The sequence below is a fragment of the Pyrus communis genome, chromosome 16 (genome assembly GCF_041283825.1).
Source record: "Pyrus communis isolate YQ-2024b chromosome 16, ASM4128382v1, whole genome shotgun sequence".
Taxonomy (NCBI): Eukaryota; Viridiplantae; Streptophyta; class Magnoliopsida; order Rosales; family Rosaceae; genus Pyrus; species Pyrus communis.
In genome coordinates, this window is record NC_142580.1 from 23,725,738 (window position 1) to 23,797,826 (window position 72,089).

The following is a 72,089-nucleotide window of genomic DNA, read 5'->3' on the forward strand; positions in this document are numbered from 1 at the left end:
AAGCTCGGGAGTTCCTTGCTGCCTTCAATCTCTCGACTTCAGAAGCTGTTAAGCTTCCAACATGTGGTTGGTTAATCGAGATATTTTTTTGTGGGATTTTCTTTTTTATATATGTTGGTTTAGTTTCCTGCATTTGATTATGCATGTTACCATCAAGTTTTGGTTAACTCGAGATTTATTTTGCTTCATAGGCAACTATTTGGTTTTCAAATAGTTTTGGGAGCCAAAAATTGCTTTCTTCTGAATTTCAAAGTGGAAAATCTATCATTAAGGCTATGCAGCCGCTTATTGGCACCATTCATTGCGCTTCTTTCCTAATTATTGTCTGCCCTTTAGCAATTTGTTTACTTTTCTTCGACGGTTGGATTCCTCCGAGCATAGTCTATTTATTGAGAAACTGGTTCTCATTTCTTCCCATCTCCTCACAACCTTTCTTTTCTGAGCTTCTTTTGCCTCTTAATTCAACCAGGTCAAACCCCCAAGTCACTGCTTCCACCTCTCTTACCACAAGAAGACCTAGAACCTGTGCTAACCAATATGTCCCAAGTTGGACAAACCCTTTTCCAGTCCCTCAACCTACACAACGGCTTGTAGTTCTTGAGAAAGCCAAGAATACATTCACGATGGAGAAAGAAGTTACAAGAGTCAATACTAATTTGTGCTCTTTAATCAATGTTGAGTACATGCAGAGTTGAGTCCTCATACGTAAAATGTTTGGGCAACACCTAGATGCTCGTTTTACCAATTGGAAGCAAAGCCTATTTTGGAAGAATGAGGTGAAAAATACCTTCTATCTTGACCACTTGGTCGTAGATGTTTTGCATTAGAATTCATTGATGAGGATAACTTGTTGTATGTACTTGAGAATAGACCATGCTACGTACAAGGTCAAATCTTCCACTTAGAGTGTTGAACTACACAATTCAAAGATGTGGATGTTATTTCCATGTTGGTGTTGTGGCTAGGCTACCAAGGGTACCAGTGCAGTACAAAGGAAGATAATATCAAAGATATCACACAACCAATTGCCAAGGTTATTAGAGTGAATGAGATCACTCTTGGTCTCAATGATCTTTTCATGAAAATTTTAATTTAGGTGGATCTAAGATATCCATTAAAGAGAGTCATGATTGTTAATAAGGATGAGGAAATCCTATTCTTATTAGCTATGAGAAGTTGTTTGAGATTTGTTTCTACTGTGGTAGAAGAATGATGGAGTGTCATTTATGCCCTAAAGTTGAAGTTGAAGATGGATGTTTTATAATAGATAGGGTGTTCGATGATGAATTGTTGATTTACCCAGACGATACACAAGTTGATGAGGATATTAAGTCTAGTCTACACAAGGATGTAATGATGTGCTTTCCTTATGTTGTCAACATGGAGGAGGAGAATTTATAAAATTAGGAGGTTGGACAAAGAGTGGAGGAGAAAGCACAGGATGATGAAGGTTGGATGGCTGTGATTCCTAGATGGAGAATGAAGGTGGAAAAGCGCAGAAGTGGACAAAACAATGAAGGATGAAAGATCGTATAAAAAGTTTGTCAAAGGTTCAAAGAACAAGTGGGTACCTAAAGCTGATATGGTGCATGATTGGAGGAGAATTAAGAATAGTATGGGGCAAGTTCAAGAGGTAAGTTCTTTGAGTGACGAATCATCTGGAGTTAGCATTCTAGTTGATAATTTGTTTAGGATTAAGAATGCTAATGATAGATGGATTAATTCTAGTCCAAGCTTTTCCTTAGCCTCTTTAGAGTTGGATGATTTGAACTATATGGCAAAGAGGAAGTGCCTCTGGTATTTCAGTTTCGACATAACCTTGATCTTCTGATGAAGTGGCAGTAATGTAAGCCTTATCCAATGCCTTTTCTAACCAAGGTTACTATTAAGTCTGATAGAGGAAATTGACGTCTGTCTTGGGTGTCTTGCTATGATTAAACAACCTAGCCATCTCTTTAGCATCCTAGCCCAAAGCATTACGGGTGAAAACATAATCATAATTGTCTAATCTCGTGGTTCCCAATACTTGCTTTATGCCTTTCATTCTTCTTGAAGGAAAAATTTGTATAAACTAAGTTTATTTTGAGCAATATACATATAGGATTTAATAATTAAATGATGGAGGCTAAAGCACATGCATTCAAAAACAAAAACTTTACCCATTAATTCAAAGCCTAGTAGTTGTGAACCAAGACTCAACTTAAATCAAAATAAGAGGTTAAGTTTGTTATACATTTGAAGAACATCTTGGCTTAGCAAAGGTTAATCACCCATGAGAGAGCCTTCAAGGCCAAACATCCTTGATCCTTGGCTCCATGGATAGTGTGAAATCTCGTTCCTGGATTTCACTATTATAATCTACGTATTTGTATTATTGAGATTTTATATTATTTTTCGAGAATTTATTTTAATTTGTTTGAATTTAGATTTTTTTTTTATTAAACTAGTTACGAAAAGTGAAGTTTGGAAATTATTATTTAAAACTCGTAGGCATTTCGAGGTCACAATTTATATATTTGGATAGAGCTCGATCTCACGAACACGTAGGTGCAAACCGTTCGTGAAACGGAGCTATAACAAAGAAATTAAAGACGTTTTGGTATTTAAAAAAAAAGAAAAAAAGAAGAAGGAGGGACTGGATGCTGCTAGGTGACAACGGGAGAGAGAAGAAGATGAGGTTGTGGGACAGAAAAAGGAGGGGAGGAGTGACCAATGGAAGGGGGAGAAAGGAGGGGAGAGGAGAGACCTGAAATGGGTCATTTTTGATCCGCGAACCCTTATTTTTGACCCGGCCATATCTTCTTCATAACTTCCATTTTGGGTGATCTTGGTGTCCATGGAAAGCACTTAACGAGTCCTACATCTATGTAGTGTTAGATTTCCATTTTTCAAGGTCGAAGCCACAAAATGCCGAGGGTTTTTCGGCAAGTTTTCTCATTTTACGGTGATTCTGACAATGATTGCCATCTATCACCACCACCAATAGACTCCCCTTAACCCCCGGAGCAAGGCCCAAGCATTGGATGTGGCGTCGAAGTTCGTTTTTGGTGATGAACCGAGGAACACCCATTTATAAGGTTTCCGACGGGTTTGGATGAAATGGGGAGATTTCTCAGCCGAATTGAACTTGGCCATAGGTATAAAAATTGCTTCCTTCATTGAGATATTTTTTCCTGTAAAATTTGGAAATTGTTGAATTTTCCAGCGAGTCGGGGTGGCGGCGCTTTGGCCAGTGGGTCGACGATCCGACGGGTTTGGATGAAATGGGGACATTTCTCAGCCGAATTGAACTTGGCCATAGGTATAAAAATTGCTTCCCTCACTGAGATATTTTTTCCTGTAAAATTTGGAAATTGTTGAATTTTCCAGCGAGTCGGCGTGGCGGCGCTTTGGCCAGTGGGTCGACGATGCCTTTCTAAGTTTAATTAGATGTCCCGAATTTGTATTTGATATTTGTATGACGTGGTTTGATCATTTGAACATAATTTCATTGTGATACATTACTTGATCAAAATATGAATTGACAATCCGACCGTCGGATCGCAATGAAATTTTAGCATGTTGTTCTAAAGGCATAATGTGGATTTTAGAAGATTACAGATCCAAAATCCGATGTGCGGATCTTCCAGATCAAATTATGTAGGGATGTGGACCCCACCGTTGATCGAAAGTTGACTTTTGGGCAATAAGTATTGAACCATTTAAATTACTAAAATTAGTATTACTTGAGATTTAGTGAGGCTTTGCGGACTTGTCTTGGTGAGTGACTGTAATATATGTGATATGGTTATTACCCTGTTTTCTTATATTAGTATCCTTTCTGGATATGACCTGGTTTTATAAATGTGATTTTATAATTGGCCATCGATCTAATTTTATTAAATGTGATTTGATTCATGGATTGGAAATATTTGTGAAAAAGTGATTTAAAGTGCATATTGAAATGTTTATGAATTGTGTTATAAATTTACATTTGAAATGTTAAGAAATGTGAGGGCTAGTAGGGGACTGTTACCCTAGTGTCAATGGGTTAGGTGAGACCTAGTCTGCACCATGTACCAGTGGTACATGGATGGTCCTGCCTGGTTAATCCACGATGGGGGACCACATTATTTATGAATCACGCTTGGTTAATCCGCGATGGGCGATCCTTATAGCCATGTATACTTAGGAGTGATCTTGCTTGGTTAATTTGCAATGGGTGGTCACTGCCTAACAGTTCTGTAGGTGTGACTCTGCTTGGTTAATCCGTGATGGGGGGGTTGATAGGAGCATATTCATGCGACTTAAATGGCTTGTTCTCGTACATTTACGTTATGTTTCTTTAGTTAGTTTAGTCCTTTATGCTTCTTTTGTGTGTTTTCAGGATAATAAGACGTGTTTGACGAAAGGATGCATTGTGGAGTGTTTTGGAGCACTATTGGGCTAAGGATGGATAGCTTATGCTTGGAGCCCAAGTGTTGGATGGAATTGAAGGCCTTGTAAGCACTTGAGGACATAAAACAATGGCCCTAACCCAATTACATTCACCTTGCCTTGGGCTTAACACAAACACCATTCCTTGCCATGCAAGGGGGAGCAATTTGGGTCCATTTCATGTACTTAAACCCTAGCCCAATCCACAATCACTTCAAAGCCATGCAAAACCTTTCAACACCCTTTAATCATTCCCCTTTAAGTTATGATTTTATTTCCTAACCCTACATGCATTATTTATTAGCATCTTCACATGCATTCACACCTCTTTAATCCACATGCATTCATCATTATGCACTCTAGTTTTAATTCACATGCAAACACATGCATTTCCAACACCAAACACACCTTGCCATGTATCCCATTCCATTTTCCAGCTTTTCTCCTTCTCTTTGCAACCTAATTCGCATGCATTCCATCCTTTAATTCACCCACATGCCCCTTTAAATCATTCAATCACACCATCACACATTCATCCTCCAACATTGCACATGCACTTTGCCTTTCATCATTGCACAACAATCATAAGAGCCACATGCACTCTTAAACAATCAACAACATATTCTCCCATTCCCCCTATAAAAACCCATGCATTCATTGAGAAATTCATTCACTCCCCACTCCATCTCTCCATTTCTCACACCACAACTAACACAAACACTTCCCCTTAGAATCCAAAACCGTGAGTCCCCCTTCCACCATTCCTCATCCATTTCCATAATTCCCCAAACCTCACCTTAGACCTTGTGCTACAACAACGAGGAAGATAAGAGGGCCTAAACGTTCATACAATTCAAGTTTGAGTTGTTGGAATGTTTAGGTGTTTCTTTGATTTCAAAGTTTAAATTCAATTCTCTTTGTTTTGTACGTATGAGGAATGGAAGAGAAGAGTGCCTAAACGTTCATACAATTCAAGTTTGAGTTGTTGGAATGTTTAGGTGTTTCTTTAATTTCAAAGTTATGAGGAAATAAACCCCCCTTTAGCTAGGGGGTGATTCGAAACTATGTTTATATTTGCAATATGAATTGATTACTTTTGGTTGGAATTTCATAAGTTGTGGATTCAATTCGTTTAACTGTTTGATTGATAACTTATTTATGTATGTTCATTGAGATTGCAAGCTTAATTTTCATGCATGAATATGACGCTAGAATATAAGTGAGTTTCACCTAATCGTTATGAACTTATATTCACAAGTAGTGGAGGTTGCTTATAAACAATCGCGTTAAACGAATTCTTGGCATAAGTTTCATGCGTATTCCATAGTAACGAATGCCTCGTCAACACTTCTAATTTTCATTGAACTTAATGATCTTTGTTGAATGTCTCTATCATGCGTATTCCATAGTTAGGGACTTTGATTAAGAAGAATTTGGTTGTAATGCGTATTCCATTCAATCCAATGAATTTAGGGAAATCTGAAAGTTAATTTAAGCGGACCTAATTAACTTGGAGCATTGAGTTTCATAATTTATCGAAAGACCAACTGAGAATCAATCTTGTATGCAAGTGTAACATGTGTGGAGAAGAACCCCTTGGCTATTCCATCATCCATATTTTCATCACATTTATATTTACGTTTTGCCTTTAATTACAATTTGTGCAATTTAGCTAATTTCGTCAAATCAAACCCCCCCTTTACTTTCTTGTTCTTTAGTGCTTAGAATCTGTTTAGTTTATGTTTTAAAGTATTTTTTTTTGTTTTTGGTTTGTCTTAGTGTTTTAAACTTTAATTTTGCATTCTTTGAGTCTAGTTTAGTGTTTTAAACTTTATTTTACGTTTTTGAGTCAGTTTCCAAGAGATTTGCAATCCCTCCTAATCCCCGGTCCAGAACGATCCCTACTTATACTTATACTACAATTGTCAAAAAGAGGGTTTAATTTGTGTGCGCATAAATCTCGCATCAAATTTTGGCGCCGTTGCCGGGGATTAGAAAATTTGCTAATCCCTTGGATTGTTTGTTTCTGTATTGTCTTTTAGATTTTTTTTTTTATTTGTGTTTTGTTTGTTAAGAACAAGATGGCACTTGATAATGCTTCTCTTTTGTCACAACTCATGGAAAGGTCCCAAATGCAAAGAGTTGATATATTTAATCTTCAATCAAGGAATAACGTGTTTTCCAATACTTACAATTCGGATTGGAGTGATCATTCAAACTCTATGTGGTGGGAACCTCAAAATGCTCAACAAGGAGGATATTGGCAGCCACCACAACCTCATATTCAATATGCCCAACCAAATTTAAGTTCGTCAATAAATTATAACCAAAAGCTTGATGAATTAATTTGTTTGGTGCAGGGCTTACAAAATCAAGACAATGAGGCTCAACAAGAAGGATATTGGCAGCCGTATGAGGAGTTCTATTCAACGCCTATGCAGCCACCACAACCTGCCCAAAGTAATGTAGGTAATTCAAATGATAATGATACGATTTTTCAATTACTTACTACTCTGGAAAAGCAAATTGGGCAGATAGCGGAGTTCGAAGGACAATTTTGCGACCAAGGCAAACTCCCTAGTTCAACCATTGCAAATCAGAAGGGAGAATTTGAAACTGCCACGGAAATCATGTTGAGAAGTGACAAGGAGGTTGGAATGGACCCTCAACCATCAAAATCAAATCACAAGGAAGAGGAATACACCCAACCCACGGAAAGGGTGGAAACACCTTTACCGGAGGCTCCTATTGCTCCTATGCCATCTAATACAGGTATGGTTGTTCCAAATTTCATTATTTTTAACCCTATTCCTTGCAGATTCATGACTTCCAAGGAAGAAGAAGGTGAAAAAGACATCTTGGAAGCCCTTCCAAAGGTGACAAGTAGGGAATGTCATGAATCCATCAAAGAAGACGTTCTTGAAACCACAAAATCCAAAGAAGTTAAATTTGATGACATTGGACAAGTCATAACCATCACTTGCAATCTGGCCAAGTCCAATATCCCTGAAACTTTCAAAGGAGTGGTGTTTGTCATTGAATTCTTGTCGGACAAAACAAGTAAGTATTTTTTTCCAAATTCCATTAGATTTTATACTAACTTGCTGTTTTTTATGAATCAGGCACCTACACTAGAATTCAAACCAATGCCGGTTCACTTCAAGTATCACCTTCCATTCAAGGACCAATTCCATGCCGTTTGATTTTATTTATGTTATAAAAAAAAAAAAAAAAAAAAAAAAGAAAAGAAAAAGAAAAAAGAAATAAAGATACTAAACATGGAGAAAGGTGGAGCTTCACAAAGGTTGTTTGCGTGAAGCCCCACTACGAGGCGCAGAAGCGGAAGGCGCAGAAGCGGGAGGCATAGAAGCGGGAGGCATCGGAGCGGAAGCCATCGGAGCGGGAGGCATCGGAGCTAGAGCATTCCAGGCCTCAATACTTGGCCAAGCGCTGGATGACCCAGGAAAAAGGTGCCTCTGGAGATAAGACGCAAGCCTTTGACGGTCACTGTGAATTCGACCCTCAGATTCTTGCAGCTCATCAAGCTTCCTCTTCATCCCCGACGAATAGTTATTTGCAAGCACATGCAAACTTCTATTCTCGTACTTAAGCTGCTGGATCTCTTGCTTAAGTCTTTCCACCTCTGCCATCAACGATTCCACCTGACGGGAGCGGGCAAGCAGGCGTAGGCCCATGTTGGACACAGAGCTCGCACACTGAACACTAAGTGCGAGGGACTCTTGAACGGCCAACTCATCGGACCGTCCTGACAGCAGCCTACTATCTTTTGGAGTGAGGAGGTTTTTAGCTACTATTGTAGCTGTTGTGGCGTCCTGCATCACAGAGTCTTCACCTGAAAGAGGACCGTTAGAAGATAAAAAAGAAGGGCGCCATACGTTACCTTGACGCGGCGCGCCCGTATCACTGCTAAGGCTCAATTCCAAGCTAAGGTTCGATGAGTTTGCCATTTTTTCAAAAGTGTTCAAAGATAGGGGTTGATGGAGTAAATTTTCAAAGGGTCGGAGTCGATTTTCAAGAATGGGAGTTCTTCAGAGTGTGTTTGTTATGGTGATCGATAGCTCTATAAGAAGCCAAGGCGACGCGTCCACCATTTCAAAAAGCCGGAATTTCCGGCGTAATTTAGGCGACGCGTTCTCGGCTTTTCAGAAGACGCGTTCAACTTTGTCAAAAGATTTCTGACAAAGCTGAAAACACGTGGAGGCCATCATCGCAACTACACATCTTTAGCCGACAAGCGCAAAGTTCGGCGACGCTTTCTCTGCTTTTCAGAAAACGCGTGCAGCTTTGTAAAAAGGAGCCGCATCTGCACTACCACGTGTCGTTCAGAAAGCGAAGGGGCGTCGTTCAGAAATCGAAGGGGCGCCTGCTCAGAAATCGAAGAGGCGTATTCAAAGATCGAAGAGGCGCCACTATTTCAAAAAGCCGGAATTGCGGGATCAAAACGTTTGTTGACAAGGGTAAAAAGTACCACCACTTGATATTATCTCTATATATGTCGACCTTCGTCTTTTATGGCAGGGCAAACCTGAAGAAAATGCCCAACTCTCCCTCACCTCTGAGGGCGCACTCCCAGCAAAGCCTTTCGAAATACTCAATTCTTTCTTCTTCCCCAAAGATGATACCGGATGCCTGGAGTACAGATGACCCAGGAGGAAACGGCAGATTGAAGTGTGCTGATTCATTCACCGCTTCTTCAAAAGCAAAGGTATCTCATATCATCAAGGTCAAAAGCAAAAGTATCTCATATCATGCTCTTTCCCTGTCTTTTTCTTTGTCCTTGTTCTTACTCGCATGGCAAAGTAAAAGAAGCAATCAGCCGGCACTTGGAGTCAGTCTTCCGATCTGGAGCCAACTGCCTGGAATCTATTCCTGATTGCTTACCTAGCGTTGCTCTCGAGTAGTCATCTTCAACGGTTGATACACTTCCGGAGAAGGGACCACTTCTGCAAAGGGGAACGAGTAAGGCAAGTGAAAATGATACATTGAAGCATGTGGAGACAAACATAGGCTGAGTTATCCTCCAACCCTTTTCAATACGAATTGGAAAGATTGAACAAAGAAACAGACCAAAGGGGTAAGCTCAGACCTTCGGGGAAGACCAAAAGAATCCTCCAGCCCAGTAGCACAAAGGAAAATCAACAAGTGGAGGAGACCAAAAGATTCCTGCTGCCCAGTTCAAGAGTAGCACAAAGGAAAATCAACGATGGGCGGAAACCAGTTCAAGAGTAAGCCTGTGGAATCACAAAAGATCAAAGCCTCAATGCAATTACCAAGGAGAAGATGGAATTTACACTCTATAACCAGATTTGCGTCTCTAAACTCTTCTCTTTGTTAATTACATTATGCCATGTTTAGTATGTTTAAAGTGCTTTTTGTGTGTTTACTTATGTTTTGTGTGAATCTATGCTTAAAACATTGAGGACAATGTTTGATTTAAGTGTGGGGGGGGGTAACTAATGTTGTTAATGCAAATTCGTGGGATTTTATCACCCATAACTTCAAATGTTGTTCCTTGCTATTTTAAGGTGTTTTTAAATTATTTTAGAGTGTTTTAGTGTGTTTTGTTTTATAACTCCGAAAATCACATAAAAATTTGAAAAAAAAATGTTTTGAAAAGCCTAAAAAGAGTGTTTTGAGTCGTTTTTGTGTGTTTGTGTCTTAGGGTACCTTCCAACACAATGATAAGGATTTGGTTTGTAATTGCATGACGGTTAAAAAGAGTTATAAACATAGAGAAAAGTTTGATTTACTCTTGGTATATGCTTGGTTATGGTTATAATGTATAACTTCACATGCAATCATAAAAGAAAAATTCGTTTTTGTAACATGCTTGAAGGAAGGAACTCGAACAAATGCTACAACCCTGTGAGACTCGAGCCATTACGTTCTTTGGAGAGTTATTTTCTGTGATTCTTTGTTTTCTAAAGTTGTTGCATGATCTCATTATCCTTGCTTGGTTGCTACTTAGAATGCAATTGTATCATGATAGAACTAAATGCTAGAACTTATATCCGTTTCATTCAAAGCATGACATTGAATTGCATAACATATATCAAGATGAAGTTGTGTAGTTGCCACCATAGCCAAATAGCCTTAATTCCCATTTTTCGTACTTGTTGTAAGTGTTAACCCCGTTGAGCCTCGTTTAGCCTATTTTCTTTGCTAACCACATCACCCCTTACCTAGCCTAGAGTAGGACTTTCCTATACCCTTGTTCTTAAAGTATAGTGAGCATGACTTAAATGAATTCCTTTTGAGTTACATTATGCAAGGAAATAAGTGTGGGGGAGTAAAAGTTTGTTCTTACGTTTATATGTATGTTTTGAGATTCAAAAGAAGAAGAAAAGAAAAAAAAAAAAAAAAAAAAAAAAAAAAAAAAAAAGTGAAAATAAGTAAGAATGAACTCACGAGCGTTGATGGTTGAAGAAAGGGTCCAAAAAAGTTGAATATGGCCCTAAGTTTTGTGTAATTCCCCCTTGGGTGATCAAAGTTGACTTCTGCATTCTAAAGGGAATTCTAAGTGCCTAATTCAATACTTTGCTCACTATTGCTTAAAGAACGTTTGTTATCCTTACCTTTCATTTTTAGCCAATTACCCCAAGCCCCATTACAACCCGTGACTTCAATCTTGAGTGTTATGTGTTTCAATTTGTGGAGTTTGAACTTGGTATGAGCATATGGTGTCACTGGTTCTCGCATCTAAGTAGGAGCATTCCATTCATGAGATCATATCTAAACTTGCTTATTAACTCCAGAAATTGCTCTCTTTATGATACATATATGTGAGTGTTCGTTTTCATATTTACATCAATCTTCTCACATGTAACTAGATTAGGGTGTGTAGTCAGAAAATCTGAGTGAAAATTGAGTACATATCTTGTAAGGAATTGAGCAAATTCTCTAAAGGCATGTTACTACATTCAAAATATAGTTTTAAATGCTTAATTGTGAATTAGTATGTGGTCACTATGATTAAGTATGTACTTAAGTGTAAAGATAACCAAAATCTGTGGGAATAATGATTTTTAACATGTCATGTGCATTGGAAATCCCTGAGGCAACGTTGGAAGGTTTAAGATTGTGTTTGGTTTGTTTCGTTTCGTTTTATTTTGTTTTTCTGTTTTGCTCGAGGACTAGCAAAAGCTAAGTGTGGGGGTATTTGATAGGAGCATATTCATGCGACTTAAATGGCTTGTTCTCGTACATTTACGTTATGTTTCTTTAGTTAGTTTAGTCCTTTATGCTTCTTTTGTGTGTTTTCAGGATAATAAGACGTGTTTGACGAAAGGATGCATTGTGGAGTGTTTTGGAGCACTATTGGGCTAAGGATGGATAGCTTATGCTTGGAGCCCAAGTGTTGGATGAAATTGAAGGCCTTGTAAGCACTTGAGGACATAAAACAATGGCCCTAACCCAATTACATTCACCTTGCCTTGGGCTTAACACAAACACCATTCCTTGCCATGCAAGGGGGAGCAATTTGGGTCCATTTCATGTACTTAAACCCTAGCCCAATCCACAATCACTTCAAAGCCATGCAAAACCTTTCAACACCCTTTAATCATTCCCCTTTAAGTTATGATTTTATTTCCTAACCCTACATGCATTATTTATTAGCATCTTCACATGCATTCACACCTCTTTAATCCACATGCATTCATCATTATGCACTCTAGTTTTAATTCACATGCAAACACATGCATTTCCAACACCAAACACACCTTGCCATGTATCCCATTCCATTTTCCAGCTTTTCTCCTTCTCTTTGCAACCTAATTCGCATGCATTCCATCCTTTAATTCACCCACATGCCCCTTTAAATCATTCAATCACACCATCACACATTCATCCTCCAACATTGCACATGCACTTTGCCTTTCATCATTGCACAACAATCATAAGAGCCACATGCACTCTTAAACAATCAACAACATATTCTCCCATTCCCCCTATAAAAACCCATGCATTCATTGAGAAATTCATTCACTCCCCACTCCATCTCTCCATTTCTCACACCACAACTAACACAAACACTTCCCCTTAGAATCCAAAACCGTGAGTCCCCCTTCCACCATTCCTCATCCATTTCCATAATTCCCCAAACCTCACCTTAGACCTTGTGCTACAACAACGAGGAAGATAAGAGGGCCTAAACGTTCATACAATTCAAGTTTGAGTTGTTGGAATGTTTAGGTGTTTCTTTGATTTCAAAGTTTAAATTCAATTCTCTTTGTTTTGTACGTATGAGGAATGGAAGAGAAGAGTGCCTAAACGTTCATACAATTCAAGTTTGAGTTGTTGGAATGTTTAGGTGTTTCTTTAATTTCAAAGTTATGAGGAAATAAACCCCCCTTTAGCTAGGGGGTGATTCGAAACTATGTTTATATTTGCAATATGAATTGATTACTTTTGGTTGGAATTTCATAAGTTGTGGATTCAATTCGTTTAACTGTTTGATTGATAACTTATTTATGTATGTTCATTGAGATTGCAAGCTTAATTTTCATGCATGAATATGACGCTAGAATATAAGTGAGTTTCACCTAATCGTTATGAACTTATATTCACAAGTAGTGGAGGTTGCTTATAAACAATCGCGTTAAACTAATTCTTGGCATAAGTTTCATGCGTATTCCATAGTAACGAATGCCTCGTCAACACTTCTAATTTTCATTGAACTTAATGATCTTTGTTGAATGTCTCTATCATGCGTATTCCATAGTTAGGGACTTTGATTAAGAAGAATTTGGTTGTAATGCGTATTCCATTCAATCCAATGAATTTAGGGAAATCTGAAAGTTAATTTAAGCGGACCTAATTAACTTGGAGCATTGAGTTTCATAATTTATCGAAAGACCAACTGAGAATCAATCTTGTATGCAAGTGTAACATGTGTGGAGAAGAACCCCTTGGCTATTCCATCATCCATATTTTCATCACATTTATATTTACGTTTTGCCTTTAATTACAATTTGTGCAATTTAGCTAATTTCGTCAAATCAAACCCCCCCTTTACTTTCTTGTTCTTTAGTGCTTAGAATCTGTTTAGTTTATGTTTTAAAGTATTTTTTTTGTTTTTGGTTTGTCTTAGTGTTTTAAACTTTAATTTTGCATTCTTTGAGTCTAGTTTAGTGTTTTAAACTTTATTTTACGTTTTTGAGTCAGTTTCCAAGAGATTTGCAATCCCTCCTAATCCCCGGTCCAGAACGATCCCTACTTATACTTATACTACAATTGTCAAAAAGAGGGTTTAATTTGTGTGCGCATAAATCTCGCATCAGGGGTCACTTCCTACTTGATTATCTTGACCCTGCTTGGTTAATCCGCGATTGGGGGGGGGGGGGGTGTTGGGGGTCACTAGCAGTCCTGCTTGGTTAATCCACGATGTAGGACCATATTATTTATGGATCGTGCTTGGTTAATCCACGATGGGTGATCCTTATGGCCATACATACTTAGGGGTGATCATGCTTGGTTAATCAATCCGCGATGGGGGGTCATTATCTACATGGTTACTCAAGGGTGGATCTGCTTATTTAATCTGCTATGGGGGGCCACTTCCTATTTGGTTACTTATGTAGGCTTCGGCCGAACTGCGTCCCTTTAGCCCTAGATTTTAATGTACATATGAACGATGGTTTTTGGGAATCTTGTGGTTTGAATTAGAAAAGCCGTTGGACGCTTGGGTGACTATTTCAGATTTTTCAGTACATGATTATGATTTCATAAAGCATGATTCTATATTTGATGTTTATAGATTGTGATCGATGACCTGTTTTTATTGGATATCACATACTTGTATTATTCTCACTCATCTGAGCTTTGGAGCTTATCCGAGTGTCTGATTTGCCCAGTGTGCCATCTCCTTGATGTAGGCACGATTGTACATATGATAGGTCTGGGGTGATCACGAGAAGCAGCTTGGTATTTTAGTTATGTCGAGTGGTTCGGAACCCAAGATTGTTGGATTTCGTTGAGTGGTCTAGAATCCTTGCTCTTGCTCATTTCCATAAGGTTAGTCTAGAACCCTAGATTCGAGTGAATGGGAATTCTCCCTAATAGACGTTGCGAATATAAATTAGAATTACCATGTTTATTACTCATAATCCAAGTTGGGAATTATATACAGTTCCTTAGTTAAATTTCGTGAAATGATAAGTTATCACATTGATTGATTAATGCAAATAAATGCTACGATCATGCATTTTTGATTCATGAATCGATTAATTGACGGGATTGCGGAATGACTTTGGATATGGATGTTATTATTATGATTATTTAGTTGATCAATGTGGCTTGAGAAGAATATTGTGCTTTGTCATTGGTTCCTTGACATATCGCATGGTATGCATTGTGATATATTGTTGAGATATAGCGATTTATGTGATGGGTGTTTGAGTGTAGTAAAATGACAAACTACGAATGGCTTGATCTCTATTGAGGATACGTAGGTGATCTAACGGGAGGTTAGATTCGGCCATGAAGTGTACAAAAAATTACTAAGCAATTCGAGGCATGGGATGTGCTTGGTACATATCCCAGAGACGGGTATGTTAGATATATGGTTATCTGATGACATCACGTGTCGATCCTGGACGTATGTCGGCATCGAGGCATGACAGATACAAATGGAAGAGATTCGCTTCTTAACTCCTTGTCTTCTTGGATTTGGATGGAATAATAGAATCCCCAAAAGCCACCAAAGTTGAAGGCCTCTAATTTTCAACACCATTGATAATGGAAGGAAGAAGACGAGTGATATGGAAGGAAGGAAGAAAATGCTAACTTCTTCTCCCATATGGCTAACCTCTATAGAGAGAAAGAGAGAGCTTAGTGTTCTCTCATGTTATATGAAAGAATCCCTAAAAAGGTTAAAACTATAAAGTTGCACTTATACCTCTTTCCAAGTGAGTGGAAACTTGTTACAAGTCCACCATCACACTTCCTATAGCATGGACGGTTTTGAGATTGTTTTTGGGTTATTTCCCATTTCATTTTAGTGGTTGGTCATACCTACCAAACTCCCGACCTTTGCCTGGGAATATGCACTATTTCACACATATATGTTTGTCTGCTTAGATTCAGCCATTCCACCCTATATATATGAAATTCCTGCAGTGATTTAGAGGGTGCCATGCCTACCATTCATCCATTGAAGTTGCTCGAATTTTTAGAGTTCTTTCTATCTTTGTTTTAAGTTTCAATGTTTATTTTAGATTGCTTTTCAGTTATGATGAACATGTGTAACTAAGTTTCTTTCTAGCTAAAGGTGAATTTGAAGCCATGATCATATGTTTTATATAAATTGATTACATCCAATTATTATTTCATAAAACATGAATGTGATTTACTTATCTGCTTTATAAAGAACTTATTCTTGTATGCTTATTAAGGGTGCACACTTAGCTTGCATGCAAGGATTTGATGCTAGAATATAAGGGAATTTCACCTAATTGTTATCAACTTACATTTGCAAGTAGTAAAAGTCACTAGTCATGATTGAGTTAAGTAAATTCTTAGAAGGAGTATCATGCTTTTCATAGTTACGAATGCTTTGTCAATGCTTATGATTCTCACAGAACTTAATGATCTTTGAGATGTATCTCTATCATGTTTTCATAGTTAGGGAACTTGGGAAAAATAATTTGGTTACGTCGCTGAGTCCAATTAAATTAACTTGGGAAAATCTGAAGGTTAATTAGTGATGCTCACAATTAATTTGGGGCATTGTCATTCATTGTTTATAGGCAGAATAACTGGAAATCCATTTGTATGCATATGATTCATGTGTGGAGAATAATCCTTTAGTTATCCTCTCATCCATATTTCGTTCACAACTTAATTTACTTGCTGCCATTTACTTTTGTTTTAATTAAATTCATCCAAAATCCCCCAGTCATTGTTTTGTTTTTAGTTTAACTTAGTTTTCAGTTTCATAAGTTTAATTTGTGTTGATTAGCTTCCCTTCTAATCCCCGGAATAGAACGATCCCTACTTACTCATACTACAATTGCATAATTTATAGGGTTTCATTTGTGTGTTAGTTTCTACCACATCACACCAAGGTAAGAAAAAATTTAATTTTTCTTCTTCTAATTTTCTGGAGCCTTGGGGCTTGAAAACTTGGCTTAGTAGGGCCGAGGATGGTGAGGAAATATGGCAAGGGTGCCACGACACTGCTATGCTACAAGGAGCAGTTTGGGCTGCTGGCGCGGTACAGCTGGCTAACATGGACCAGGAACTAGACTGTTATGAGCCATGACTTAGGGCATTGATTAGGGTGAGCCATTAGCTCAAACCCTTTTTTGACTTTAGGCTTGGTATGTGCAAGAAGCATGGAGGGCTGCAGAGCACAGGCTCGTAAGAGAAGGGAGAAAAAGAAAGGCGCGGGGTGCCATGTCTTCTGCTAGTGAGCTGGGCGGAGAGGTTCTTAGGTCTCATTGGTGCACCTGTACACTGGAGGAGAGAAGAGGGGGTGTTTACCCTCTTGAGCTACTGGAAGGCTTGATTGTAGGGCTTGGGGCAGGCGCGATATGTATGTATATATATTTGTTTTTTTTTTTTGCAAGCTACCTTCTAAATATTTTTCTTCGTATTTTCCATGCCGGATTTTTTAGATTTCTTCCTTTGATTGTAAGAACGATGAATATCCTTTGCCCTTGTATCATCAAGTGGGTTCCTTCGACAAAGTGGGTTACTTCAAGGCTACTTATGTCAAGGTCAATTCCAATGAGTAGTTTTGGAATTTCTTCGAGACGTACAAGAGTACAATTTTGTCGGGGGTTCGAGTCAGGCGAGTGAAGGATGATGCAGCCATAAACCATGCAATGCAGCTGCCAAAGCTAGGAAAAGAGCTATCAAGTTTCTCCCATATTACTTTGTGTTGGGATTCACTTTACCCATGAAGCGGCTTTTCCAAAAAGTGATCTGTTCCATGAAGTACGCTTCTGCTTAATGTTCCCTGAATGCAATTCGCACAATGGTGGGGTTCTTGAACTTCAGTAGGTTCTTTGATCTAGGCTTGACCATTAATGAGTTCTAGTACTTCTTTGAGACCGGTTACAAGGAAAACATATGATAGGAGCATATTTATGCGACTTTGTTAGCTTATTTCTTTGCATTTACTTAGTTTCTATTTATTATAGTGATTTAACCTATTTTCGTGTGTTTGTAGGTCCAATTGGCAAATGTGACAAAAAGGGCAAAATAAAGCAATTTGGAGCAATTTTGGACTTGGATTGGATAGCATGTGTGGGGAGCACTTGGGATGGACGTTTTTGGTGATCAAATGAGGCTAGGAATGTGCTACAATCTAGAAGAATTAGGATTGAGGCTTGGAAGACAAGGAATTAGAAATTAAAGGGAAACCTTATCCAATCTTATTTTATCCAACCTTATCCTTAACAAACCTTATCTTATCCTGTCCTAATCCTACTTTACCTTTTCTCCAGTTGCAAGGGGGATTCTTTGTCACTTTAAACCACTTCCTATCTGATTTACGGAGTCCTAAAACAATGCAAACAACGTAATCCTTTTCTTCCACAAATTGGGTTGTGCCCTCTACCTATAAATACTACCTATTACTACAACTTTCAAGGGGGAGAAGAGAAAAAAACAGAGAGTGCCGTAAGTTTTTGAGAGAAAAAGAGTGATTTATGCTTGCAAGGAAGGAGATGAGGAGGAGTGTCGTGCACCTGCACCTAAGGATTGTGCCGAATCTGCCATTGGATTTCTAAGGAACTCCAGAGATCTTTCTATCCTTATTTTATTTTCGATGTTTATTTTAGATTGCTTTGCAACTATGACGAACATGTGTAACTAAAATTCTTTTTAGCTAGAGGTGAATTCCAAGCCATGATCATATGTTTTATATAAATTGATTACATCCAGTTATTGTTTCATAAAACATGAATGCAATTTACTTATCTATTTTATAGAAAACTTATTCTTGTATGTTTATTAAGGGTGCACACTTAGTTTGCATGCAGGGATTTGATGCTAGAATATAAGGGAATTTCACCTAATCGTTATGAACTTATATTTACAAGTAGTAAAGGTCACTAGTCATGATTATGTTAGGTAAATTCCTGGCAGGAGTATCATGCAGTTCATAGTTACGAATGTCTTGTCAATGCCTTCTTAATGCTTAATGATTTTCACGAATGCCTTGATAAGAATAATTTGATTGCATCGCTGAGTCCAATTCAATGAAATTAGGAAAATCTGAGAGTTAATTAGTGTTGTTCACAATTAATTTGGGGCATTGTCATTCATGGTTTATAGGAATAATAACTGGCAATCGATTTGTATACAAATGGTTCATGTGTGGAGAAGAATCCTCTAGCTAGTCTTTCACCCAATTTTCGTCCAAATTCACTTTGTTTCTGCAATTTAGTTGTTTAAGTGCAAAATTCATCCAAAATCGCCCCTTAATTCTTATTTGTTTTAGTTTCGCCCAGTTTACAAATTTTATGTCCAGTTTGTGTTGATTAGCATCCCTTCTAATCCTCAGTTTAGAACGAGCCCTACTTACTCATACTACAATTGTCTAAAAAAGGTTTAATTTGTGCGTTAGTTTCTACCACATCAATGTATGGTAGCAGAGGTGTCACCACGGGTTGTTTCATGCTTCCTGCAAAGGTGAGCATGAGTAGGCGAAAAATACCTTGGAGGTCAACAGATAGTGGGAGTCCGATTCTTCGCTTGAGTTGAGCGTTTTGACTGAGTTCGTTAGTGGTAAGTGAAATACTGCATTCTTTATCTGTTTAGAATTTTTGTTCAGCTGTCCTTGACTTCAATTTATTGATCATCCCCCTTACTTTGCGTAGATTCAAAATTTGGCTCAACTTCAAGAACTTCACTTAATATGAAGAAAGTGCACATTGCCTTGGGCATTGACCTTGAGTACCGTGAGTGGTGCTGGCTATTTAATCACCTTCATTAGGAGAAAGGTGGACTACCTCTAAGGGAAGAGTTAAATGGATCAAGGAGGAGGTGCTTACTCGTCCAATTACCACCGTGGATCTTACTGCTAATGAAGATGGAAATAAGAGATCTTTGTCACCTGCTTGAAAGCTGTTAGTCGAGAAGAAACTAATGACTTCTTTTGCTGCCTATGGGGGCTCACCTGCTTCTGAAAAGCTTGTCATTAATTTGATTCTCCCAAAGGGAAGAAAAAGACTGGTGAGTCTGAGCCTACAAAGCTTCTTCTCCGAAGGCAGCCACACCCATTGCAAAGAGGATTGCCTAGTGTAAAAGTCATGTCGTGCATTTTGTATCTGAATTTACACTGAAGTGTCATCTGGAGCTAACTCTGGTTCAACTTCTAAGAGGCCCACATCTATGAACAAGGGGAAGGTAGATTATGATGCTAAGGTGGCGCCAGGGCCTATTCCTTCCATTATTATGACTTATTTGTCTGCTAAGAATGAGAAATTTGCTTTCATGGGTAGTTGTGGGTGTTGATGCATGCGCCAAATTTGTTGACAACGTTGGGAAAATAATTTGCTCAGATTCTTTTATGAAGCATGATGCTTATTCTAAAAGGTCATCCCTACTTGTTACCATGCAGAAGACTTTGATCTTGGTAGCTGAGTCCATGTACGTTGATCAAGATGCTACTAAAACTGCTAAGAAGTGGGGATGTTAGCTCAACTTCGCTTGGCTTTCGAAAAGATTAGAAAAATGGAATCTAAACTTGCTATTTTGAAGAGGTCTAATGTCTTTACTCACACTTCCCCCAGCTGGAAGCCATTCATCTGGAAGTTAGCAGTTGGAAAGCTAAGCTTAATGTTGCTCAAGCGATGTTGGAAGCTGCAAAGAAAGATATTGACCTCCATATGCCAAAGATTCTTGACCTTGACCGTGTCAATTATGAACTTTAGTCTGCTTGCTTTACCAAGGACAAGGAACTTATTTCCATGCATGATGACATGAATCATCCCTGAAAGGTTGCTAGTAAGCTGGAGCCTAAGGAAATGGAACTACAAGGTGCATTGTCTGCTAGTGAGAACATGAAGAATGAACTGGATAAGTTGCAGAATGCTTACACTAGTCTTGTTGAAGTGAATGAGCAATTGAAAAATGAAAAAGTTGGCCACGAAGTTGCAATTACTTCCTTTCAGGCTGATTCATACAAGCTTGACTATGTAGAACATCTCCAAGGTAGGCTGTCGGATTATAAGTTTTCTAGGAATGACTTTGGTACTTACTCCATTTATTTAGAGGATCAGCTTAACTTCTCATTTGAGGTTTCCTTTGGTAAAGCAGCTGAGTGTCAGTTCGCCTAGGTCCTTACTAAAGATGAAGCAGTGGAAGTTGCGATTGCCAAAGATGGTGCGACTGCTGAAGGCGTGGTAGCTAAGGATCCAGTGATCTTCCAAGCTGCTAATGAGTAGCCTTCTCGATTAGACTTGGGAATTTTCTTCTTTTCCTTTTGCTTTGCTTTATTTGAAATTTGTTGGCCTTTGAGCTAGTTATCAATATGCTAGAAATTTAATAATCCACTTTCCTTGCTTTATTTCATCTTCGCAATTTTGCCTTGTTTTTTGCAAAACTTTACCATATGACGGTCGGATGGGCTGCTTTGCGAAACCACGTTTGATTGTCAAGAGTTATAATCACCCACTGCCTCACTAATTGGAAACTAATGTATTGTACACCAAGTAAGGATGAATGTGAAGAAATATCAGTGAGATGGATAAGCAATTAAATAATTTAATTGAGCATGATCAAGGATAAATTAATTAGTTAATCATTCATACAAAAAGTTCGTATTGCCCTTTTAAGTTAGTTTCAAGTTTCGGGACCTAATCGGGTTTTGGTCCACAAGGCATATAGACTTTAGTTTTAGGACAACTAAAATGAAATGAGCAATTAACCATTCAAAGAGATGTGGCCGCTCATATTAAGTGAGTGAGCGCATTTACAAGTTTACTGTAACATCCCACATCGCCCAGGGGAGTGATCCTTATATGTATATTCTCATCCCTACCTAGCACGAGACCTTTTGGGAGCTCACTGGATTCGGGTTCCGTAGGAACTCCAAAGTTAAGCAAGAAGGGGGCTAGAGCAATCCCATGATAGGTGACCCACTGGGAAGTTGCTCGTGAGTTCCCAAAATAAAACCATGAGGGAATGGTAAGCCCAAAGCGGACAATATCGTGCTGCAGTGGTGGAGCGGGCCTGGGAAGTGATCCGCCCCAGGCCGGGATGTGACATTTACCACTCAAATGGAGGTATAAATGTGACTTTATAGCATTTCCTTCATTAGGGTTTCTTTGAGGCAAAAGAGTGAACCTCTTTCTCTCTTTTGTCTCTAAGTGGCCGGCCTCCTGGGGGGATATTACAAGCATCAATGTCCTTCTAGGCAATCCATCTCTTCTCCACACATCCTTGGTGTGGAGACTTTGAGGTTCCATCTAGGGAGAGAAAAGCAAACACACAAGGAAACATTTAAGGAGCTTGGAGTGAACTTGAATGCCCTCCACTTGGGTGAATTCCTTGTGCAATCAAGGAAAAGCATCAAGGGTAATGAAAGCTCTAACCCTCTCTTCTCTTTAATTTGTAAAGAGTCTTATGGTTCACTATTCACTAGGCTTTGAAAGTTATGGGTTACAAAAATGTTTTCTGGTGCATGCATACTTTAAAGTGTTATATGTATGCTTGCATGTTCAAATGTTTTTGTATGTTCTTAGTTAGGACAAAAAAAAATTTCAAGAAGTACTAAGGATATGATGTTAGTATAGGGAGGAATGTTGAAAGGAAGTTGTTTCTGAAAGACAACACTAATTTTGACCACATGGAATCTACAGTGTATATCCACATAATGATTTGTTTTCATTTGAATGAAGAAGATGTGAGTTAGAAAAACAATATGAAGAAGTGCATAATGCTCTCCACTTGAGAAACAGAATATAATTATGCTTCAAATGCTCTTCACCTGGAGAAAGAAGTTCATCACTGAACTTGTAAATGATCCTACCATTGAATCACTACTGTCATTATGAGGTGATTAAAATGGGGCATTAACTCAAGCTAAGGAACTACGGTTTCATGAGTCGTCCAAACAAAATGGATAGTATTATCATGAGATAAGGGAATATGTGAATCACTACTATCATTATGAGGTGATTATAATGGGGCATTAACTCAAGCTAAGGAACTAAGGTTTCATGAGTCGTCCAAACAAAATTGAAAGCATTATCATGAGATTAGAGAATATGTGAAGAAGTTCAAGTTTAAAGAGTTAACGTTGCAGGAAATATAGCGGACCTAATCACTAATGTGATGGCACCGAAGCAGCTTGATCGACACCTAAATAGTTTTTGTGTACGTCATTATGACCATTAGCTTTAGTGCATATCGGAGATTGTTGGAGTTATGCTATAAAAGCCAATTTTGTAAGGTTGGATATTGTGTAACAAATCTATTTAAATTAATTAATGATAGGGCAAGATTAATTCATTAATGAGTTGGTTTTATATCGTAGAGATAATATACTATGAATTAAGGTATGGAAACAGTGTCCTAAACGAGGTTAAGGCAGGGAGCCTTGTTTTTCAAAGTCACTTGGTCCTTAAAGAAAGTTCATAGTCATTTAGTAAGTCAATTCGACATTGACAATCCAAACATACCGATGGATATTGCATTAAGGTTAGCATGGTCTTGTGCTATGTGTATTTGACACGCGGTGGACATACAAGTGCTTATATTTTGAACAAGTTCACTTAACATTGACCACCAAAGAAACTTAAACATATGATGCTACCACATGTCAAATGTTACAAAATTTTTGGCTGTAGTATGCAAATTGTCGAGTCTAGACTTATACGTTTGGCTTTCCTTGTCAATATTGTAATTGTACCACTTGCTCTAACTAGTTTTTAGAATTCACCCTTAAAGGCTTAAGTTGCTAGAGACAAGAGTTCAAGGATGTGGCAGATCTTCTCAAGTAAGGTTTGGTCATTCATATGCATTTCAAGTCTAAATATTTCTGTTTCATTTTGATCAACATTATTGTCTAGCCAAAATTTTTTGCTGCTTTCCAAACTAGCTGGGCAGGCAATTTAAAGCATGCATACATGGGCAGACTGGCACCTTTTTTCCGAATGTCTATTCCTCACCCTTAATCTTTTTAGACCAATGTGAAGCTTGTCATGTGTCCCTTATTGGTTGAAAACCAAACCAAAGGTTTTGGGGTTAAGATACCTAACTGGTTCCGTTTGTTTTTTGGGGCTTTCAGACTTATTTTCCTAGAGAGAGAGAGAGAGAGAGAGAGAGGCATTAAAGCTTCACCTTCCTTTTGTTCTTCATTTAAGAAACCCTACTTGCAAAACCATTTTTATGCATTAAACACCCAATCATTGTATAATAGATTTCATAGTCTTCATGGTTTTGCATTAAATTTGTGGTCAAGTTTTTTTAAGTTTCAAATCTACTTATAGACCCGTTTTTGGTTTCTCGTCAGTTTCTTCCTTCAACTGTTTGATTAGAGAAATTGACTGGTCATTGAATCAAGATTTTCATATCATCATCATAGCATCATCTGCATAAGTTGAGTTGGTTTTGGTGCCATAAGGAGAAGAGTTCAAGGTAAGAGCTGCCTCCTCATGAAGAACGAAGGGATCCTCATCTCGTGCAAAGTAAGGTTGCACACCCACTCCTTGAAACCGAATCAAACCCCTATCTGGATTGGGAGTCTTTGCCCCGTTCCAACTTTACTTCGAACAACCCTACTCCCATTAGGACTTTGAACTCACCCCCCTTCGAGGCTTTATTCATCGCTGGGCGAGAATCCTGGTTGCACTAGGACTTCCTTGACCCTCTTTATTTATCTGGACTACTCCTTCTTATGATAGGACTCGACCGACCCTGCTAAATGGCCCGGAATCCATCTTGCAGCCCATAGTATTTGACACAACTTTGGGCCGAGCACATACTCGGCCCAACAATATTATTGCAGGCCCAAACAGTTGCTTTGATCCAAATAGCACATATTCTCTGAAGCTGGCCAAAGGGCTCGTTTTAGCCCTTTGGCCTTCCAAGATATTAATATTTTAATGAACAGTATAGGGCCATATTTGCCTTAGTCTCCAATCGAGGGCCATAGGGCTCCTTTTAGCCCTGTCACAAAAAATCATCTCCAACCGAGGGCCAAAGGGCCAAACATAATTTATTATTTAAATGTAAAAACTACAACAACTTAAATTTAAAAACGACGAATTAAATTTAAAAACTACAAATTAAATTTAAAAACTACAAATAAAATTTAAAAACAACATTAACTTGAATTTAAAACTACAACAACTTAAATTTAATATCCATAATCAACATTATCTTCATCATCCACCATTGTAGGAGTATAGTCAAAGGTGAACAACTGTCACCGGGTCATAATTTCTTTTTCTTTTTTTCCTATCAAAATAGGCCTTACTCATTGGAGTGTAATTCGAAGTGTTCCTTTCCATATTCTTATCATCCATCTCTTCTTGTATTTGTTTGGCCCGTTCTTCATGCCTACTTTTCCTTTCTTCAGCCTCAAGGGCATTTTGCTCTACCATTAATCGCAATGAGGCCGCCACTTCATGTTGAGCGGCGTAATCATCATTTGCCTTGCCCTTTTCCTTCAACCTTCGCGCCTTTTTTCATCCCATAGCCGTAGGTATGGAACCTTCACCCGAAGACGAATTTTCTACCCTTGTTTGTTGAATGGTTGGAGATCCATCTTCATCCATATCTACAACTGAGGATGCAGTTTCGAACACCGGCGTAGGAGCTCTATGTACTGGATCTTCAAATAACACCCACCCGTTACAAATTTCCTAACAACTGTGAAATTGAAAGGGTTTCGAGTTGCACTCCATATACAATTCCTCCGCCTGGCGTGCCTAGAAAAAAAATTAAACGAAATTAATTTATGAAATTAAATGTAATATAATTAAATATTTAAAATAAATTGTGAAAATATTTACTTCATCGTAGTAATTAGTGCCGCTTTCATGTCTACTTGTGGCTGCTAACAATGCTTGATGCCATTTGTTCAAACTTGGCTGAAGATGTTTCTTCCATCTTGAAGAACAACTCTCATGGTTTCAAATATTCATTGAAGTGGTGCCTCCATAGAACTCTAAATATTTTTTTGACACACGAGTCCAAACACCGTCATTTCTTTGACAATTCCCCCTCACACTATCTTCCGACACCCATCTATAAGCCTTGCAAAGAGCTTCATCTTCTTTTCGGGTCCAAGCCCTACCTTTCATTGTAGATGAGGTCATTTGAAAATTATTGAAAAAATTGAAGGATAGATTTTTGAAAGAGGAAATAAAATTTGAGAATTGAAATGGTGCAGAAATGGTGAAAATTTTGTGAGAAATGGTGAATGAATGGTTTAGGTATTTATAGGAAAAACATTAGAATTTTTGAGAATTTAAAAAAAAAAATAAATATATATATATATATATATGATAGGAGCATATTTAGGCGACTTACTTAGCTTGTTTTCATGCATTTATGTTATTAATTCATAGTTGTTTTAGTATTTTAAGCCATTTTCGTATGTTTTTAGGTTCTAATGGCAAATGGAGCAATAAAGTGCATTTTGAGGCTATTTGGAGCATTTTTGGGCATGGATTGGATAGCTTAATATAGGAGGAAAGAGGATGGACAAAATTGAAGACAAGAAGAGCTAGGAAAGGCTACAAATCTGGTGGAAGAAGTTCTATTCCAATGAAGATAAGGAAGAAGCAAGAAACAAGGAACCTTATCCAACCTTATCCAAACCTTATCTTATCCTATCCCAGAAACCTTATCCTATCCTATCTCTAACATTATCCTATTCTCTCCTATCCAAATCAGGTTAGGACTTATTCCTAGCTAATAATAGGGAATTAACTACACATTTAAGCACATAATTCAGTTTCTAGAAGCCTTATCCACTCAATTGCCACAAGAACTCCATTCCTTGTAGGTTTAGGAATTGCAATCCTTTTCCTACACAAATATCATGTATCCTTGGCCCTTTAGGTTTAGGATTCTGCCCTAAACCTTCCCTTCTAGAAACCTTATCTCAGCCCTATTCATATGCCACACCAAAACCTTCTAGAATCCCTAAATCCTAGCCGAAATTCATATTCCAAATCCCACTTGATTTCTGCCTTGAGTTAACCTTTTTCCAAGGGGATTAGGCAATCCTTTTCCTTCACTAAGTGTGCCAAACTAGCCTATATAAACAACCCTTGCCCCACCATTTAGACCACCACCCCCTTCACACAACATTCATACATTCCTTCAGAAAACACCCTTTGCCGCAGCCATCCTTCACCATTCTCCATATTTTCCCACCTTGCCGCACTCCCCATCCCTCCTAAACACTACCCTACCATCACACGTCCATTTCTCCATACAAATACCACCCAAAACCTGTCCTTAGACCTTGTGCCGCAACAAAGAGGAGGAAAAGAGGGCTTGGACGTTCATGTAATTCAAGTTCGAGTTGCTGGAATTTTTAGGTGTTTCCTCTCCTTTGATCTCAATGGTTAAATTTACTTTTCTTTGTCTTGTACGTATGAGGAACTAAACCCCCCTTGGCTAGGGGGGGATTCGAAACCATGATCATGCTTGCTATATGATTTGATTACCTCTAATTGCGTTTCATAAGTTGTGAATTCAATTTACTTATCTATTTGAATTAAACTGATTTGTGTGTGTTGGTTGAGAGTGCACGCTTAATTATCATGCATAAATCTAATGCTAGGATATAAGGAAGTTTCACCTAATCGTTACAAACTTATATTCACAAGTGGTAAAAGTTGATGATCTCAATTGCGTTAAGTAAATTCTTGGCATAAGTTTCATGCAATTCATAGTAACGAGTGCTTCGTCAATGCTTATGGTTTTCAAAGAACTTAATGATTCTTGCTTGTATCTCTATTATGCAATTCATGTAGGGAACTCGTGGGGAATGCTTTGGGTTGTCGTATGCAATCATCCAATTCAATAACGTTAGGAAAATTTGAGGGTTAATTAGTGCAATTCACGGTTAATCTGGGGCGTTGAGAATTCATGGTTTATTGAAAAGCAATTAGAAATCGTTTTGTGTGCAAGTATGGCATGTGTGGAGATGAACCCCTTAGCTAGCCTTCATTCCATTCATTAAATCCAAATTTGTTTTAAAATCTGTTCGTTTTACAAAGTTTTAAGTTTTGTTTTCAAATTCGTCAAAATCAAAATCCCCCTTTACTTGGAATGTCAAATTAGTTAGAAATCAATTTAGTTTGTGTTTTTAAAGTGTTTTGAGTCAAGTTACAACTATTTTCGTCCAAATTCTTCTCTAGTGCTCAAAACTGCTCAGAAAGTAGTTTTAAGGCAGTTTTGAGTGTTTTCTTGCTGTTTTGAGTCTTTTGGTTTTCTTAGTGTTTTAAACTTTAGTTTTGCATTTTTTGGGTCTAGTTTGGTGTTTTATATTGTGTTTTTACGTTTTTGAGTCAAATCCAAGTGATTAACAATCCCTCCTAATCCCCGGTCCAGAACGATCCCTACTTACATTCTTCACTACAATTGATAAAAAGAGGGTTTAATTTGTGTGCGTATAATTCTCACATCAATATATATATTTGAATCCAACGGTAATTGGCGCCAACTAGCAACAGCTAGCTGTTGGATTCAAATTTCTTTTTAAGCATTCATGTCGGTTATTTTTTCTGGCCAGTCGCCCTTTCAGATTCCATAGGGCCCTCTCAGATTCCACATGCTCTCTGGCTTAACCCTCGGTTGGAGATGGTTTTTGGGCTATTTTCGGCCCTCTAACCCTTTGTACCCTTCAGTTGGAGATGGCCTTAGCAACCTTTAACCGGACTAGTATTCTCTCATCTCCTATTTCCATCATCTTCCTTCCTCTCCTCTAACATTCTTTATTTTGTCTTTTTCTTTCTATATAAAATTAATATAAGATGTTGACGTGACTTAACCATGACCGTTCAAATAGGAGGAGAGGTAAGGGGAGGGAAAAAAAGAAAGGAGAGAATCATACTCCCCTTTCACCTCCCCCAGCCCGTCTCTTTCTCTCTTTCTCTCTCTCTCTCATCTCTATGTGAGTTTCTTTTACCATCTTGAATAAAAGCTCAAGGGGGTTGTAGCATGAACAAATCTAGTTTGAATTTCTAGGGATCTAGTTAGTGAAGAAAAATCGAAACGTGATTGAATTGGTTTTATCTTGGATGCTTAGTTGTGAGAGAAAATGGCCTTGTTGTTGTTGTTTTTTTTTTTTTTTTTTTTAAATTTTAATTTTAATTTTAATTTTAATATGAAGAAAGCTTCAACAGCTGAGTTGGATGCTTTCTTTCCAAATAGACCAAAATTTGTAAGATGGCATACTGCCTTATCTGAAGATGGTCATTTGGAGACAGCCAAAGTGCTTGGACGAATTGAATGGTGGGGTGTCCATCCTGCAGTCAAAGGTGGAGTCTGGGAATTCTTGTTAGGTTGCTTTGATCCAAATAGCACATATTCGATGAATGAAATCAGCTCAGGCAGTGTCATAGGTAATATATATAGGCAAAGCCGTCCATAGAATTTAAAGTGCGGAAGTAAAACATATAAAAACAGAGTAGCATATCAATATATTGAATTAAAAAGAATTCAGGTTGATTGAAAAGAAACATCCATGGATGACTGATGATAACATGAAAAGAAAGAATTAAATTAATCATAGAAGATAATTCCATGAAAATAATGAATTAAATGTAATGATGCAAATATATTTTGAAAATAAGTTTTATTGAAAACTTACTGCAATGCAGATTACAAACAGATGTTGCCCAATGGCAGATGAAACAAGTAAACAAGGTGGAGCTCGCAGGCATCCTGAATAATATATGTATTACAAGTGTTCGGAAATATTCTCTGTTCTTTTGAATACGCAGAGAGTGTTTAAAAAACTGTGTCCTTCTTCTGAAGCTGAGTTCTTCTTTTATAGAGGGAGGAGAATGATTGAAGCTTGCAATTTAGATCCGGGAATCCTGCTGGCATGAGAAGAAAGCTAGCAAAGCAGGCTGAATGATGAGCCTTTATGATGTGAAAATTATGTTGACACACAAATTAAACCCTATTTGTGACAATTGTAGTAATGAAGTAAGTAGGGATCGTTCTAACCGGGGATTAACTAGGGGTGCTAATCTAATTTGAATTGACTCAAAAACACAAAAACTAAAATTTAATTTGGTCGAATTTGAAAGTGTTTATGACTCCAAATGCTTAAAAACACAAAATAAAACAAATACAAATGACTACGACTCAACAAAATATGGGGGGATTGTGGTTGGATGAATTTAAACTAAATGGGCAGATTGTAAAGAAAATAGATTTTAAGACAAAATTTGGATGAATCAATGGATGATGGGATAGCTAAGGGGTTCTTCTCCACACATGAAATATATGCAACGTAAATCAATTTCCAATTATCAATCCAATAAGTTATGAACCTCGACACTCCAAGTTAATTAGGTCCGCTTAAATTAACCTTCAGATTTCCCTAGAATCATTGAATTGGATGAATATGCATCGCAAGCAAATTATTCCTAACAAATTCTCTATATGAACAGCATGATAAAGATATAAGTTAGAATCATTACGTTCTTTGGAAATCATAAGCATCGACAAGGCATTTGTAACTATGAAAAGCATGATACGCTTGCCAGGAATCTACTTAACATGATCGTGACTAGCAACCTTCACTACTTGTGAATATAAATTCATAACGATTAGGTGAAACAAACTTATATCCTAGCATCAAATTCAAGCATGCAAATTAAGCGTGCACTCTCAATCAACATACAAGAATAAGTTTTAAATCAAACGGTTAAGCAAATTGTATTCAAAACTTATGCAACGATAATTGGAAGTAATCAACTTATTTCACATATATAATCATGGTTTCGAATCACCCCCTAACTAAATAGGGATTTAGCCTCTCATGTTCACAACAAGAAAAATAAAATTTAATTTAAACATAATGAACAAAGGATTGATTACACCTAGAACGCCCAAGGAATCCACTTGAATTTCTGCACGTTTTAAAGTCCTCTTTCTCCTTTCTTCTTGCTGCGGCAGAGAAGGTTTATTGTGTTTTTGGATGATTTTCTGGTTTAGGGATGGATTTATGGTGATATGGTGGTGCTGCAAGGTGGTGGAATGATGAGGGAAGCCACGGCAAGGTGTGGAAGTGGCTGGAGTTGTAGGGAAAAAGGTGCGGCTGAAGGAGAGAATGAATTATGGGAGATGGTGGCTGCGGCTTCGATGAATGGTGTGTTAGGGTGTATGAATTAGAATGTGGCTGTTAAGGGAAAAATAGGGTGGATATAATGAATGCACGGCAGAGAGTTGAGGTTGCTGGAATGGATGGGAAAAAACACGGCTTGAAAGAATATGGGATGAAAATCCGTGATGGTGGCTGCGTGAAGATGGGAAAAAAACTGATGATTATGCAATATGGGTGATAATGGCCACGGCAGGATGTATGTTTTGGGATTATTAGGTTTAATTAATAATGGGCTAATGGTTATGGAATGCACGGGTCCTCCTAGAGTTAGTGGCTGATTTAAAATATGAATCAATTGAATATGGTGATGCGGCTAGATTTTCTTTTTGGTTTCTTAGGTTAAATGATAAATGGGGGCCACGGCTTATGGTGGAAAAATGGGAGATTGGCTTATGGTGGCTGCGGCACAAGGGAAAAGGTGCGGCTAAATGGATTTGATCAATTAAATGGATGGGAATGTGACGGCTAGAGAAGGAATTAGGGTGGTGGCTGAAAATATTAATTAAAGTGAATCAATTAGGTCGGCTAGGGTGAAATAAAAGGGTGAAAATCTGAGATGGTTGTGGGGTGACGGCTAGGGTTAGGTTAGGGTGAAGGAAATAGGGTTTAAGTGAATGATTTTGGACACAAATGCCCCCCCTTGCACGGCAAGGGAAGGGGAGAAAATAAAAGGGCACGGCAAAGGGTTACAAAGTGACTAGGGCCTTCGTTTTGTGTCCTAAAGCGCCTACAAGGACTTCAAAGTGGCTAGAAAATACGAACGTTTAAGATTAGGAAAGGTTACCAAAACGGGAAACTTAGGATTAACTTTCCTAAAATAGGAAACCTTGTTTGAGTAGGATTCCTCGTTTTGGTAAGAATTCATCGTTGGAGTAGGAATTCGTCATTTCTCCGAGTCTTCAACTCATTCATTCCTCTTTCGCTCCAAAAGACTCCAATTTGCATCTTCTTGCACACTTTGGCCTTATAATCTGAAAATACACAAAAGTAGCCTTAAACACTAAAATAGCTAAGTAAACACAACATAAATGCACGAGAACAAGCTAATTAAGTCGCATGAATATGCTCCTATCAAATTCCCCCACACTTAACTTTTGCTAGTCCTCGAGCAAAACAAAACAACTAAACTAAACAAAACGAAACAAAACAAACAAAACATAACCTAAACCTTCCAACGTTTGCCTCAGGGATTTCCAATGAAACATGACATATCAAAGATCATTACTCACATAGCTTTTAGTCTTCCCTCCCCTCAAGCATATACTTAATCATAGTCACCATTCACTAGTTCGCATTTAATCAATTAAAACATATTTTGAATGTAGTCACATGCCTTAGAGAATTCCCTCAATTCCTCACTAGTTATGCACTCAATTTTCACTCAGATTTTCTGACTACACACCCTACACTAGTTATATGTGAGAAGATAGATGTAAACATGAAAGACTAGTACTCACATATGTTATAACAAGGAACGCAATTTCTGGAGTAATTAAACGTGTTTAGATATGATCTCTTGAATGGAATGCTACTACTTAGACGCGAGAACCAGTGACACCATATGCTCATACCAAATTCAAACTCCACAATTGAAATGCACAACACTCAAGATAGAAGTCAAGGGTTGTAACGGGGCTTGGGGTATTAGCTAACAAGGAAAGGTAGGGATAAACAAAAGTTCTTTAAGCAATAGTAAGTAAAGTAATGAAATTAAGACCTAGAATTCCCTTAAGATGCAGAAATCAACTTTTAGACAAATAGGGGAGATTCAAACAACTCTTAGGGCCTAATTCATTGTTTTGGGCCCTTACTTCAACAAACAATACTTTTCAACTCTTTTTCACTTCTTTTTCTTTTTTGTTCTCTTTTTTTTTTTTCTTTTTTTTTTTTTTTTTTTTTCTAGCCGTGCCTATGGCACATAACTCACATCAATAATCCTTCCCCCACACTTATTTCCTGCAGCACATTAATCAAAAGGAATTCATTCATGCTTACTATGCTTCAAGAACAAGGGTACGGATGGTCCTAATCTAGGCTAGGTGAGGATGATATGGGTTAACAAAGAACATGGCTAACACGGCTCAATGGGGTTAAACTTAAACACAAAATGAGTGAAGGGCACATGGCTGTTTGGCTTTGATGGTGGTCACTACACAACTTCATCTTGAATATGTGTTATGCAACTCAATGACATGCTTTGAATGAAATGGGCATGAGTTCTAGCATTTGGAACTAAGTGATGAAACGCCTTCTAAGTAGTAACCAAGCAAAGAATAATGAGATCATGCAACGACTTTAGAAAACATTAATGCACATATTTTAACTCTCCAAATAACGTTTAGGCTCAAGTCTCACAGGGATGTAGCGTTAGTTTGAGTTCATTCCTTCAAGCATGTTACAAAAACTAATTTTTTTTCTTTGTGATTACATGTGAATTCGTAAACTATAACTACAAACAAGCATAAACCAAAGAGTATATCAAACGTCCATCCATGTTGTCACTTTCTTTAACCATCATGCAATTAAAAACCAAATCCTCATCATTGTGTTGGAAGGTAACCTACGACACAAACAAACACACAAAAACAACTGTTTTTGGGTTTTTCAAAACAATTTTTCAAATTTTTATGGTATTTTCGGATTTTTAAGTCAACACACTCTAAAACACTCTAAAATAGCTTAAAAACACTTAAAAACAGTGGGAAACAAGTTTAGACATGTTAGGTGGTAATACCCTACGAATTTCATGCACAAAATATCTCAAAACAGAATGTTACCCCCCCACACTTAAACTAAACATTGTCCTCAATGTTTTAGACACAATCGAACACATTACACATAACATAAAGTAAGCAACAAAGGGAAGGGTTTAGGGACGCAAATCTGAGTATGGAGCGATTCCCAAGTTCTTCCTTTGTTGATTGCATGGGTTGCCTCCCAAGTAGCGCTTGCTTTAACGTCTTCCAGCCGGACGAGACCTTCTTTTAAACTTCACTCTGGCTCACGGAATGGGGGGGGTATGTCCTCCACGGTATACTTCTTGGAATTTCTCGTAGTATGGCTCACTGAATGGCCGGGGATAATGATCCTCCCTGATGGTGGTGTTTCGGTTCTGAAAGTCCATGTACATGCTCCCACCACCTTGAAATTGATTGGGTACCTGCACCGAAGAAGGTAACAACCTATTAGTTGAAATAGGAATTGAGATTGGAATTGAAGACTTACAAACATAGTGTGGTGAGGGCTCAAAAATGGCAGCCCTTTCAACAATGTTACTATGGCTACTTTCGGCCATATTGGGTGGTTGTAGACCAATCACTCCAAGTTCTTCTCCAATGGTGGTGCTTGATACTTCCTTCGTGGTAAGTGTGGATCCTTTCGGCCCTTTGTCCTTATGCACATCTACGACAAAGCAAGAACGGCTATCGTTAGGATTCTTAATAGAGTCATAAACATTAAATTTAATTACATCACCACCAAACTCCATTGTTAGTGCTCCTTTGGCCACATCAATCTTTGTTTGGGCCGTTTTCATGAACGGACGGCCTAGCAAGAGTGGCAATGATGGAGCATCGCTCGAATCCTCTATTTCTAAGACATAAAAATCTGCAGGAAAGATGAGATGATTGACCTGCACTAAAACATCCTCAAGGACTCCCTTGGGATAAACATTAGAACGATCGGCCAATTGAATTATAACGCCATCTTGTTTTAACTCACCCAGGTTCATAGATGCATAAATGGAATATGGCATGACATTAATAGAAGCACCTAAATCTAACATGCATTGTTTAAATCTAGTGTTTCCAATTGTGCATGGGATAGTAAAACTCCCTGGATCCTTACATTTTGGAGGTAACTTTTGTTGCAAAACCGCAGATACATTTTCACTTACTTTCACAACTTCTTTGTTTGAAATTCTTTTCCTAGTTGTGCATAACTCTTTTAAAAACTTTGCATACCTGGGCACTTGCTTAATGGCATCAAGTAAAGGAATGTTTACTTGGACCTTCCTAAACGTCTCCAGAATGTCTTTCTCCTGCTCCTCCTTCTTTGTTTGCATAAACCTGCTAGGAAAAGGAACATCGGGTGGAACAAAGTTAGAATTAATCAATTTTGAACCCAACTTACCTTTGGTGGCCGAATGGGATGAGGTGGGTGCATTAATGTCCCTCGGTAGTTGCGGCAAGGGTGTTTGTACCCTTGCCGTGGGCTTGCTTGCCTCCTCTTCTTCAATTCTCCGTTTTTCATCCTCTTCGGGGCTTGATGGTGATGGTTTGGATGTAATGCCAACTTCTTTTCCACTTCTCAAGGTGATTGCGTTGGCCGTTTCGAAACCACCCTTGGGATTGACCACCGTAGTACTTGGTAACTTACCATTTTCACGGAATTGTCCCAAAAATTCGGCCATTTGGCCCATTTGCTTCTTTAGCTCATTAACCTCCTTTGCTTGGTTCTGCATTCCCTGCGCCATTGTGGTTAGTAACTGATATGTTTTATCGTCATTCATAGACGTACCTGAGTTGGTTTGGGATGATTGTGCTTGAGGAGGTGGTTGTGGTGCCATTGGCCTTGGAAAGAAACCCGGGGGTTGTCGGAATCCACTTTGTTGGGCATATTGTGGTGCATCTCTCCATCTGAAATTGGGGTGGTCACGCCATCCCTGATTGTATGTGTTGGAGAAAGGATCACCTCTTGGTTGGTTCTGATTCCCATAGCCCACGGCATTGGCAGATTCCCACCCTCCGTTCTCAATTAATTGAGGGCATTGATCAGATTGGTGTCCTTGAATGGAACATACACCACAGATTGTAGTTCCTTGCGTCTTAGGGCCTTCAACAAACTGCGATAACATAGACGTAAGGTTAGCCATTTGGGATTGTAACTCAGAAATAGAACTTACCTCATTTACATGTTGTGGCTGTGGGGTGTCTCTCTGCCCAACACCTTCATATTGTTGTGCTTTGAGTGCTCGATTGGCAATGAGAGTTTTGGCATCCCTAGGCGTCTTGTCCACTAGAGCTCCTCCCGCGGATGCATCCAACATTTGCCGTTCAAGTGGTAAAAGGCCTTCGTAAAAATATTGAAGAAGTAGCTCCTCCTTCATCTGGTGCTGTGGACATGAAGCAACAAGAGATTTAAAACGTTCGTAATACGTAGGAAAAGATTCACCTTGGCTTTGCTGAATTCCACTAATCTTCTTGCGAAGAAGAATGACTCGTGATGTCGGAAAGAACTTCTCTAAGAAGGCTCGCTTCATACTCTCCCATGATGTGACAGTTCCGGGAGCCAACTCATACAACCAATCCTTGGCCTTCTCCACCAAAGAAAAAGGAAAAGCCTTCATCTTCAATATGTTGCTGTCCACGTTCACCGGTGTCATACTTGAGCACACCACCTCGAATTCCTTTAGATGCTTGTTCGGATCCTCCATGGCCAACCCATGGTATTTCGGAATATGGTGGAGCAAGCTGGACTTCAACTCAAATTCATCGGTCTTCTCAGGGGCTGCCCTAGGGTATTGGATGCAAAGAGGTGCTGCATTGGCCAAACCCGAGGCAGAAAGCTCCTTGATGGTTCGATTGTCCACTGCCATGGTTGGTACTTCCTCTTCAACCCAATCTGTGGCCTCCTCTTCAACCTCAACTTCAACTTCTTGCTCTTCTAATTCAGATTCGGGACTAGGAGGATTAGACGGTTGCGATTTCTTTTTCCTTCTCAAAGTCCTCTCGAAATCACCGTCAAAGTCGGAGATATGCTCACGAACAGGTTGTGAGCCACGGGTCATAAACTAGTACCTGCACACAAGAGCAAACAAGGTTAGCAATCAACCTAATAGACTCGGCACAAGTAAGGAAATAAGGTGCCACACACGGCACAAAAACAAAACACACACACACGGTGCAAAAAAAAAAAAAAAAAAAAAATTAAAACAAAACAGAAACTAAACAATTTAAACAAGACTCAAGACAAGGGATTAGCAACTTTGCTAATCCCCGGCAACGGCGCCAAAATTTGATGTGAAAATTATGTTGACACACAAATTAAACCCTATTTGTGACAATTGTAGTAATGAAGTAAGTAGGGATCGTTCTAACCGGGGATTAACTAGGGGTGCTAATCTAATTTGAATTGACTCAAAAACACAAAAACTAAAATTTAATTTGGTCGAATTTGAAAGTGTTTATGACTCCAAATGCTTAAAAACACAAAATAAAACAAATACAAATGACTACGACTCAACAAAATATGGGGGGATTGTGGTTGGATGAATTTAAACTAAATGGGCAGATTGTAAAGAAAATAGATTTTAAGACAAAATTTGGATGAATCAATGGATGATGGGATAGCTAAGGGGTTCTTCTCCACACATGAAATATATGCAACGTAAATCAATTTCCAATTATCAATCCAATAAGTTATGAACCTCGACACTCCAAGTTAATTAGGTCCGCTTAAATTAACCTTCAGATTTCCCTAGAATCATTGAATTGGATGAATATGCATCGCAAGCAAATTATTCCTAACAAATTCTCTATATGAACAGCATGATAAAGATATAAGTTAGAATCATTACGTTCTTTGGAAATCATAAGCATCGACAAGGCATTTGTAACTATGAAAAGCATGATACGCTTGCCAGGAATCTACTTAACATGATCGTGACTAGCAACCTTCACTACTTGTGAATATAAATTCATAACGATTAGGTGAAACAAACTTATATCCTAGCATCAAATTCAAGCATGCAAATTAAGCGTGCACTCTCAATCAACATACAAGAATAAGTTTTAAATCAAACGGTTAAGCAAATTGTATTCAAAACTTATGCAACGATAATTGGAAGTAATCAACTTATTTCACATATATAATCATGGTTTCGAATCACCCCCTAACTAAATAGGGATTTAGCCTCTCATGTTCACAACAAGAAAAATAAAATTTAATTTAAACATAATGAACAAAGGATTGATTACACCTAGAACGCCCAAGGAATCCACTTGAATTTCTGCACGTTTTAAAGTCCTCTTTCTCCTTTCTTCTTGCTGCGGCAGAGAAGGTTTATTGTGTTTTTGGATGATTTTCTGGTTTAGGGATGGATTTATGGTGATATGGTGGTGCTGCAAGGTGGTGGAATGATGAGGGAAGCCACGGCAAGGTGTGGAAGTGGCTGGAGTTGTAGGGAAAAAGGTGCGGCTGAAGGAGAGAATGAATTATGGGAGATGGTGGCTGCGGCTTCGATGAATGGTGTGTTAGGGTGTATGAATTAGAATGTGGCTGTTAAGGGAAAAATAGGGTGGATATAATGAATGCACGGCAGAGAGTTGAGGTTGCTGGAATGGATGGGAAAAGGCACGGCTTGAAAGAATATGGGATGAAAATCCGTGATGGTGGCTGCGTGAAGATGGGAAAAAAACTGATGATTATGCAATATGGGTGATAATGGCCACGGCAGGATGTATGTTTTGGGATTATTAGGTTTAATTAATAATGGGCTAATGGTTATGGAATGCACGGGTCCTCCTAGAGTTAGTGGCTGATTTAAAATATGAATCAATTGAATATGGTGATGCGGCTAGATTTTCTTTTTGGTTTTTTAGGTTAAATGATAAATGGGGGCCACGGCTTATGGTGGAAAAATGGGAGATTGGCTTATGGTGGCTGCGGCACAAGGGAAAAGGTGCGGCTAAATGGATTTGATCAATTAAATGGATGGGAATGTGACGGCTAGAGAAGGAATTAGGGTGGTGGCTGAAAATATTAATTAAAGTGAATCAATTAGGTCGGCTAGGGTGAAATAAAAGGGTGAAAATCTGAGATGGTTGTGGGGTGACGGCTAGGGTTAGGTTAGGGTGAAGGAAATAGGGTTTAAGTGAATGATTTTGGACACAAATGCCCCCCCTTGCACGGCAAGGGAAGGGGAGAAAATAAAAGGGCACGGCAAAGGGTTACAAAGTGACTAGGGCCTTCGTTTTGTGTCCTAAAGCGCCTACAAGGACTTCAAAGTGGCTAGAAAATACGAACGTTTAAGATTAGGAAAGGTTACTGATGCGAGATTTATACGCACACAAATTAAACCCTCTTTTTGTCGATTTGTAGTATAAGTATAAGTAGGGATCGTTCTGGACCGGGGATTAGGAGGGATTGCAAATCTCTTGGAAACTGACTCAAAAACGTAAAATAACAATATGAAATACTAACTTAGACTCAAAGAATGCAAAACTAAAAATAAGAAAGATTAAGACTAAGACTTAAACGAAATATGGGGGGGGTTGGGGTTGATTTTGGACGAATTTAAACTAAAATGGATAGATTGTAAAGAAAACAAATTGTAAATATGAAATTGACGGAAATGAATGGATGGTATGGCTAGCTAAGGGGTTCATCTCCATACATGTTACACTTGCATAATAAAATGGTTTCCAATTGCATTTCAATAAACCATGAATTCTCAACACCCCGGGTTAATTAGGTCCGCTTAAATTAACCGTCAAGTTTTCCTTAAGTTAATGAATTGGATGATTGCATACGACAACCCAAAGCATTCCTCACAAGTTCCCTACATGAATTGCATAATAGAGAAACAAGCAAGAATCATTAAGCATCATGAAAACTATAAGTGTTGACGAGGCATTCGTTACTATGATTGCATGAAACTTATGCCAAGAATTCGTTTAACACGATTGTTTATAAGCAACCTCCACTACTTGTGAATATAAGTTCATAACGATTAGGTGAAACTCACTTATATTCTAGCGTCATATTCATGCATGAAAATTAAGCGCGCATTCTTAATAAACATACATAAATAAGTTATCAATCAAACGGTTAAACAAATTGAATCCACAACTTATGAAACGCAATTAGAAGTAATCAAATCAAAATGCAAGCATAAACATATATTTCGAATCCCCCCCTAGCTAAAGGGGGGTTTAGTTCCTCATACAAAACAAAGAGAATTGAAATTAAACATTGAAATCAAAGAAACGCCTAAACATTCCAACAACTCAAACTTGAATTGTATGAACGTTTAGGCCCTCTTCTCTTCCTCTTTATTGTAGCATAAGGTCTAGGGATAATTGATTTGGGGGATGGAAGTGTGGAATGGAAAAGGAATTATGGAAATAGGTGAGGAGTGGTGGAGAAAATGGTGCAGAAAATGGAGAGAAACTCACGGCTAGAGAAGGAATGGAGTGTTTGTGTTGTGGTATCTACCATGGAATGAGATGTTCTTTGAATGAATGAATGCAAGGGTATTTATAGGAGTAATGGAGGGAACATGACAGCTAGGAGGTGGGTGGAAATGTGGCTGCAAGTTTGGTGAATGATTATGAGTGAATGCATGTGAATGTGGCTAGGTTGGAAAGCTGGAAATCTGAAAATGCAAATGGGAATGCTGAAATGCAAAGGTGGCCACGGTTTTGAGTGTGTTTTGTGTTGGAAATGCATGTGAATGCATGTGAATGTTGTTTGTGTGAAGTGTGTGTGGGTTAAAGAGTGAATGGTGGTGTAATGATGAAGTGTGATGGCTGAAAATGTCAAGGGAAATGCATGTGATTGCAAGGCAAAGAATTTCAGGATGCATGTGTGTTGGTGTGTTGTGTGATTTGTTTTGTGGTTAATGGGAATGTGGTTGAATGATTAAATGGACATGTGGGGTGTAATTGCAAAGGGAATGCAAAGTGAATGAATAATGAATGCATGTGCACTGTTTTTGGGAGAAAGGTGGCTGAATGTGCATGTGAATTAGGTTGTGAAAACATGTGGAATGTGGCTGGAATTGATGAGTAATGCACGGTTTTGTTGTTGGTTCTTTGGTGATGAATGCAATGATGAAATGGATGGGAGTGCATGTGTGTTAGGTGGTGTAATGATGAAGTGGGAAGTGGAAGAATGTGGTTGGAAATGGCTAAGGGGATGCACGGCTAGGAAGAAGAATGAATGATGTGCATGTGTGTGAATGCATGTGTTTAAATGGTTGAAATGTGTAGATGATTATGAGTATGATAAGTGATAAGTGAATGATATGTTAAGTGATAAATGAATGATATGTGGTGAGTGATAAGTGAATGGAAGTGATAAGTGATAAGTGAATGGAAGTGATAAGTGAATGGTTTGATAAGTGATAAGTGAGTGGAAGTGATAAGTGATAAATGAATGATATGTTAAGTGATAAATGAATGATATGTGGTGAGTGATAAGTGAATGGAAGTGATAAGTGATAAGTGAATGATATGATAAGTGAATGCTTTAAGTGTTTAAAATAGGGAACAAAGCCCTTCCTTGCATGGCAAGGAAGGGAGACACAAGGAAACACACGACAATGTCCTAAGGTTGCAAGGAATGTTGTTTTTGTGTTCTAAAATGCGTAGGAGTCTTCAATGATGCTTAAACATGAGGTCTTTTAGGATTTAACTTTCCTACTTCAAGTCTTTAATTTCGTCCATCCTCTTGGCTCCAAGCATATGATATCCATTCCAATCTCTAATTTGCTCCAAAAGGCTCCAAAAGGCATCCTTTTGCATACCTTGCCCTTACAACCTGAAAACACACAAAAGAAGCATAAAGGACTAAAATAACTAGAGAAACATAACGTAAATGCACGAGAACAAGCCATTTAAGTCGCATGAATATGCTCCTATCAAATACCCCCACACTTATCTTTTGCTAGTCCTCGAGCAAAACAGAAAGAAAAACAAAACAAAACCAAACGAAACAAAACAAGTAAAACACAACCTAAACCTTCCAACAACTGTCTTAGGGATTTCCAATGCACATGACACGTTAAAAATCATCATTCCCACAGATTTTAGTCATCTTCACACTTAAGTACATTCTTAATCATAGTCACCATATACTAGTTCACAATTAAGCATTTAAAACCATGTTTTGAATGTAGTAACATGCCTTAGAGAATTTGCTCAATTCCTTACAAGATATGCACTCGATTTTCACTCAGATTTTCTAACTACACACCCTAATCTAGTCATATGTGAGAAGATTGATGTAAACATGTAGACGAACACTCACATAAGTTATAACAAGGAAAGCATTTTCTGGATTTACGATAATGACATGAATATGATCTCATGAATGGAATGCTACTACTTAGAATGAGAACCAGTGATTCCATAAGCTCATATCAATTCCAAACTCCACAAATTGAAACACATAACACTCAAGAGAGAAGCATAAGGGTTGAAACGGAGCTAAAGGTGTTTGGCTAACAAAGAAGGGATATGGAAAACAAAGGTTCTTAAAGAAATAGCGAGCAAAGCATTTGAATTAACGTAGAATTCACTTTTGAATGAAAACTCAACTTTTGAACAAGGGGGAACAGGCTCTTTTTCCTTTCTTTCTTTTCTTTTCTGTTTTTCTTTTTCATATGTTTTTCACAATTTTTTTTTTTTTTTTTTTTTTTTTTTTTTCTTTTGACTTCTCAAAGCATACATAAACACTTAAAAACAAAACATTCTCTCCCCCACACTTATTTTCTTTCATAATGTAACTCAAAAGGAATTCAATTAAGTCATGCTCACTATCTATTAAGAACAAGGGTGGGGATTGTCCTAAACTAGGCTAGGTGAGAAAAATGTGGGTAAACAAAGAATAAAGGCTAAACAAGGCTCAACGGGGTTAAAACTTACAACAAATACGAAATATGGGAAGTGAGGCTATTTGGCTATGGTGGCAACTACACAACTTCATCTTGATATATGTTATGCAAATCAATAACATGCTTTGAATGAAATGGGCATGAGTTCTAGCATTTGGAACTATATGATGAAACGCCTTCTAAGTAGTAACCAAGCAAAGAATAATGAGATCATGCAACGACTTTAGAAAACAAGAAATCACAGATTATACTCTCCAAAGAACGTTATAGGCTCAAGTCTCTCAGGGTTGTAGCGTTTGTTTGAGTTCCTTCTTTCAAGCATGTTACAAAAACGAATTTTTTTCTTTTATGATTGCATGTGAAGTCATACATTATAACCATAACTAAGCATATACCAAGAGTAAATCAAACTTTTCTCCATGTTTATAACTCTTTTTAACAGTCATGCAATTACAAACCAAATCCTTATCATTGTGTTGGAAGGTGACCTACGACACAAACACACAAAAACAACTTTAAAACAACTCTTTTTGGGTTTTTCAAGACAATTTTTCAAATTTTTATGTGATTTCGGAATTTTTAAGTCAAAACACACTAAAACAGTTTTAAAAACATTTTTAAAACAGCAAGGAACAACACTTGAAGTTATGGGTGATAAAATTCAACGAATTTGCATCAACATACTTAGTTACCCCCCCACACTTAAATCAAACATTGTCCTCAATGTTTTAAGCATAGATTCACACAAAGCATAAGTAAATACATAAAAAGCACTTAAACATACTAAACATGGCATAATGTAATTAACAAAGAGAAGAGTTTAGAGATGCAAATCTGGTTATAGAGTGTAAATTCCATCTTCTCCTTGGTAATTGCATTGAGGCTTTTGATCTTTGTGATTCCACAGGCTTACTCTTGAACTGGTTTCTGCCCATCGTTGATTTTCCTTTGTGCTACTTCTTGAACTGGGCAGCAGGATGGTTCCTTTGGTCTCCCCCGAAGGTCTGAGCTTACCCTTTTGGTCTGTTTCTTTGTTCAATCTTTCCAATTCGTATTGAAAAGGGTTGGAGGATAACTCAGCCTATGTTTGTCTCCACATGCTTCAATGTATCATTTTCACTTGCCTTACTCGCTCCCCTTTGCAGAAGTGGTCCCTTCTCCGGAAGTGTATCAACCGTTGAAGATGACTACTCGAGAGCAACGCTAGGTAAGCAATCAGGAATAGATTCCAGGCAGTTGGCTCCAGATCGGAAGACTGACTCCAAGTGCCGGCTGATTGCTTCTTTTACTTTGCCATGCGAGTAAGAACAAGGACAAAGAAAAAGACAGGGAAAGAGCATGATATGAGATACTTTTGCTTTTGACCTTGATGATATGAGATACCTTTGCTTTTGAAGAAGCGGTGAATGAATCAGCACATGTATTTGTTGTGCTGTTTCCTCCTGGGTCATATGTACTCCAGGCATCTGGTATCATCTTTGGGGAAGAAGAAAGAATTGAGTATTTCGAAAGGCTTGGCTGGGAGTGCACCCTCAGAGGTGAGGGAGAGTTGGGCATTTTCTTCAGGTTTGCCCTGCCATAAAAGACGAAGGTCGACATATATAGAGATAATAGCAAGTGGTGGTACTTTTTACCTTTGTCGACAAACGTTTTGATCCCGCAACTCTGGCTTTTTGAAATAGTGGCGCCTCTTCGATTTCTGAGCAGGCGCCCCTTCGATTTCTGAACGACGCCCCTTCGCTTTCTGAACGACACGTGGTAGTGCAGATGCGGCTCCTTTTGACAAAGCTGCACGCGTCTTCTGAAAAGCTGAGAAAGCGTCGCCGAACTTTGCGCTTGTCGGCTAAAGATGTGTAGTTGCGATGATGGCCTCCACGTGTTGTCTGAAAAGAAGAACTCTTTTGACAAAGTTGAACACGTCTTCTGAAAAGCTGAGAAAGCGTCGCCTAAATTACGCCGGAAATTCCGGCTTTTTGAATTGGTGGACGCGTCGCCTTGGCTTTTTTATTGAGCTATCGATCACCACAACAAACACACTCTGAAGATTTCCCATTCTTGAAAACCGACTCCGGCCCTTTGAAAATTTACTCCATCCACCCATTCTCTTTGAACACTTTTGAAAAAAATGGCAAACTCATCGAACCTTAGCTTAGATTTGAGTCTCAGCAGCGATCCGGTTGCGCCCCGTCAAGGTAACGTATGGCGCCCTTCTTTTTTATATTCTAACGGTCCTCTTTCAGGTGAAGACTCTGTGATGCAGGACGCCACAACAGCTACAATAGTAGCTAGGAACCTCCTCACTCCAAAAGATAGTAGGCTGCTGTCAGGACGGTCTGATGAGTTGGCCGTTCAAGAGTCCCTCGCACTTAGTGTTCAGTGTGCGAGCTCTGTGTCCAACATGGGCCTACGTCTGCTTGCCCGCTCTCGTCAGGTGGAATCGTTGATGGCAGAGGTGGAAAGACTTAAGCAAGAGATCCAGCAGCTTAAGTACGAGAATAGAAGTTTGCATGTGCTTGCAAATAACTATTCGTCGGGGATGAAAAGGAAGCTTGATGAGCTGCAAGAATCTGAGGGTCGAATTCACAGTGACCGTCAAAGGCTTGCGTCTTATCTCCAGAGGCACCTTTTTCCTGGGTCATCCAGCGCTTGGCCAAGTATTGAGGCCTAGAATGCTCTAGCTCCGATGCCTCCCGCTCCGATGGCTTCCGCTCCGATGCCTCCCGCTTCTATGCCTCCCGCTTCTGCGCCTTCCGCTTCTGCGCCTCGTAGTGGGGCTTCACGTAAACAACCTTTGTGAAGCTCCACCTTTCTCCATGTTTAGTATCTTTCTTTCAATTTTTTTTTTTTTTTTTTTTTTTTTTTTTTTTTTAACATAAATAAAATCAAACGGCATGGAATTTATCTTTGAATGGGCGGTGATACTTGAAATGATCCGGTAATAGTTTAAATTCCAGATTGGGTGCCTGAATCATTAACCACATGTTAGTATAAAAGAAAATTGAAATTCGGGGAGGCGGCTTACCTGTGTGCTCCAAAATGAACTCCAGAATAAACACCCCTTCGAAAGTTATGACTTGTCCCGTGTCATAAAATCCAACTTCCTTGGGAATTGTGGTTTCAAATTTGTCCTCTTTGATGCCTTCTACATCTTCTCCAGCCACTACCTTCTCTTGAATCATTCTTCTTGGTGTACAAAGTCCTTTGAAGAATTCAACACCATCTAAAACTTGCTGTGTTGCACCAAGAATTTGAATAGCATTTTGCACCTTTGGGAAGGCTTCCACGATGTCCTTTTTACTCTCTTCTTGGTTGGGAATCAAAAACCTGCTAGGAAAAGGGACATTGGGTGGAATAACATCAGAATAACATGAAATTGGGACGTCCTTACTGGTGGTGGGTGGTTTAGAGGGCTTAGGGGGCTGCGGCAAGGGTTGTTCTACCCTTGCCGTGTGCATGTCTTCTTCCTCCTCCTCAATTAGCAGCTCTTCATCCACTTCTAGGCTATGTTTGGACATTTTTAGGTCAGCTCCAACCTCCATAGCACTTCCCAAAGTGATAGCATTATGGATTTCAAAATCTTCCTTCGAGTTTTCAATAGTTGAGTTGGAAAGTTCACTTTGCTCTTGAATTTGTTTCATGAACTCCATAATCTGCCCAAATTGCTCGTCCAATTTACCCAACTTCTTGTCTTGATTTTGTTCGTCCTGCGTCAAAGAGGTTAGTAATTGAAAATTTTTATCATTATCCATGGACATACTTGAACTTGATTGGAATTGTTGTGGGGGAGGTTGTGGTGGCTGCATAGGTGTTGTATTGAACTCCTCATATGGTTGCCAATATGCTTCTTGTTGAGCCTCCTTGGCTTGATTTTGTGACCCCTGCGCCAAAGAATTTATTTCATTAAGAATTTGAATATAATCTACTGGCGAACTTGAATTTAATTGAGCATATTGCATATGAAGTTGTGGTGGCTGCATAGGTCTTGAATAGAACTCCTCATATGGTTGCCAATATGCTTCACGTTGAACTTGTTGATCTTCCCACCATATAGAGTTTGAATGATCCCTCCAATCTCTTTGTGGACATTGATTGGCTTGAAATCCTTGCCTATATGAAGCACCAAATGTAGGGACACTCTGCATTGTGGTCCTTTCGGCATACGGCGACAATTTAGAAGTAAGATTTGCCAATTGAGCTTGAATGCTAGCAAAATCCATATCTTACTTCTCTAGTACCTAAAATCAAAGAAAGAGAACTAAATCAAAAATCAAAAGTAACAACAAACAAAGAAAACAACACTAAGTTAGAAACTAAAACGAAAACAACTAAACCAAAAAAAAAGAAAAGAACCAAGGGATTAGCAAAGTTGCTAATCCCCGGCAACGGCGCCAAAATTTGATGCGAGATTTATACGCACACAAATTAAACCCTCTTTTTGTCGATTTGTAGTATAAGTATAAGTAGGGATCGTTCTGGACGGGGGATTAGGAGGGATTGCAAATCTCTTGGAAACTGACTCAAAAACGTAAAATAACAATATGAAATACTAACTTAGACTCAAAGAATGCAAAACTAAAAATAAGAAAGATTAAGACTAAGACTTAAACGAAATATGGGGGGGGTTGGGGTTGATTTTGGACGAATTTAAACTAAAATGGATAGATTGTAAAGAAAACAAATTGTAAATATGAAATTGACGGAAATGAATGGATGGTATGGCTAGCTAAGGGGTTCATCTCCATACATGTTACACTTGCATAATAAAATGGTTTCCAATTGCATTTCAATAAACCATGAATTCTCAACACCCCGGGTTAATTAGGTCCGCTTAAATTAACCGTCAAGTTTTCCTTAAGTTAATGAATTGGATGATTGCATACGACAACCCAAAGCATTCCTCACAAGTTCCCTACATGAATTGCATAATAGAGAAACAAGCAAGAATCATTAAGCATCATGAAAACTATAAGTGTTGACGAGGCATTCGTTACTATGATTGCATGAAACTTATGCCAAGAATTCGTTTAACACGATTGTTTATAAGCAACCTCCACTACTTGTGAATATAAGTTCATAACGATTAGGTGAAACTCACTTATATTCTAGCGTCATATTCATGCATGAAAATTAAGCGCGCATTCTTAATAAACATACATAAATAAGTTATCAATCAAACGGTTAAACAAATTGAATCCACAACTTATGAAACGCAATTAGAAGTAATCAAATCAAAATGCAAGCATAAACATATATTTCGAATCCCCCCCTAGCTAAAGGGGGGTTTAGTTCCTCATACAAAACAAAGAGAATTGAAATTAAACATTGAAATCAAAGAAACGCCTAAACATTCCAACAACTCAAACTTGAATTGTATGAACGTTTAGGCCCTCTTCTCTTCCTCTTTATTGTAGCATAAGGTCTAGGGATAATTGATTTGGGGGATGGAAGTGTGGAATGGAAAAGGAATTATGGAAATAGGTGAGGAGTGGTGGAGAAAATGGTGCAGAAAATGGAGAGAAACTCACGGCTAGAGAAGGAATGGAGTGTTTGTGTTGTGGTATCTACCATGGAATGAGATGTTCTTTGAATGAATGAATGCAAGGGTATTTATAGGAGTAATGGAGGGAACATGACAGCTAGGAGGTGGGTGGAAATGTGGCTGCAAGTTTGGTGAATGATTATGAGTGAATGCATGTGAATGTGGCTAGGTTGGAAAGCTGGAAATCTGAAAATGCAAATGGGAATGCTGAAATGCAAAGGTGGCCACGGTTTTGAGTGTGTTTTGTGTTGGAAATGCATGTGAATGCATGTGAATGTTGTTTGTGTGAAGTGTGTGTGGGTTAAAGAGTGAATGGTGGTGTAATGATGAAGTGTGATGGCTGAAAATGTCAAGGGAAATGCATGTGATTGCAAGGCAAAGAATTTCAGGATGCATGTGTGTTGGTGTGTTGTGTGATTTGTTTTGTGGTTAATGGGAATGTGGTTGAATGATTAAATGGACATGTGGGGTGTAATTGCAAAGGGAATGCAAAGTGAATGAATAATGAATGCATGTGCACTGTTTTTGGGAGAAAGGTGGCTGAATGTGCATGTGAATTAGGTTGTGAAAACATGTGGAATGTGGCTGGAATTGATGAGTAATGCACGGTTTTGTTGTTGGTTCTTTGGTGATGAATGCAATGATGAAATGGATGGGAGTGCATGTGTGTTAGGTGGTGTAATGATGAAGTGGGAAGTGGAAGAATGTGGTTGGAAATGGCTAAGGGGATGCACGGCTAGGAAGAAGAATGAATGATGTGCATGTGTGTGAATGCATGTGTTTAAATGGTTGAAATGTGTAGATGATTATGAGTATGATAAGTGATAAGTGAATGATATGTTAAGTGATAAATGAATGATATGTGGTGAGTGATAAGTGAATGGAAGTGATAAGTGATAAGTGAATGGAAGTGATAAGTGAATGGTTTGATAAGTGATAAGTGAGTGGAAGTGATAAGTGATAAATGAATGATATGTTAAGTGATAAATGAATGATATGTGGTGAGTGATAAGTGAATGGAAGTGATAAGTGATAAGTGAATGATATGATAAGTGAATGCTTTAAGTGTTTAAAATAGGGAACAAAGCCCTTCCTTGCATGGCAAGGAAGGGAGACACAAGGAAACACACGACAATGTCCTAAGGTTGCAAGGAATGTTGTTTTTGTGTTCTAAAATGCGTAGGAGTCTTCAATGATGCTTAAACATGAGGTCTTTTAGGATTTAACTTTCCTACTTCAAGTCTTTAATTTCGTCCATCCTCTTGGCTCCAAGCATATGATATCCATTCCAATCTCTAATTTGCTCCAAAAGGCTCCAAAAGGCATCCTTTTGCATACCTTGCCCTTACAACCTGAAAACACACAAAAGAAGCATAAAGGACTAAAATAACTAGAGAAACATAACGTAAATGCACGAGAACAAGCCATTTAAGTCGCATGAATATGCTCCTATCAGTTACCAAAACGGGAAACTTAGGATTAACTTTCCTAAAATAGGAAACCTTGTTTGAGTAGGATTCCTCGTTTTGGTAAGAATTCATCGTTGGAGTAGGAATTCGTCATTTCTCCGAGTCTTCAACTCATTCATTCCTCTTTCGCTCCAAAAGACTCCAATTTGCATCTTCTTGCACACTTTGGCCTTATAATCTGAAAATACACAAAAGTAGCCTTAAACACTAAAATAGCTAAGTAAACACAACATAAATGCACGAGAACAAGCTAATTAAGTCGCATGAATATGCTCCTATCACTTTACTGTGGAGTCACGTTGTTACTTTTACAAAAGCTGAATGAATAGTGACTTTTTTGTTTTTCACTATTGATGAATAGTGACCTTGTCCTGCGGAAGAAATGATAACAGCTACTGCTGATGATGCTGTTTGGCTGACATAATCACATGGGCAAATAATGCAGTTCAAAAGTCGAACAGACCTATCCATTTTGATTGTTTTAAACAAACCACATAAAATCCGATGGGCAAATAATTACTTGTTTTAAACAAACCACATAAAATCCGATGGAGGAAGCTTAAAGCTGACATCGCTTCTGAGGAAAACATCCCCAGAAGAAATATTTTTAGAAAAAAGTATTGTGATGAAGAAAAGCTAGCCATTTATGCTGAATGGAAAGCTTTTGTAGAACAATACCAATTTGAAATATCTTTCTTTGATTTTATTGAAAAACATTATGAAACAAAAAATAAAGTTACGGTTGTTACCAAAGAAAATTGGGTTAAGGAAGACAAAACTTTGATTTCCTCCAGTCATCCTCCCAAAGAAACTATTTTAATTTCCACTAGTAATACCAGCATTCCCGCAACTCCTTTCAAAATTCCAAAAGAAGATTCTGGTTTTAAACCTATCATTGAACAAAACAATTTTACGAACCAAAGTCTTCATACTATTGGAAAACAATTAGACAAAATTGAAACCAAAATCGACAAATTGTCTCACCCAAAATCTTCTAAAAAAGAAAAACCTTTAGTAAATTTTACTGATACTTCTTCAAGTTCCACTGCTTTAAAATCCATGACTACTTTACAAAAAATTGATCATATGCTCACTGAGCTCAAAAAAGAGAAAGTTGTTAATGTTTTGCAAAACAATGATGTTTCTGTCGAAGAAGAAAATACATCTGATCCAGATACTTCTCAGGACACGGAAACTAGTTCTGCTATTCAAAATATTGAAAATGTTTTTCGAAACATTGATCTTCAACCAACTTTTGATTTAAAACGTATTCGTACTCATTCGGTCAACCCTACTTCTCTTACAAAAAACTGGTATCCCAGGCCAACTCCTCCTGACCTACAATTTGAAGAACGAAATATCCAAAATCAATTTTCGATTTCAGCTAACAAACTCTATGAATGGAATATAGACGGCTTGTCAGAACAAGAACTTTTGAACAAACTTCAACACATTTCCATGGTTGCTAATAGCTACATTTCAAATCACAATTTTACACAAACACAAATCGTTGATCTTCTCGTCACTGGTTTCACTGGAATGCTTCATTCTTGGTGGGAGAACGACTTAACTTCTCAGTCCAGAGATGAAATACGCTTTGCGGTAAAAAAAGATGAGGAAGGATTTCCCATTTTTGACGAAACGATAGGACAGGGAATACCCGACGGAGTAAATACTTTACTTTATATGATTATAGAACACTTTATAGGAACACCCAGCAACGTTACTACACGTATTCACGACCAACTGAGTAATTTAAGGTGTCCAACCTTAAGTGATTTTAGATGGTATAAAGATGTTTTCATATCCAGAGTTATGCTTCGGGAAGATAGTAATCAACCTTTTTGGAAAGAAAAATTTATCAATGGTTTACCAAATCTTTTTGCTCACAAAATTTGAAATGTTTTAGTAAATGAAGAAGGTGTCATACCTTATCATCCCCTTACTTATGGTAACATAGTTAATGTTATTCAAAAGGAAGGATTGAAAATGTGTATCAACATGAAGATTTCAAAACAAGTTCATAAAGAAAAATCTATTGCTAAATACGAACTTAGAACATTTTGTGAACAATATGGTTTACCTCCAATCGCTCCTTCGAGTAAAAAGAAAAAAGCCCAACAAACCAGCAGGTTTTCTAAACATCAATCCAGATTTTATAAAAACAAAAGATCTTCCAACAAACCTTTTCAAACAAATAAATTTTATGAAAAACCATCTTCAAACAAAAAACCTTTTCGAAAGTCTAAAAAGGATTTTCAGAATAAAAAGGGAAAATGTTACAAGTGTGGTAAATTTGGTCATTATGCAAATGAATGTAAAGTTAAGAAGGCTATTAACCAATTAAAAATCTCTGAAGAAGAGAAAATTCAACTTATTCAGGCTTTAGAAATTAGAAATACTGACTCTAGTCAATCTGCTAAAAATCCCGATTTTTCCGTCTCCGACTCTAGCAGTTCTAGCGACGTCTCCTCGCCAAACATTAAGTTTGGGTGCACGGACACTTGTTGTAATAAAATTTCAGTGCTTAATAAGCAAGAAGAACAAGAAGAGTTTTTAATGGAATTAATTAGTAAAGTCGATGACCCTGATTTAAAATCTTTTTATTTGAAAAAACTCAAAAATTTGATTTCTCCTCATGAACCTGGCACTAGTCAAACTTCTTCTCAAAAGATTTCTCTCGGCACCACTTTGGAATGGTTTAATAAACCAAAAAAGGATTTAACCATCAAGGATTTACAAAAAGAAATTAATGAAATTAAATCAGAAATTAAGTTTTTAAAATCCGAAAATACCGAAATTCGTTCACAACTCAGTAGAGTACGTACGCAAGAACTCGTCCAAGAACAAAATGGTTCTTCCTCAAATTCGGATTCCGACGCTCACTCAGCTAAATCTTCTTCTTCAAAAGAACTTGTTTTAAGTCTTTTAGACAAAATTAGAATTAGAAAATGGTATTCTAAAATCAAGATAATAATTGACGATTTTCATTTAGAAACCATTGCTTTGATTGATTCAGGCGCAGATTTGAATTGTATTCAAGAGGGGTTAATACCTACTAAGTATTATCACAAGTCTACCGAAGTACTTAGCGCGGCAAATCAATCCCCAATGAAGTTAAAATATGAAATTCCCAAAGCCCATGTTTGTCAACAAAATATTTGTTTTAAAACTCCATTTGTTTTAATCAAAAATATTTCTGATCCAGTTATTTTGGGACTCCCTTTCATTGCATTAATTTATCCTTTCAAAGTTCATCATAACTGTATTTCTACCAAGGTTTTTGGCCAAAAAATTACTTTTGAATTTTGCATGGAAACAGATCTTAAAAAGTTAAAACAACTTCAAAAAGATAGTGTTTCAAAAACTCTCAACCAAATTACTGCAAAATCCCAACAAATTGCTTTTTTACAGGAAGAAATTCTTCACAAAAGAATTGAAGAACAATTAACAAACAAATCTTTATTAGATTCTATTCGCCAGTTTTCTAATAAGCTTACTAAAGAAATTTGTTCCGATCTTCCAAATGCTTTTTGGCACAGAAAACAACATATTGTTAAACTACCTTATATTAAAGATTTTATTAAGTCAAAAACCTCACAAAAGCACGACCGATTCAAATGAATCAAGAAGTTTTAGAGTTTTGTAAAACTGAAATTAATCAACTTTTAGAAAAAGGAATTATCCGTAAAAGCAAATCTCCATGGTCTTGCCCTGCTTTTTATGTCCAGAAAAACGCAGAATTAGAACGCGGCGCTCCACGACTGGTTATTAACTACAAACCTTTGAATGATGTTTTATAATGGATCCGATATCCAATTCCTAACAAAAGAGACTTGATAAAGAGACTTTCTCAGGCAACTGTTTTTTCTAAATTTGATATGAAATCAGGTTTTTGGCAAATTCAAATTCATGAATCTGATAAATACAAAACTGCTTTTGTAACTCCTTTCGAACATTACGAGTGGAATGTAATGCCTTTCGGCTTGAAAAATGCACCAAGTGAATTTCAAAATATCATGAATGAAATTTTTAATCAATACAGCCATTTTTCGATTGTTTATATTGATGATGTATTAATTTTCTCAAAATCAATAGATGAGCATTGGAAGCATTTGCATGCATTTGTTAGGATCATTAGGTCCAATGGGTTAGTTGTTTCGGCATCTAAGATTAAGTTATTTCAAACCAAAAATAGATTTTTAGGTTACCATATTTACAGTGAAGGAAAATTTATGTCCTAGCTAAGAACATGTAAAGAACATTTGAATACATAGGCAAACTATTAACAATTAAAGTAGGCATGCATCCAAAAACAATTCATAAAACCCATGACTTTCAAAGCCTAGTATATGGTGAACCATAACTCTTTAACAACATTAAAGAGAAGAAAGGATTTAGAGAATCATTACCCTTGTAGCTCATCCTTGATTACACAAGGGATTCACCCAAGTGGAGGGCCTTCAAGTCACCTCCTTTGCTTCCTTGAGGATTTGAGGATATGTTCTCCAAAACACCAAAAGCTTGATGTCTCCAAGTCTCTACACCAAAGATTAATTGTGAAGATAAAAATGGATGACTTAGGGGAGAGGAAATTGCTAGATATCCCTCCCTAAGTGGCCGGCCTCCCTTGTTGAAATAGAGAGACTAATTTCACCCAATTTCATCAAGAAAAACCCTAAATGAAATAAAGTTATAATTTTGAATTTATACTTCATTTCTTGTGAGTGGCAAACTTGTAATTAACACAAGTTTGGTATCCCTCACTATTCATGACCGGCCTCTCTAAGTGTTTGGGCTAATTGCCCATTTTGTTTTAGTTGTCATACAACTTAAACATAATGGGCCTTGTGGACCAAAACACTTTTGGGCCCCTAAACCCAAAACCAACTTAGAAGTGCAATACGAACGTTTCGTATAATTAATTAACTAATTAATTAACTTTGACCGTACTTCAATTAACCATTTAATTGCTTATCCATTTCATTTAATTACTTCACTTTCATCCTTACTCGGTGTACGATCCATTAGGTTCCAATTAGCGAGGCAGTGGGCGATGTTACTCTTAACTATTGATTGTGAATTGAAACCATATTTCAATTCTCCCTTAAGATTAGTGTTTGCTAATCTTTAGGGCTTCCACAAACCATGAGTGACACCTAGCAGCATGTCATGGTTACCCAAGCTAAGTAGAAGTGGTTGGAGAACCTATCCAGTTACAACTACAATGCAATACGGTCCTTCTCTAATACAATACTCTTAATCACATTGTTGAAGTGATAGTTTGTTTCATGTCTACTATCCAATGTGATACTTCCCTATATGATTCGCTTGAATAAGATTTGGAACAAACTTCCTAAGTCATATTCATATGCTTTGGCCAAAGACTCTCGAATCATATCTTATAGTATTCTCCTTCCACCATGGAAGGTTAGAGATCCCTTATTGTGCATTCATATGCCTACATGACTAGAGAGCTTGACCCCAACCATGCCGTGGACACTCCAAAGGAATGCCATTTGACACGATCAAAGATCAAGGACCTAACCATTAGACATCTATGATGCCTCAGGTCAAAGGACAACTTTGCATATTGTAACCATCGAGTTCTTACATGACATGTATGTTTGAACTCTCTTTTGATCATAGTTCAGTGTACTCGATTACTCTTTCGAGCACCTATGTGTTTGTCTTAGTGTCCAACACTAAATGACTTGAGACTTGTCATATCCATACTTGAGTCGACATAACGCATACTAACCTTAGCGGATTGTCAATGCCCAATTGGCAACCCTATGGCTAGGAACGTTTTAGGAATGAACATAAGAGAAAGGTCTCGAAAATCTAACTTACTTAGATCACTTATCTCTTAGATCAAATACATTCCTTGGATTCCCTTATTGCTTAAACACAAGATACAATAAATAGTGATTAACAATAAGCTTTGCCCTCCATTAAACATATAAAAGTTTAATACATTAAGTATTCCAAAAAGCTATTACATCAAATGAGTGGCTTTGTGGGCATACTTCCAACAATCTCCCACTTGCACTCAAAGTCATCCTCCCATGTATCTAATACCCATCTTTTCCATATGGCGGTCAAGTTGGATTTGAGACATTGGCTTCGTTAGTGGATCTGCTACGTTATCGGCTGAAGCAACTTTGAGGATGTTGACTTTCCCCTCGGCAGCATATCTTCTAATGATATTAAAGCGCCTATCAAAATGCTTGTTCTTTTGATGTGCCCTGGGTTCCTTGGCTTGAGCTATCGCCCCACTATTATCACAGTACAAAGTTACTGGTGATGTAATGGTTGGAACCACTCCAAGTTCAGTGATGAACTTCTTCATCCAGAACGCTTCTTTGCCGGCTTCAGCTGCAGCGACATATTCAGCCTTTGTCGTGGAATCAGCAATTACACTTTGTTTCTTGCTTTTCCAGCTGACAGCCCCACCATTCAGAGTGAATACATATCCGGAGTTGGAACTTCTATTATCGACGTTAGATTTGAAATCTGCGTCTGTATAGCCTTCCACTCGCAACTCTGTCGCTCCTCCATAAACGAGGAACATGTCCTTAGTTCTTCTTAAGTACTTAAGGACCGTCTTGACAGCTGCCCAGTGTTCTGATCCTGGGTTAGATTGATATCGACTAGTAATGCTCACAGCATATGCGATATCAGGCCTTGTGCATATCATGGCATACATGAGACTTCCTATGGCGGAAGCATAAGGAATAGTATTCATTTGCCGTATCTCTTCAGATGTCTTAGGTCCCATGGACTTAGAAAGGTGAATTCCATGTCTCACAGGAACAAAACCTTTCTTAGATTGTTCCATCTAGAACCTACTTAGCACCTTATCAATGTACATAGATTGGGATAATGCAATTAGTCTTCTGGTTCTATCACGATAGAGCTTTATCCCAAGTACATAAGATGCATCTCCTAGATCTTTCATGTGGAAGGTTTTGGACAACCACACTTTTACAGAAGAAAGTACTGCAGTGTCATTCCCGAATAGTAATATGTCATCTACATATAACACTAGAAATACCACTGCATCCCCTACGACCTTTTGATAAACACAATTGTCGTCTTCGTTTTGAGTAAAATCAAACGATTTGATTTCAGTATCAAAACGAATGTTCCAGCTCCTTGAGGCTTGCTTAAGTCCATAAATGGACCTCAGAAGCTTGCATACCTTAGTCTTTGCAGACTTGGACACGAAACCTTCGGGTTGAGCCATATAAAGCTCTTCCTCTAGGTAGCCGTTCAGAAAGGCCGTCTTCACGTCCATTTGCCAGATTTCATAATCATGGTACGCAGCTATAGCAAGCAAAATCCGAATGGACTTAATCATGGCTACAAGAGAGAAAGTTTCTTCATAGTCAATCCCTTCTCGTTGCCTGTAACCCTTGGCTACACGTCTAGCCTTATAAGTCTCCACGTTCCCATCAACGCCTATCTTCCTCTTGAAGACCCATTTGTTTCCAACAGGTACTATACCTTCTGGAGGGTCTACAAGAGTCCAGACCTGATTTTGATACATGGAATCCATCTCGGATTTCATGGCCTCTTGCCATCTCTTTGAATCAATGTCGGACATTGCTTCTTTGTAGTCCCTAGGGTCCTCCTTTGTGTCATTGTCACCCAGAAGGTACAATTCCGCAAAGTCATTGTCTAAGCCATACCTCTTAGGTGGCTTACTAACCCTTTCAGATCTACGTGGAGCTTGGGGTCCAGGAACAGGGTTGTCAATATGTCTTGTGCTTGTTTGTGGTTCATCTTTAATCTCATTAATTTCCATCGTTTTACTTATAGTTCCTTTGAGAACAAATTCGTCCTCTAGAAACTTATCAGTTCTGGCGACAAAGACTTTCTGGTCGTCAGGATGGTAGAACTCATATCCCATAGTTTCTCTAGGATATCCCACAAAATAACACCTTACTGATCTCGCTTCAAGCTTAGTAGCTTCAAGCTTCTTGACATATGCTTCACAACCCCAAATCTTAATGTGATTAAGACTTGGCTTTCTTCCATGCCATATCTCATAGGGCGTTTGTGAAACTGATTTGGCAGGTACTCTATTAAGCAAGTAAGCTGCTGTATATAGAGCGTATCCCTAGAATGTTACTGGTAGATCAGCGGAACTCATCATAGAATGAACCATGTTCATCAAGGTTCGATTTCTCCTTTCAGAAACTCCATTAAGTGGTGGAGTTCCCGGTGGAGTCCACTGTGATATTATTCCACACTCTTTGAGATAATCTAGGAATTCATTACTCAGATATTCACCCCCTCGATCTGATCTTAGGATTTTTATCTGTTTCCCAGTTTGCTTCTCAACTTCATTCTTGAATTCTTTGAACCTTTCAAAGGATTCTGACTTGTACTTCATAAGATACACGTAGCCAAAACGAGAGTGATCATCGGTGAATGTGATATAGTAGGAGAAACCTCCTCTCGACGTAGTAGACATAGGTCCACATACGTCAGTGTGGATTAACCCTAGAATTTCAGTGGCACGCTCTCCTTTCCCAGTGAATGGATATTTGGTCATCTTCCCTTTCAAACAGCATTCACAAGTACCCATCTGGTCATTACCTAATGGGCGGACATATTCGTCTTTCAACATCTTGCGAATCTTTTCAAGGTTCACATGTCCAAGTTTAAGATGCCACATCCTTTCTTGGTTAACTTCTTCTCTAGGCCTTTTGGGTTTTGAGGTATTCCCGCTTTCAGTACAGTGCATCCCACTATTCGTCTCTAGGTGAAAAAGTCCCTCTATCATATTACCATGAGAGATAATACGATCGTTCAAGTATAAAGTGCAACTCATTTTGTCAAACAATACTGAGTGCCCATCTCGTAAAAGCTTAGAGATAGAAATCAAATTCTTTATACATGAAGGAAAATATAAACAATTTTTAAGTTCCAGGACTTCCCCAGAGGGTAGGTTAAGCATGTAGGTGCCTATTGCTTTTGCAGAGATTTTAGCGTCGTTCCCAACTCGCACAACCATCTCCCCATTGCGCAGTGTCTTGCTCCCTGCTAGTCCCTGTATCGTATTACAGATATGTTGACTAGCACCTGAATCAAATATCCAGGAATTAGAGCTCACTGTAAAAGCACTCTCTATGACAGAAATAGTCTCTTCAAAAGTTCGTGTCATAAGGCTCGCAATGTGCACCCTGTATTTCTTCTTTCAACGTCCATCATTTCCACAATGAAAGCATGTTCCTTTGGATTTTCTTGCCTTCTTCTTATTTAACCTTTTCCTTGTGTTTTCATTCTCACTCCCACTGTCCCTTTTGAAACCTTTTTCAAATTTACAGCACATGTCAATCATCTCGTTAAAAGTATGATCGAATCTATTCACTTTATAGTTTACAATAAACTTAGTGAAATCATCCGAGAGAGATGCAAGGAAAAAATCTTGGGCCATTTTCCCATCGATGGAAGTTCCTAAACTTTCAAGATCTTGAAAGATCCTTTCCATCTTTTGTCCATGTTTATGGACCGATGCCCCTTTTGCCATTTTGGCATTTAATAGACTACAAACATTTGAGAATCGTACTTTACTAGTCTCAATGTCATGCATCTTATGCAAACTTTCAACCATGGCACATGAAGTGTCCATGTGCTTATGTAGCTTCATAAGCTCCTCACTAAGTGAAGTGAGGATTAAGCATTTGGCTTGTAAGTCATCCTCATAGCGTCTTGCATAATCATGACACTCTTCCTTTGAAGCTAGTTTCTTAGGAGGTACATGAGGAGGGGATTGCTTAAGCACATACAATATGTCTTTCACCTTTGAGACATTCTCAATGTGGCGATACCAAGCAAGGAAACGTTGGCCCCTAAGGCCCCTTTTGTCAAGTATAATGGTGGGTATAATTTTAGGCATGTCGTTCACTACATAACATAACAGAAATCGTATTAGATTGTTGATAAACTACTTGATTAGGTCTTGAATCAAATAGTACCACCCACTATTTTTGGCAAATTCCATATCCCTCAATAGAATCCGAGAGTTATATTGAACTCTTAGCGGGGTATGGGAGACTCACGATTACCAAGCCCACCTCATGATGATACGATGTTGGTTAGCAAAAATAATGATGAGAGAATGACGCTTTACTCATTTACAACGTTTGTAATTACCCATCTTGTTTGGCCTCTAGAGAATGTTGCCTCACGATGATACGATGTTGGCACCATTGCACTTAGTTAAGTTATTCCCACCATGCTTAGTTCGTGTAGGGGTTCAAGAATAACCTCACGATGATACGATGTTGGCTATCCTCGTTGCCTACCTCACCACATCATGTATGTACATATGGACTCCTCCTGAATGTAAGCACATACTTTGAACTTCCCCATGATAGGGTGAAGCCGGTGTAGGAGTCACAAACGATTGGAGTCCACCATGGTGGAAGGCCTACGAAGAGATGTTCAAAGCATCTCTCGCTTATCAACTTAATATCCATTTTATTTGAGGGAGTAGTGTTGGGCTACATCAAAAACATTTTAATCATATTAAAAGAACATGGGCCTATCACAACTATTGGTCCAAGTTAATATGAATTAGTAGCATATGATGCGTGATTTACTTGACACTCAAATTAAACCCTCGTTTGACAATTGTAGTAGAATGGATAAGTGAGGGATCGTTCTAGACCGGGGATTAGGAGGGCTTGCTAAAACCTTCTAAATTGACTTAAAAACATAAAAACACAATATAAAACACTATTTAATGCTCGAAGAAAGCAAAACTAAAAATAAGAAAGATTAAGACTAAGATTTCAACGAAATAGGGGGGAATTGGATTTGGACGAATTTAAACTAAAATGAATACTTGGAAACAAAACAAATTGTAAATATGGATTTGACGGAAATGAATGGATGGGAAGCTAGCTAAGGGGTTCATCTCCATACATGTTACACTTGCATAATAAAATGATTTCCAATTGCATTTCAATAAACCATGAATTCTCAACACCCCGGGTTAATTAGGTCCGCTTAAATTAACCGTCAAGTTTTCCTTAAGTTAATGAATTGGATGATTGCATACGACAACCCAAAGCATTCCTCACAAGTTTCCTACATGAATTGCATAATAGAGAAACAAGCAAGAATCATTAAGCATCATGAAAACTATAAGTGTTGACGAGGCATTCGTTACTATGATTGCATGAAATTTATGCCAAGAATTCGTTTAACGCGATTGTTTATAAGCAACCTCCACTACTTGTGAATATAAGTTCATAACGATTAGGTGAAACTCACTTATATTCTAGCGTCATATTCATGCATGAAAATTAAGCGCGCATTCTTAATAAACATACATAAATAAGTTATCAATCAAACGGTTAAACAAATTGAATCCACAACTTATGAAACGCAATTAGAAGTAATCAAATCAAAATGCAAGCATAAACATATATTTCGAATCACCCCCCTAGCTAGGGGGGGTTTAGTTCCTCATACAAAACAAAGAGAATTAAAATTAAACATTGAAATCAAAGAAACACCTAAACATTCCAACAACTCAAACTTGAATTGTATGAACGTTTAGGCCCTCTTCTCTTCCTCTTCGTTGTAGCACAAGGTCTAAAGATAGTTGGTTTTGGGGGATGGAAGTGTGGAATGGAGTGGGGAATTATGGAAATAGGTGAGGAGTGGTGGAGAAAATGGTGCAGAAAATGGAGAGAAACTCACGGCTAGAGAAGGAATGGAGTGTTTGTGTTGTGGTATCTACAATGGAATGAGATGTTCTTGAATGAATGAATGCAAGGGTATTTATAGGAGTAGTGGAGGGAACATATGGTTGTTTGTTTAAGATGCAAGTGGCTAATTAATGATGGAAAAGTATGTGATTTAAAGGATGCAAAGTGAATGAATCATGAATCATTGTGGATGAAAGGTGGAAGTGCATGTGTTGATGACTAGGTTAGTGGGTGGAAATCTGAAAATGGCATATAGGAATGGGAGCTCACGGTTTGAATGTGTAAAGTGTGTGTGAATGCATGTGAAGATGCAATAAATAATGCATGTAGGGTTAGGAAATAATGAAGAAATGCATGTGAGATGTTTGGAAAGGAAATGGGAACCCACGGCAATGAAGTTGTTTTGTGTTGTGAATTATGATGAATGCATGTGAGTTAAAGAGGGAGAATGTGGTGAAATGATGAAGTAGGAAGGTGGAAATGCATGTGAGATGTTTGGAAAGGAATAAAGAATGAATGGTGGAAATGTGAGTGAATGATGTGCATGTGTGAGAATGCATGTGGAATTAAGAGGAGTATGGAAGTGAAATAAATGAATGATATGTTAAGTGATAAGTGAATGATATGTGGTGAGTGATAAGTGAATGGTTTGATAAGTGATAAATGAATTAGTTTAAAGGGCTAGGGTTTAAGTACATAGAATGGGCCTAAAATAGGTTGGTTTGTATGGCATAATGTGTTTGATTGGGCTAGAGCCATTGTTTTGTGTCTTCAAGTGCATACAAGGCCTTCAAATTCGTCCATCCTCTTGGCTCCATGGATAAGCTATCCAATCCATGCCCAAAAATGCTCCAAATGGCCTCAAAATGCACTTTCTTGCTCCCTAGGCCCTTAGAACCTGAAAACACACAAAAGAAGCATAAAGGACTAAAATAACGAGAGAAACATAACGTAAATGCACGAGAACAAGCCATTTAAGTCGCATGAATATGCTCCTATCAGCATATAATACTCCCACTGTTTCGTTGAAACAAGCGAGACTATATGGAACTACTAACGAACGCATTGCATCCTCATATGGACTATATAGTCGTTTTAGGTTTTAGGATGATTATGAACCGATTGATTTGATCCAACACGAGCCTTGTGTTGGACCTTGGGTTTTAGGTAGATAGTTTGTTGATTTTAGTTACGCGTTTAATCTAATTAAATTGTTATTTCCTATTGGGCGTTGGACCCAACTATTCCAATTTGCATACAATTAAACAAATAGGAATACATGAAATAAAGAGAAGGGCTTATGCCCTTTTACAACACATTGGAGGACTTATGCCCTTTACAACAAACTTGAATTAATCAAATTACATTCAAATCTATACTACTAAACCCAAACATTCATAACGTTAAGCGGCCAATCACATAGCTCAATTATCGAGGCATTTGGTTCATAATCACCATTTTCTTAATCAATCAAATTAACTAAGAAAGCAACTTTAAACAATTGGTTTTTGGATCCATAGAATTGATTTAAATGGAACTAAATATAATGAAAATCCAATTCTCATTAAAGAGACAAAACAATTTTTGTTCTCATTTTATTTGGGCCATTTTGCAAAAACACAAACTTTTGGGCCAAAATACAAATACACAAAAGTATCAAAACTTTATATAATTGCACAAAAGTACCCCACTAGAGGGGTGGCCGGCCAAGGATAGAATCATTGAGATTTTTGATAAAAAAAAAAAATTTTGTCAGTGGATTTTGGTGGGTGAGATTAAAGATGGTGGGGATGGTTTGAAAAGAAAATATATCTTTGACATAATTATAGCCATTTAATCATTTCTCACCAATAATCATCACCCATCAACTAATAATCAAAACTTTATGAAAAACAAAAAAAAACTTTTGAATCAAAACTTCAACTTCAAAAGTTTTTTGTTCTTGGCAAGAACTTCAAGAACATTGAAGAACACTCATGAAAACTCATAATAGCTCCATGAATGTTTTCACTTACCAAAACTCAATTTTTCACAACTCAAAAGAGGGTTAATATCCTAGGGTACTTAGGGGTTCCAAAAAGAACTTTAAAACCATTTTAACAAGCCTAACATGAACCCAAAAAATCACCCTTTGGATTTGGCCGAAAATCCCAAAATACTTGGCACCAAATTTTAGTTCCAATATTCATGCTTATATGAACTACATCTACAACATTTGAGATGCTAAATTTTCAAACAAAATTTATATTCAAAGCAAGAACAAAGCTTGTAACATTTACAACATTTAAATCACATATTATGAAAAATCACAAAACCCAAAAGGATCCACCATAAACTAGGCCTAGGCTCTGATACCACTTGAAGGAAAATTTATGTCCTAGTTAAGAACATGTAAAGAACATTTGAATACCTAGGCAAACTATTAACAAATTAAAGTAGGCATGCATCCAAAAACAATTCATAAAACCCATGACTTTCAAAGCCTAGTATATGGTGAACCATAACTCTTTAACAACATTAAAGAGAAGAAAGGATTTAGAGAATCATTACCCTTGTAGCTCATCCTTGATTACACAAGGGATTCACCCAAGTGGAGGGCCTTCAAGTCACCTCCTTTGCTTCCTTGAGGATTTGAGGATATGTTCTCCAAAACACCAAAAGCTTGATGTCTCCAAATCTCTACACCAAAGATTAATTGTGAAGATAAAAATGGATGACTTAGGGGAGAGGAAATTGCTAGATATCCCTCCCTAAGTGGCCGGACTCCCTTGTTGAAATAGAGAGAATAATTTCACCCAATTTCATCAAGAAAAACCCTAAATGAAATAAAGTTATAATTTTGAATTTATATTTCATTTCTTGTGAGTGGCAAACTTGTAATTAACACAAGTTTGGTATCCCTCACTATTCATGGCCGGCCTCTCTAAGTGTTTGGGCTAATTGCCCATTTTGTTTTAGTTGTCATACAACTTAAACATAATGGGCCTTGTGGACCAAAACACTTTTGGGCCCCTAAACCCAAAACCAACTTAGAAGTCCAATACGAACGTTTCGTATAATTAATTAACTAATTAATTAACTTTGACCATACTTCAATTAACCATTTAATTGCTTATCCATTTCATTTAATTACTTCACTTTCATCCTTACTCGGTGTACGATCCATTAGGTTCCAATTAGCGAGGCAGTGGGCGATGTTACTCTTAACTATCGATTGTGAATTGAAACCATATTTCAATTCTCCCTTAAGATTAGTGTTTGCTAATCTTTAGGGCTTCCACAAACCATGAGTGACACCTAGCAGCATGTCATGGTTACCCAAGCTAAGTAGAAGTGGTTGGAGAACCTATCCAGTTACAACTACAATGCAATACGGTCCTTCTCTAATACAATACTCTTAATCACATTGTTGGAGTGATAGTTTGTTTCATGTCTACTATCCAATGTGATACTTCCCTATATGATTCGCTTGAATAAGATTTGTAACAAACTTCCTAAGTCATATTCATATGCTTTGGCCAAAGACTCTCGAATCATATCTTAGAGTATTCTCCTTCCACCATGGAAGGTTAGAGATCCCTTGTTGTGCATTCATATGCCTACATGACTAGATAGCTTGACCCCAACCATGCCGTGGACACTCCAAAGGAATGCCATTTGACACGATCAAAGATCAAGGACCTAACCATTAGACATCTATGATGCCTCAGGTCAAAGGACTACTTTGCATATTGTAACCATCGAGTTCTTACATGACATGTATGTTTGAACTCTCTTTTGATCATAGTTCAGTGTACTCGATTACTCTTTCGAGCACCTATGTGTTTGTCTTAGTGTCCAACACTAAATGACTTGAGACTTGTCATATCCATACTTGAGTCGACATAACACATACTAACCTTAGCGGATTGTCAATGCCCAATTGGCAACCCTATGGCTAGGAACGTTTTAGGAATGAACATAAGAGAAAGGTCTCGAAAATCTAACTTACTTAGATCACTTATCTCTTAGATCAAATACATTCCTTGGATTCCCTTATTGCTTAAACACAAGATACAATAAATAGTGATTAACAATATGCTTTGCCCTCCATTAAACATATAAAAGTTTAATACATTAAGTATTCCAAAAAGCTATTACATCAAATGAGTGGCTTTGTGGGCGTACTTCCAACATACAGGTCTACCATCCAACCAATTGATCGAGTCATCCAGTTTGCTGATAAATTTCCAGATCAAATTACTGATAAAACCCAGCTTCAAAGATTCCTTTGATCTCTCAATTATGTTTCAGAATTTTATGCTCATCTGCGTCAACAATGTAAGCCCTTGTTTGATCGTCCCAAGGAAAATCCTCCATCATGGTCACAAAATCATACTTCCATTGTCAAACAGATCAAAAATCATGTCAAGACTTTGCCTTGCCTTGGCATTCCAACTCCCGGCTCTCTCAAAATAGTCGAAACCGACGCATCTGAAATCGGTTATGGAGGTATCCTTAAACAGAAAATTTCTTCCGAAGCTCCTGAACAAATTGTTCGTTTCCATTCAGGAGTTTGGAATTCTGCTCAAGCTAATTATAGTACTATTAAAAAAGAGATATTATCTATTGTATTATGTATTAGCAAGTTCCAAGATGATTTATTAAATCAAAAATTTTTGATTCGGGTCGATTGCAAATCTGCAAAACATGTTTTACAAAAAGATGTTCAAAATATTGCATCAAAATAGATTTTTGCAAGCTGGCAAGCCATATTAAGTATTTTTGATTTTGATATTGAATACATTAAAGGTAGCCAGAATTGCATCCCAGATTTTCTAACCAGAGAATTTTTGCAGGGGAAGAATGGGTACTAATCCTAACCAGCAAAGAAGGCTTCCAGCCACCCTTACCCAAACCCCAACACCAGTAAAACAAGAGTCTATTCCCGACTCTTCATCGGCCCTCGCCATTACAAACAGATTTACTCCCTTAGGATCAACAGTAGGAAATATCCGACCAAATTACCAAACGGCCTTAGCCACCCCTTATGATCCTTACTCTTCAGTACGTTCTCCAACACCTTCACAACCCAAAACACCTAGCTATGCTAAAACATCTCCATATGTCCAAAATCTCAATTCAGAAAAGCTTTTTAGCATCCCTCTTCACATTGACAAAAACCAACCCCCAGAGCGCATTGCCAAATTACTCCTTCCACCAAATTTTCATTTCTTACCAACTGAATCATACAAAAGCCTCAAATACTACCAGGCCATTCTCTCTGAGACCGAAAGCATTACTATTAAGCCAATCTACAGCACCACTCACCAAAATAAAATTTTATACCATTCACTTCATATTGGAAAATTTCTCATTGAGCAAGATTGGGGTCTTCCCCTTTATCATACCAAACCCCTTCACACCCAGCATGTTCTCATACCGAACAATAATTATAATTATTATGATTACATTCAAGCTTGGACTAATATTTTTCTTCATCAGACGGAAGTTTTTAGTCATTCATGGTTCGTGACCTTTGATAAAAGTTTCAGATTAAGATTCCCAGCATGGTTTCCAGACTGGTGGGCTACTCATGGCCCAAATATTTCCCTTGTCCCTGATGACCTTCGTCAAGCACTAAACAATAGTTTCAAGACCGGTTTTGACCGCAGCCGTTTTGACAGCAGGGTTTCCCTATTCTCTTTATTCATGGCCAAATACAAAGTTCCATGGATCTTAAAATGGAATTTCCAGTTAGACAATGGAGGAATTTTCAGGGCCCGGTGGGTAAAATGGTGGGACAAATTCAACCACCAGAAGATTATTGATCTAGTTCGTGCAGAATTTCCCCAGAGTTCAACCCCAGCAATTGATGCATCTTCTTCGCAGGCCTTGCCAGACACTCAGCAATTTCCTGAACTCCCGAAAGCTCAAGAACCAGTTTAATCTCTATCAGACATTAGTCCATCCTCCTCCCTTAAAGGAAAGACCAAGTCAGCCAAATCCTTTAGATCGAAGAAAGAAAAATCTTTAAAGACTACCCAGCTTCTAGATTTAGCCCAACAGCTCATGGCCGAAGCAGCAATGCACCAGAAAAAGAAAGGTTCCGACTCGGACTCTGATGCTTTTGATGCAGGGTCTCAGCCTCCCGCCAATTGGTCTGATCAAGTGAACCTTCAAGACGCACAAGATCCGTTCAACTTTTGAACTGCATTATTTGCCCATGTGATTATGTCAGCCAAACAGCATCATCAGCAGTAGCTGTTATCATTTCTTCCGCAAGACAAGGTCATTATTCATCAATAGTGAAAAACAAAAAGTCACTATTCATCGATAGTGAAAAACAAAAAAGTCACTATTCATTCAGCTTTTGTAAAAGTAACAACGTGACTCCACAGTAAAGGCTCATCATTCAGCCTGCTTTGCCAGCTTTCTTCTCATGCCAGCAGGATTCCCGGATCTAAATTGCAAGCTTCAATCATTCTCCTCCCTCTATAAAAGAATAACTCAGCTTCAGAAGAAGGACACAGTTTTTTAAACACTCTCTGCGTATTCAAAAGAACAAAGAATATTTCCAAACACTTGTAATACATATATTATTCAGGATGCCTGCGAGCTCCACCTTGTTTACTTGTTTCATTTGCCATTAGGCAACATCTGTTTGTAATCTGCATTGCAGTAAGTTTTCAATAAAACTTATTTTCAAAATATATTTGCATCATTACATTTCATTCATTATTTTCATGGAATTATCTTCTATGATTAATTTAATTCTTTCCTTTCATGTTATCATCAGTCATCCATGGAAGTTTCTTTTCAATCAACCTGAATTCTTTTTAATTCAATATATTGATATGCTACTCTGTTTTTATGTGTTTTACTTCCGCACTTTAAATTATATGGACGGCTTTGCCGCCTGCTGTTGTTAGTTCCGCCTATATATATAATATAATATAAAAAATAAAAAAAATTATTTTGGAATGATAATGGGTGAGGAAATAACATTTTAATTTTTCAAATTTTTATTGTGGATGAAATTATAATATGGGTAGAAAAATAGGATAATGGAATAGATCTAGTAGAACTTTAAAATGACCCGGACAAAGTGCGGTACCCTAAATACAAAAAAGTGAAGAAAAACCCTAACACTTACTCGTCAAGCTCGACTCTACCACTGAAGCCCCTCCTCTCTCTCTGTCTCCAATGGTTGTGAGTGTTTTCTTCTGCATCACATATGAATATTCTTAAATTACTATGCATAATTTATTTTGTGGCCACTATTTTTTTGGGGTGCTATTCCATGTTTCTGAGTTTTCCAATTTCTCCATAAAATTGAATGCAAGTTTTCTGAAAGGTTCGTTTTGCAACGAAATTTTGTTCCTTTGGAGATTTTAGTTTTAGGAGAAATTTGGTTTGTTAATTAGTACTTGTGATGTGACAACCCGTCCCAGAAATATTACAACGTACGTGTGAAAAGACAAAATTGCCACTAGTTCGATTTCTTTAAGTTTATTGGTTGTTTTTGAGTTTGGTTGGCATGTTGTAGGCCACACACACCTTCCCACACACCACAACCTTTCCTCCTGTTTCCTGCACACTGTCCCGAGTCCCCATTCCCTTCCCATTTCCTTTGAAACGTACGGACACACCCACACACCCATCAAACCTTCACAGATCGTGGAATCCAAGCACATATTCGAGCTCGTGAGGCTTGTAGGAGTCCAACTATACCTTTTTCAGGTAAGAACACCATCGTTTTCACGTCGAATCCACGATGTCCGATTTCGAGTACTGTTCATGCACACGTGATTTCTCATGTTTTAGGGAATTTCAAGCTTGTAGGTAGCTTGGTGAGGTCCCTAGGAGGCTTGGGGTGGTTCGTTTGAAGGATTTGGACGCCGGGATCACTAGTTTCGAAGTTGGCCGGAGTTGGGTTGATTTTTCAAGTGAGATTTCGTGGTTTTTAACCCTTGAAAGTGGTATGATTGTGTTCCTCTCGTTGTAAGCTTCATTTTGGTTGAAAAACGAAGAAGATATCGAAGTTTGAAATTTTCCCGATTTTTCGGCGCCGGAGAAGACGACGGAATATTCCGTCAAGTCTGACAGAATATTCCTGACGCCGTTGACAGAATCTATTAAATCTGGCGGAATATTCCCTACGGCGTGAGTTGACGACGTCAGCGTGCCGGGCACGTGCCTGCGCGTGGCCGGCGAGTGGGGGCGCGTGCGGCGGTGAAAAATTATTTTAAAAATATGGGGATGTTTGACACACCCCGACTGAGATCAGGGCGTGCTGGCCGTCACACGGACGTGACGTAACCATGTGCACGTGCGGAAGCTAATAAAATAGTAATATAAAAAGTACGAACAATTAAAAACTAGCATGCAAAGTACTAAAAACATGTGCTAGCGTAAGTGAGACGCTAAGTTCAGAGCATTAAGTCTACAGCAGTCCAAAGAAAAATGATATGACAATAGTACACCTGAGGGTGACCCTACGCTGGTGAGCGTTTGTCAGAAATGCCAGAAAAGCCCTCTGGGAAACCACCGAAACAGCTAAGCAACTAGAACCTGGAGGGGCGCAAAACAAAAGCGTGAGTGGGCAAAAACAAAGCTTTTCTAAAACCATTTAGTAAAATACGTTCTAACCCCTCGCCGTAAAACCTGTATACTTCCCAGAAAATAAACATATATACGTATGTATATAGATATGCCAATCATGCCCAAGAATATGCCATGTCAAAATCTCATAATGAAATGCAAGCGCTCAGGTATAAATCATATCAATAACATATAATCTGGCAGCCGGAGTCACCTAACGTGACCTGTACGGCTGCATATAGAGCTCAAATCTCAAACTCGATAACTGAACCTGCCCACGAGTCGGAACCACCTAAAGTGGTCTGTACGACAGGCCTGGGTGTAATACATATATACGCTCTAGTGCTACGATCACGTGAAGGCTGTGCGAATAATCGCGGGTCACCTACGAGTCGGAACCACCTAAAGTGGTCTGTACGACAGGATTGTGCACCTAACTTGGATCCAAGCTGAGCGTGTGGTGCGGGAGGTGAACATCACGTGAAGGACTGTGCCCTACTCTGGGCGGGAGCATTAACACCGGGGGTGCAGGTTATGAGCTCTCTAAGCATCTCAAACCACTACTGAAATATAAACATGAATAACATTTACCTGGCACTTACCTGTGCGTCCATAGCACCCAATATGCATATGTATATATATATATATATATATATATATATGCAACTACTAATGCAACCAACGATGCATGACTAACGATAATGTAATGCATGGCATATAACTGATAACCATTTAATCAATTTCTGGGAAAAATATAGTATATAGGTATATACAGAAAACCAAAAGCCCACTCACCGGTATGTGGACGGGTCGTAGCTCCCCTGCCTCGAGTGACCACGCTCGTCCTCGGGATACGTATCACCTATATGCGAAACAACTATAAAAAGGTTAATTTTAAAGCACATAACCAACTTCTCGTAATAACTTCTCATACATTGCTCAAATTGGACAAATGAATATACCAACGTGCTCTACACAACCTCAGGATCACACCCAAATTTTTAGAAAAATTTTCCACCGCCGCACGCGCCCCCATGCGCAGGCACGTGCCTGGCACGCTGACGGCGTCAACTGACGCCGTAAGGAATATTCCGTTAGTTCTAACGGAATCCGTTAGTTCTAACGGAATCCGTTAACGGCGTCAGGAATATTCCATCAGACTTGACGGAATATTCCGTCTCCTTCCCCGGCGAACCTCCAGCGACGTCGCCGGCGCCGGAAAAACTGGAAAATCTGTAAAACGTCCTAACTCCTTCATTTTTCAACCAATTTTCACGATTTTTGTACCAAAATGACGCCTAGAACTAGAAGAACATAAATATACCACTTTTAAGACTTAAAAATCGCGAGATCTCACCTATCACCAAACTCCAAATTCGGCCAACTTCGAACACGGCGATCCCGATGTCCACTTCCGTCAAACGAGCTACTCCGAGACTCCTTGGGACCCCACTAAGCTAGCTACGAGCTTCAAATTTCATAAAACGTAAGAAATTACGTTCGCATGAATAGTACCCCAAATCGGACCTTGTGAAATCAACGTGAAAACGGTGATAATCTTACCTGAAAATGGTACAGCTGCACTCCCCTCAACCACACGAGCTCGACAGTGGATCTGGGAGAGTGACAGTGTGTGTGTGTGTGGCCCAACACATGCCACACCACACAAAACAACCAATAACGTAAAAAGAACGAACTAGGGGTAAAAATGTCTTTTCACACGTACGTTTTGATATTTTCGGGACGGGCTGTCACAACCTACCCACCTTAAAAGAATTTCGTCCCGAAATTCAAAACAACCAAATAATGACCCCTAGTGGTCAAAGAACAACCGAGGATACGAATCCCTCATCCGATCTTCTGTTTCCCACGTAGCTTCCTCGACTGAATGATTCCTCCACAATACTTTCACTAAGTTCACCGTCTTGTTCCTCAGAACTTTTTCCTTCCAGTCGATGATCGTCACCGGTTCCTCATCATAAGTCAAATCTGGATTAATCTCTAACGGTTGAGTAGGTATTACGTGAGACGGATCAACAACATAATGTCGGAGCATAGACACGTGAAAAACGTTATGCACTCTAGCCAACTCCGGAGGCAACTCCAACCTGTAAGCTACCTCACCAACTCGTTCTGTGACCATGTATGGTCCGATGTACCTGGGACTCAACTTCCCCTTCTTTCCAAACCGCACAACTCCTCTCCACGGTGAAAGCTTCAGAAATACCCAATCGCCAACCTCATACACTCTGTCCGTAGCATGCCGATCTGCTAAACTCTTCTGCCTGTCCAGGGCTGCTTTCAGGTTAGACTTAATTACCTGAACATTCTGAGTAGTCTCCTCAACAATCTCCGGACCCACTAAAACTCTTTCTCCAACCTCTGACCAACACAA

General features: G+C 38.3%; 2 protein-coding genes and 1 pseudogene across 3 annotated transcripts in view; 1 reads left to right on the plus strand and 2 right to left on the minus strand.

Annotated features, from left to right (window-relative positions):
* Positions 1-20,722: 20,722 nt before the first annotated feature.
* On the minus strand, positions 20,723-36,542 carry LOC148690161 (uncharacterized). The gene is made up of 2 exons (XM_088687203.1): positions 34,107-36,542; positions 20,723-20,908 (listed from the first exon to the last, which is right to left on the minus strand). The coding sequence occupies exons 1-2, from the start codon at positions 36,540-36,542 to the stop codon at positions 20,723-20,725; spliced, it is 2,622 nt and encodes an 873-aa protein (XP_088543329.1).
* Positions 36,543-55,437: 18,895 nt separating this feature from the next.
* On the minus strand, positions 55,438-56,160 carry LOC148690162 (secreted RxLR effector protein 161 pseudogene; annotated as a pseudogene).
* A 12,013-nt stretch (positions 56,161-68,173) lies between these two features.
* The window catches only part of LOC137730500 (putative small nuclear ribonucleoprotein F), a 16,750-nt gene continuing 12,834 nt past the window's right edge, over positions 68,174-72,089 (plus strand). For both annotated transcript variants that reach the window (XR_015957942.1, XM_068469488.2), the window contains exon 1: positions 68,174-68,302. Coding sequence is in view for 1 of the 2 variants with exons in the window: in XM_068469488.2 (XP_068325589.2) it covers positions 68,297-68,302 (6 nt within the window). In the remaining variant the exon portion in view is untranslated. The remainder of the gene's footprint in view (positions 68,303-72,089) is intronic.

Excerpts from the sequence above, each read along its gene's own strand:
- LOC148690161 (XM_088687203.1), bottom strand. The coding sequence starts at position 36,542 with ATGACCCGTGGCTCACAACCTGTTCGTGAGCATATCTCCGACTTTGAC. Across the intron at positions 20,909-34,106 it reads CCACACTTACCACGAAGGAA|CTCAAAGGCCAACAAATTTC; the intron begins GTATCAAGCACC and ends ATTGATAACTAG.